Source organism: Epinephelus lanceolatus, chromosome 5 (genome assembly GCF_041903045.1).
Source record: "Epinephelus lanceolatus isolate andai-2023 chromosome 5, ASM4190304v1, whole genome shotgun sequence".
Taxonomy (NCBI): domain Eukaryota; kingdom Metazoa; phylum Chordata; class Actinopteri; order Perciformes; family Serranidae; genus Epinephelus; species Epinephelus lanceolatus.
The window spans coordinates 26,416,693-26,483,241 of NC_135738.1; the positions used below are offsets into that span (position 1 = coordinate 26,416,693).

A 66,549-nucleotide genomic window follows, 5' to 3' on the forward strand; every position below is an offset into this window, starting at 1 on the left:
ACGGCACCGCCCGCCCTGCGCTGCGGATGAGCCATCACTCTCACCTCTGAACAGCAGCGCTTGCCCACACAGCCAGAGAGTTAGAGAAAGAGAGAGTTCAGAGTAATAGTAAGCAGGTAGTTAGAGGTCAGAGGTCCTGTGCAATCGGGACAGCAGTTCCACTCCTGGCAGCCGGAGCGGAACTCTGAGAGGGACCTGGAAGTAGATATGATGACCTTTTGTACAGAGGACCCCAAAATATACCCTCTTATCAAAATGACCTTAACGCAGGAGCATGGGAAGGCGAGCAGAGTCCATCCATCATCTTAAAGATTAATCCTCCTCTCTATTCTTCTCCTGAATCTATTAATAATGTCGCCAGAGGGGAGAATTTGCGGCAAAGATTTATTCTGATATTGTGACTTTTATTCATTAGCCTATAACAGGGGGATTCCTTAAGTAGGAAATAAGGAGTGAGCTTAGGGCATGCTAATTCACCACTCATGCTCTATTTGAACTGTACAGAACTGTATTAACTCAATCATTTAATTTGCTGACAATCTGCACACAAATAGGGAGGATTATCATTTACACTACAGAGGTCACCAATCATTTAATCTTTTGAAGCAACTCTAAGCAGCTTCCATTTGTTAACATTTAACAACATCCCGGATAACTCAGTGGCAGGTGTGAAGCTTGAAAATCAATTTGACTACAAAATCTGGCACTTGGATCGGAGCTTTTCCTCCCTCGTTTAGACAAAGCAGCCACATTAATAGATCTGTACACTGGATTTCGCACTGTGGAGCAGCACTGACAGCCCCAGGGGCATACTTCAATTAGAGACTTGGGTGAGTTTAAACACTGCAGATCTACTCTCCCTCAAAGGCGTTTGTCTCCCTCTCTCCCACTCCCCCTCTTTTCCTCCCTCCCAGCTCCTCTCTCTCTCTCTCTCTCTCTCCATATCTGCGCCGAGCACTCACTCTCCTTCTTCTTCAAGTCCTGCTCTCTGTAATCAACCCAGTGCTAATGGCTTATTCTTTCTGCTCCAGCACCCACATTTCACTTGTTTATTTTCCCACACTCGTAAATCTGGGGACGCGTCACAAGCGCAGCGATATTAGAGCAATAATCTCAGGTAATTATCAGATGCCCTCTCTCACTTTCTCTGCCTCCCGCTCCCTCCTTTAACTCTCTCTTTCAGTCTCTCCCTAGGTCTAAGCAGAGACACCCATATAGAAGTTTCTTCACCTTTCCTGTGAAGCGTGCAGAGCCTTTACATGAATACTGCAACTTTTTCTTTCATCTGGAAAAAAGGCTTCTCCTTAAAAAGAGAGACCTGAATATGAGGATCATATTAGTGTTGGGCGGCTGTGGCTCAGAGGTACAGCGGGTCATCCACTAATCAGAGGATCAGCGGTCCGATCCCCGGCTCCTCCAGTCTGCATGTCGAAGTACCCTCAAATTGCTCCCGATGGCTGTTCCGTCGCTGTGAATGTGTTAAAAGCTGGGTAGCAGGTGGCACCTAGTATGGTAGCCTCGGCCACCAGTGTGTGAATGGGTAAAAAAGCTCTTTGACTGGTCAGATGACTAGAAAGGCGCTATACAAGTACAGATCCATTTACCATTTTACAATACTGGAATTTCGAACTTCGACACAATGCCTCGAAAAATGTGGTTATTTGATACCTTTTTCAATAGCGTGTTTTACAGCAAATGACATTGAGGGCAGAAAATTTTACATTTTTATCAAAATATAAATATAACATGGCTTTAACATGACGACAACTTATTTTTCCCTTGGTTGGTAGCAGAGAACTTTAGTGAACATTAACAATAAGAGAGAGCAAGAAAGTGCAGCTGCTACTGATGTATCAATACTGCAGTAAATCAGTAAAGAAACCATTTTTAAATGTTCAGAATCGATATATTATTACTTGGATTGATCGATATTCATGGCAACACTAGATCACATAGACATTTGGATCATTTATTTTATGTCACTGACATGTGAATAATGTAACATAAATTTTGTCACTGTTCACATTGAACCAAGTCAAGTGAATTTTTATTAAATAGCCCCAAATCACAAATTTGTCTCAGAGAGCTTTGCTATGTGAACAACACACAACTGTCTCCAGATTAAGATTCTTTATTTGGTTAAGGAAAAATTGAATCACAGGTCTAAAAAGAAAAAGACACACTTTAAAAAAGGGAAAAGTAACTTTAGGAAGAGGGGGGATCCATCTTCCAGAACAAAGGGATATGATATAGGTCTTGTATATACAGAGTAAGATTCAAGATTACTTATTTGTCCCTTGGGAAATTTGCCTTGGACATAATGTACTTAAATACAGAGGAATAAGATCATGTATATCAGGGTTTGACAGACAATAGTTGTCAGTAGGGTTGGGTGATATTTAGATATATAATGTGTGGCAGTGGAAATGTGTCCACCGTTAGATATTTGGTAATACCGTTTCAACCGCGGGAGCTATTCAGGGCAGGCTATGTAACACAATCAGGGATGGATTCTCACATGATCTTGTGAATCCAGCTGCCTCGCAAGATAACATGATTTGGGCAGACATGGAGGAGGAGAGTAAAGATGTAGATACAGAAACCTGTAACACTTGAAATTATTGTTGTCAGGAACCTTAAAGCTTCCATCGAGAAAGAATTTTAGGGCCCTGACCAACCAAACCTGTCACCCTAGTTTTGTGGCACTTGTCGTCTCTTGTTGGCTTTTTTTGGCCAATTCAGCATGTTGAATTGGTGCTAAGAGATGGCAGAGCCCGTCGGTGAATGACATTACTCTAGGGACACATTCACACTGGTGCTATTTGGTCTGCTTTAAACAAACCCTGGTCCACTTCCACGGATAGTTTGTTTTGTTATGTTTTGAGTGGTGTGAACGCTCATTCAAACTCTGGTGCGGACCAAACGAGCGAACCCTGGTCCGCTTCACTTGGTTCACTTGCAAGTGAACCCTGGTGCAGTTTGCTTGCAGTGGGAAATGCAAATGGACTTTTCAGCGAACCAAAGAGAGGAAGTGACCCAAAGAAAGGAAGTGATGTAGAGCGCACTACATTTTGGTGTTTGTTGTTTTTGTGGTGACCAAGCCAGCTGAAGGGGATACTGGCCAATCGATGAGCCAGGTTTTCGTCTTCCTCATGCTTTTTTTTTTTTCTTCCTGGTCTGTGGTTGTTTCAGGCAATACCACCCCCAAACGAGCAGCTGTTGTAACAGCATGACGTTGTCCAGGCGGTTTGGTCCACTTAAAAAAGTGCAGTGTGAGCATTCCCTGCCCAATCGAACCGAGTCTCTCGGACTATCCTGGTGTGAATGCACCCTAATTAGCAGTTCAGCTCAGTTTATGAGAAGAGAAACAGGAGTGAGGAAAGCAAACAAACAGCTAAAGTCAAGAACGCATGACACTGAAACAAACTTGTTTGTTAAGACTTTTTTGACCATTGAGATATTCAGCAGAAACAGTTTGTAACTGTCGATAAACATCAGGTTATGTTGTTAATGTGCGAACTGACTAATAAGCATCTTTAATCCGTCCTGTTGGTCTTCCAGTTTTCCTTTTTGGAAGATAAATACACTATTGCTGCCTGGTGGTATGGAGAGTTATTTTCTTTCATGCAGGTGCAAAACGTCCATGCTATTTGGTTGTTGGCTGTAGTTTTTGCAGTGTGTTCAAGTGCAACTTTTTGCCCGAGAAGCAGGGGACATGAGGTGACCCAACAGTTGGCCTTCATTGCCACTAGTTCTGTTTTGAATTCCCTCTGTGTCACATATGAGGCAGTTGGGGGGGGGGGTGTATGTAAAAAAAACATTTAAAAAGAAGAAAGAAGAAAATAACTCAGTGTGATGCAGTATGGTTATTTTAAACCATTTCTTAATTGAACTGACAAAACAAGATTTGCATTGCAATATACCCTTAATGTAATATTAAATTACATACTTCTTGATAGAAGATTGTGTCCATATTGCCGATCCCTACTTGTCAGTAGCAGCCATTCATTGTTGGTTTTTATCTATTCATGGACACTGCTGACATCACCAGACTTATACCAGCACAACTGAAGGGTTCTTGAAGGTTTGACTGCCACTTACCCACTCCTGCTGAATGAGGTTAACTGCCTTGCCAGCCCGGGACAGGTTTCTACATGCCAGGATCACGTGGGCGCCATGAAGAGCAAAAGACCTCGCTGCCTCAAAGCCTGAGACATGATCGGGGAGACAGACAGACAGACAGACAGACAGACAGACAGACAGCCAAAGACATGAAGAGAGGGAGAGAAGGAAAAAAGAATGAAAGTGAGCAATGCTTCAAAGATTAGTTTTTTCTGAAGATAACTTTGATTCTCAGGGGTTGAATCTAATGGGGTGTTGGGGGTGGTGATGGTGGGGGTTGGTGGTGCAAGTTAAAATCCCCTATCAATTTTCCATATAATTTCTTTCATTGAGTAACCCAGTGGTCTAGTGGAGGGAGTTAATCATTTCTCTCTGAAGTGATGAAACTGATTGAATTATTGTGGTTCAAGACTTCTTCCTCTCCTCTTCTTAGATAAAGTTTTGGATCTGACCGCCGGCTCTCAAGAAGGTATTGCCGCTCGCGCTGGGTTAGAGGAAGGGAGGTCGGTTGTTAATTATGTTGGGAATTACACAGTGATGGCAGTAATTATGAAAACACGGCTCATAATGGAGGGAGTCAGACGAACAATCGAACAGACATGACATTCAAACTGAACCTTGGTGTGATATTTCAGCACATCAAAGGACCTCTGATAAGGACATTTCTCCCATGAAACGAGGTCCGCGGATACACACAGAATTTATCAGTCCAAGACTACTTCATGGCTCCATCCAAATCATGCAGTCACGATAAAACTGACAAAAACCGAAGATAGAGGGAGAGAAGTTCATTTCTAAATTACAAGTCTAAATGGGTCATTTCAACCCATAGGTTGAATTAATTTACGAGATTAACTTTTTTTTCATCACAGTATTTTTATTTCCTGTGACATTTACTATCCTTCAAAGTTCAACAGCACCGAGCAGTGTCCCATTTTTCAGTCTCTGCTCTACAGTAAATACAAACCACAGTCAAGCACACACACACATATACAGTACAGTGTGTGATTGACGAACTGACGGGCACAATAACTGATTGTGGCAAAGAGGGTCTGAGAGGCAGAGTGTATCAGAGGGTGGATTAATATGAACTGTAATTAGATTATATGTCTTAATCTGATTTTCATTAAGAGCAAAACTGGGAGGCCTAATTGTGAGGAGAGTGTTAAGGACTAATATCTATTAAAACTCAAAATTGGAGTCGGATTGGAAGCCCTCTCTGACAAGTGAAGCATGGAATTAAATTATATGACACCTTATTAGGTGTAATGGAGGGGACTGTGGCTGTGAGCGGAGATCATTTCACTCACAGGAAATGGAAATGAAAATAAAAACAACATGACAGGGGGAAAAAAACGAGCAGTGTGACTCCTGGGGTAAATATGCGCTTTGAATTTGCAGGTGGAGCAGCCGGCTTTAGGAAACGAATGTCATAAAATCTTCTCAATGTCATACAAAATGGCTGTGTTTATTAATGTTCTTCGGGTACTATTGGTTGATACGCAGCGTTATGATGCATTTGTTGTTTGTGCCCATGTATGGCAATGTTTAGCAGTGCAAATTGTAATGTAATGTTTGTTTCTTCATTTATTTTTCTCTTTCCTTCCACCTTTTACATATTTAGGATTCTTATTTTTTATTTATTCATTTACTTTTTTGGGCATTGCTTTGCCATGAGGAGGAGGGTGGTTGTGGAGGGCAGGGCAGATTTTGATCTGTCTATTTTTGTCAAACTAAATAAAACACAAAAAAAAACATAACTTAATATTGATGCTTATAATAAAAATATTTGTAGTCAACTCTGAAATGCTAAGGATATGTTTGCATTAAGATTACAGCTTATTCAAAATGTATAAACCATCCAAAAGCAGCCTGTAAATTTGCAAATGACAAAAAAAGGACTCAAGCATGCCATCACTTAAAAGCTTTTTTTCCCAGCCTCTCTAAATTGGACAAGGCTGCTGGTAAACAACAACACCTCACACTCACTTGTTGTGTGTACAAACCATGAAAGTGAAATTAATCGACACCAGTGTTTTCCATAATGGAGAACAAATTAGAATATGGCAGCAACAACAGCAGCAGCGCCGAAGCCATGTATTTCCAATGACAAATAACAAGGGCTTGACATTAATTGTGAAATAACGAGAGTGGCGTTGCTGTAACAGAGACTCCACGCCCTCTCACCCATGTTGCCGGTAGAGAGGGCCGCACTGAAATTAGTTCCTGGTCAGGTGTACAACAATGAGAGTCTGTTTCAGCATCGTACACTGATGCTGGAACATGACAAGAGGTCAGACAGGGGTTTCTTTTGCTCTGGTGGATCGACAGACGCCATAAGCTGTTTTACAACACACAGGAGGCCTGAATATTACGCTGGGCTGTAACGATCTTTCGGTTCTTTTGTCTAACAACATGGTAAAAACAGAAGCCTGAGCATGGTCAGAACATTTTTAAAAGGCTAAGAAATCAAGACAACACAATTCACCCAGGATAAAGCAGATCCTTTGACTGTGTGCTTGTTCAATCTGAAGATTCACAACGTTACAAGAGTATAGTAAGTACCTCAGCTATTGTTGAAAATTTGTTTTAGTGTAATGTATAAAATGCATAAAAAATTGTGTAAAATGTCCATTAAGCAGTGAATGCTCTTCATGGTACATTAGGATCCTGGCCCTACTGATATCCCCCAATAATGAGTGTGATTTAGTGATTTCACGCTTTGTTTGTCCTCCCTGGCCCGCCGCCCCTCTCTGGATCCCCCTCGTACACAGGTGTATTGGCTCAATGTAATGAGATCATTACCAGCCTCGTCAGTAAACGTGTTTATTTGGCAAACGGAGCTGCCTGCTCCTTCTCTCTCTTGATCTGCATCCAAAGAGGCATTTAACTAAAATAAGCTCCGTAGTACAATTGGGCAAACAGAAGTCAATTCAGATCATTACAAGACCTGTGGGTAAACAGACATGGTTCCCACAATCCCCTTTCGACAGAGCTCAATTTAGGCTCGAGAAGAAAAAACACAAGAGCAACACAGATCATGAAAAGACCACTGCACATATAACAATGAATAATATCATAAATATGTGACTGGTTTTTACACTGTTTTTGTCTGTGTATCTCTATTTGGTGGATGGAACCTCGTTTATGCATCAAAATTCGTTGATTAGTTTGATGTTTATGAATCTGTGGATTTACTGAGGGTGACGTGGAGCACGCAGCAGTCCCCGTCCATCTGGTCCAATGATGCCACTGCACTCCAATTCCTAAAGTCCACCCTTTTACCCCAACATCATACCTCATCTCAGTCTAACTCTAAGGCTGTGTCCAAATATTATTCCTTTTTTAGTATTATATCTAGTACACTATATTTACTGTCAGCAAACTTATTTGAGTGACATGAGTCTAAATGTGAGATGTATGAACTATATAATGCTCTCAAACTTTCCCAGAAGGGAAGTATAGCGTACATGCCTACGGCATGTACGCTATACTTCCTGCTACATCCCAGTATCCATAAAAAATTGTGAAAATTACTTCCAGAATGGTGCCGTGAGAAAACAATGAAAAAAACAAAGGGAGCTGTTAAATGCAGGAAAGTGAGAAAATGTTTTGTGATAACTGTGCGCACAATTAGAGGCACCAAAGACACAAAGGCTAGCAGGGCTCAACAATAATTCTAAAAGTGTTTGCCAGGCTGGCAGCCAGGCATCAACTTCTGGTTGCAGGAACTGAAAATATGGTTGCCATATTTAGTCAGCACTGATGATAGTCAAGGACTGAAACGTTTGCTGCTGTTTTTATTCATTATTTATAGTTTTTTGCACTTTGAGCACCTTTGTTTTTGTGCATGGATGTCCTAAATAAACTGACTATTTTTTGCATTGATCTCAGCCTGTGGACCTCTTTGTGGCAGCCCAGTTGCATTGGTGTGCGGGTATCTCCTCCGCCGTCCTTTCTTGTTTGCTATATTTAATCACCTTATATTTTGCATAATAAGATACTATGCATTTATATGTCAGCTTAATAATGACAATGTAATATAAAGAATGTTTTAAAGCTTTATTATAGTAGCCAAGCAACATTCTTTGTAGTTTGTGTTTTATCTTTGTTCAGGTTCATCTGGGTCTCTGTCAGCTGAATCAATGCGGACAATTGTTTTTTATTGTTGGCAGGTTAGTCAAACTTTTTACTACACAGTCAAACAACTTAATTTGCTTCACCATTGTCTCTAAAACAGGTGCCTGTGCACACGAGTCAATGCACCAATGCATGTGCAGCATTGTCTGGTTCAGGTTCTGACTGTAACAGCAATATTTAAATATTAGTAAATGCACGTTTGTAGTTTGCTGTCCCTGTTGCTTATATGTTACAGATTGCTTGCCCCTAATGGCAGCCAAAGGCCTAGAATTGGTTGTCAATTTCTCAAATGGCAAATAAAAAAAGAAAAGCAGAGTACAGTAACACTGCAAAACACTTCAAGCTTGGTGATCTGCCTCATGACTCAAGAGGTCAATGCTAATGTGTCTTTAAATATAGATAGAAAGCAAAAAGTGAGATGATGATGGTGAAGTCATACCATAAAGTTGTAAATACAAAACAATAATGTGTTGCTTACACTATTGATAAGGAACAACCCTGACATTCAAGACATGTTATTCATGTCAGAGTTCCTGTATTTGTGCATATATTTTGCAAAATAGATAAATAATCTCACCTTTCTTATTATTATCACTATTTTCTGCTAAAAATCACTCATTTTATAAATTCAAATATTACAGTTGTGTGACTCAACACCTGTCAGTAACAACGCAAAATAATGAAGATTCATAAGTTTAAAAAAAATCAGTTTACATCTGACTTTACAGTAAACTGCTGAGTTTCTTTTATATAGAAAGTAGTGAATGAGTAAACACAGTCAGACACAGGCTAACTCCTGACTGTCTGGTGCACCTGTTCCCGCTGCCGCTGTGTATTTCTTGTCCCAAGAAGTGAGCAACTGCACAAACCACCCCAGTCTTTCTGACTTTTAAGATCCCCTCTAATTCCCCACCATTAGTCCAAGAGGAGGGAGATGTCACCCCAAAAGTGGGATGTATGGTTAGTAATTACAGCCCAAGGTTGAGCTGTTCCAGGCGAGAGCACTGGAGTGGTTCTATTACCCCTCCCTGTCCCCTTCTGCCTCCTTCCTAACCCCCCCACTGCTGTCGCACCATCCATGCAGCCCTATCTAGTACCCACCCACCCACCCCCCTCTTCTCTGCCTCTGACCCTCTGTGTCAACCTCCAACTCCCTACACAATCTCTCATCATGGCCTCACGTCGCACTGGTCACCCCTGCTCCTCCTGTAGCCGGCCTTACCTGACTACCTCACACACACACGCACACACAGTGAAGCCAGTAAACTTGATAAACACACACACGCACAATGATAAACACAGACCCCAGAAGCCTGCTCATGCACACATATCTCCCGAGCATTGGGGCTATTTTCATCACTGTCATCAAAATCCCCCCACATCATGTAACTTTCATCCCCTCATCATCCGCAGACTGTAAACTCGATAGGTCTATAAACTACTTGACTACACACAATAACCCAGTACCCTTTCATTTTATTTTACCTACAGCCTTTAAGCACATATATGTATTCCATCCTCTCCCTCTAACCACTTCACTTCTATTATATTAGAGCTGTAATCATTATTGAACCCTTCTGGCCTCCAGCATAATACTCTTTGCATGTTACACCAGTTTGGGTCTGCATAGCAAATTTCATCCAAGGTTAATAAAGTTAAATAATTTGACTAACCAACCATAACTGGTTCTCATTACGTAGCCAATAAACACATTCATCAGAGAGGACATGAAATGCCCGTTGAAAGAAAAAAAATAAAAAAAAACTCTCCTTCGATTTCCTCAGTGGCTCAGCTCACAAGCTGACACAAAGGAGATGGAGCAAGACACGGGCCGGCCGCTCCCCCAGCGGACACACACACAAAATACTATCAGACTCCTGGATATAAACACAGATGCACTCTGGATGTCATCTAAACCACACGCAGCCACTCATAGATGCTCAGAGACACACACGCCGGGACACAGGCACCGCATGCCACCCTCACCAGGAACATCTTTTTATCCATCTAATTCCTCCCACTATGAATAATGCATTTCCCTCCTTACCGAGGCTCGGGTTTAACGCATCGCTGCGCGGGTCTTTAAGGGGGTCCTTATTCATAAACAGCAGCGCAGTAAATACCAGAGCTTTGCAGCCAATTTAATGGCAGTTATGCTTAACAAATCTGCCTCAATCTAATGATCAGCCACAAAGCTAGGCTATGGGTTTAATCTGCACACAGAGGCTCCCCCAGCTCTGCGACTCACTGAATATGCTTAGGGATCTCTCCATCCAGAGAGAGGAGAGCACCGGCCTGACACTTAATCCTCCCAACACAACACTGGGATCAACACAAACATAGAACAATGTTAGTCTTTCATGAATAAGAATAACATTCAAAGTCCTAAAACACTGCAGAGACAATGCATAGAGATGCTAAAACATTATGGAGCGCTCCTTTTCTAAATCCTTGCTATTCCCTGCCTGGAGTCTTCTCTGCTTCTTATTCCAACATTGACCCTGAACCTAAACAAACAATACCATGTGGAATTCAGTGCATGCATTTAGATTGAGTAGAGCTTTGAAGCTGCAGGTGATGCTGCACAACAAGCCACTGTACCAAAATGCCCAAAAAGTTCAGATAAAATTTTCAACATGTCGACATAAAAAGAATAAACACTGCAAATGAAGAATAATAAAAACTCTGTAAAATCACCGTAGGTTTCCTGTCATACATCAGACATCTGTCCTGCTCCTAAAATAGCACATGGTAGATAGGTGTGTCATCCTGAATGTTTTATTTAAGTGAGACAGAGGGTCAATATGTTATTTCTGACCACTGCTCAACAGACGTTATGCTGACAACATGGCACCTGCTGTAAGAGCCTAAGAGGCTGAAGCTGCTCCCCAGGAAGGGGGACACATATATGCAGTTACGCATAGGTCCCAAAAGAGATGTCACAGGGCGAAGATGATGTGCAAGCAGAGCACAATACAAATATAGTCATGCCTTGACAGAAAAAAATATTTTAGGAGATACTAAGCACAGTTTCCAGAAAGATTAGTGTGGAAAAATACACATTTCTAAATTAAAGATTTTAAAACCATGTTGTGCATTGATTTTATATTAAAAGAATTTTGTCTCTGGGCCCAGTGGGTGCCAGAGATATCATGACAATGGCCCTTTAAGGACAACTGTTCCATGGACCCCAGTAAATAACCTGAGAGTTAGTTGATAGGAGGGGAATTAGAGCCAGAGCAGGAGTGTGTAATGGGGATGGATAGGAGGCTCAGGCCTGGGTCAAAGCCGCTTAGGAATCAATGCAGAGGTACAGGTGTACAACCACAGGTCTATAAGAGTAAGAAAACCTTTAGAGAGACGGGGGGAGAGAGGGAGAGAAGTAGAAATAGAGGAGGGGAAAGAAACTACGATCATTCATTTCCATTATCACAATTAAAAACACCATTCAGGCTGCTACTGGTTTTTAATTTACAAAAGAAAGCAGAGAGAGGAAGACTAATGTTGTGAACCGAGTGCAGTGATCACATCGGCAAGACAAACCGCATTACTGTCTTGCCTCCCAGCACTATTTTTGCAATGGAGCCCCTCAAGTCTGGTCACAAAACCAGACACTGTGACATTTTACGCATAAATAAACTCATATATGTGCCTTTCATGTTCGTGTGCATTAAGAGCCAAATCAAAGAGTTAAAATGTAAATTTGCTAATTAAATAATATCCCACCATTACTAATAAAAATGTCACATTTCCTGTGGAGGAAATAAGCACTGAAGAACATGGAAATAGCCTTGACACTTGGATTAAAACACTATTGATGCCATTAAAATGCTAAGTGGGTCCAACCAATTGGCATAACCACATTTCACTAGTGGAATGTCAAAGAAGCACACGAGTAGTAGCAATTACTATTAGAATGCTGTTAATTATGGCCGCTGCATATTTAATATGTGGTAGAGTAAAACAAAGGTTATGTTAATATGGGTTTATTAAGCATTCACACGCTGTAAAAATGTCTGTGTGTTGGAGCTATTTGATGCATTCTTTAGAGAAAAGCTGCTTTTTTTTCAGATGAACACATTTTCATTTACTAAATACATCGCGACAAAACTTAAACGTGGATTATCTTTTTCATTATATAGTTTTTAAACTAAGGCATAAACCGGCCCATGTGAAGCACTTAATATGATAACATTTTAATGCCCCAGCAGCAGCGACACCATGGACCTCCTGTGCCCTCTTGTGGTGAAAAACTAGTTGCAATTTTTTTTTTTTTTCCTTTCTCCCTGTATAATTATTTTTCACCAGCTCTAATCAAAAGGCCACATTATTTTTTGTTTTATTTCAGAGTCCACAGTATTACAGCAATCTCTCAGAGCATCTCAGAGAGTCTTGTGCTGTGGCCAGTGTGCTTTCAGCTTTTTTCTTCTTCTCAAACATCCTCTAAGATAATGATGGAGCAATTTAAATGACTTGTAATTCCTTTTTGGAACTTAGAATTAAAACAGCCCTCCTTAACGTTTGATGATTTGAACTCATAGATTATCTTTGACTTAAGATTTTCCGACCATCTTTGCCAGTGATATTTTTGTACTTTGCCACTACTACACTTTTGTTTTGGTTACTAGTAACCCCTCTTATTGCCTTTTGTTTTACATGTTGGTTTGAGTAATTTTCTTGATATGTATCCTGGGTTCAAACAGTAATTGAATGTTTATCGGTATAAATGTTCCATGATTGTGACTTATTGGTCTAATTTCTCTACACAGCATTAAAAAACAGTCTTAAAAGAAAACACAGTCATCTGAGTTCAGTTCAGTTAAGATGGTACTCAGAAACCAAACACTGTTTGCTGATCAGTGTTATCAAGGCCAGGTTGCCACTGGCGTCCGTTTTGAGAAACTGGCAACCAGTTCTTAGCCTTTGGTTGTCATCAGTGGCTACCATTCTGACATATAAAAATATGGAAAGAAAAACATGCACCCCAGAGATTTATACTTTTGTAATATTTGTTTCATTATGATGGTGATATTTAAATACTGCTGTTACAGTCAGAACTGGAACCAGACATAGTTGCATGCATGTTTACTTGTGGATCTACTGATATTTTGTATTCCAGGAACTGAATGGACACATCATCTGATGACATAAAATTTAAAACTCTGCAAATTATCAGACAAAACACAAACTACAAAGAATTTTGTTTGATTACTCAAATAAAACTTTAAACGTTCCTGTATGTCACATTTACATTATTAAGCTGACATTTAACTGTACTGTATCTGAATTACTTAAAATATAAGGTGAGTGGCAAAAAAAGAGCAAATAAACCATATTTTCAGTTTCATGACTAAAAGCTGATGCCTGGCAGCCACTTTAAAAGTTAAGGATGAGCCCTGGCTATATGAATGTAGTCAGTCTTGTGTGTTGTTTAAAAAATAATAAGAAACATACTGTATATTTGTGTTCGTATACTGTATGTGAATATTAATAATATTAACTGTGCAACAACTTTAAATCACACACCATACAAGAATTACTCAAGGACTAACATTTAGATTAGTATTATTTCTATATGATTAATACTTGAATATGTGTATAGATAAAGAGACAGATAAAATGAAAAGCATCAAGGTCAGGAAGGCATTTAAGTTCACAAGCTCAGTGAAGGTCCCCAGGCTGCTGTAAATCTATGAACTACAGCGCTGCTCTGCAGCATCTCTTAATACACACACAGCAATTACACTGCTGTGACTTTCCTTGGGACAAAGAATTTGAATATAAAGACAATTAACGATTTTATGTTTATTTGATTTCCCTCATGCTGTCATTATCTATCCCGAACAAAGCAGCAAGTCTGAACAAATGGCCGCCACTTGTGCTAATTTAAACTAAAGGAAAGAGGAAATACATTTGTTTCCAGACCATTATATAGTGAGCCATGCATTTGCTGGGTACAAATGGACACCATTCATTACAGTTAACAATGACATCCAATTCAGCCCAGCTAATGAACTTCAATACAATCATGTTCGGTATTAAGGAGTGATTTGTTGAGTCTAAGTGTATCATTTTGGAGGCTAATGTTGATGAATGTCTGGTTGTGGAGAGATGGGGACTTGCAGGGAGCAGAAAGGCTCTCCTTAAGCACCCTTCTGACACAGTGTGATACCACATCACCACCTAGTGGCATCATCATGGAAACACACTTTACTACAAACTGATGATTTATAAACAAAACATTATTGAATTGGTAGAATAGATTACACTTGTATGATACTCACCAATGCCAGAGTTGCCTCCAGTAATGAGGACAACCTTGTCGGATAAATCTCGACCCTGCAGGATCTCCAGAGCAGCAGTGTTTCCATCGTACCGCTTTGGCTTCACTAATACATCCTCCACTGTAAATGCCTGCCGCGGGTCAAAGTATGTGTTCCGCTTGTTAATGTGACTGAAAAGAGGAAAACGGATGTTATAAGAGAGACTTCATCCCAGATTTCCAATCTATCATACCCTGTCAGACCAAAATAAACCCATTTGTTTCCTCTGTTGAGCATCAATCTACTTACTCAACATAAATGATCTGTCCTTTTTCATCTGTTTCTTGCTCCCAACCGTACGGTAAATCTGTGGGGAAAGGCATTAAGACATTATTTTTCTTTGACAGCCAGAATGTATAAGAACAGAATGAATATCTTTGTCACAGGTGATAGTTACATAATGAAAATATGTTATGTGTGACAGCATTTAACAAGGCAACTTTCAAATCAGATGGTTGTAAAGATAAGGTTAGAACACCCTCCGATACAAAGCCATTTTCAGCATGTTCCCATAAGGCTGCACAATATATCGAAATATACAAAACAGCAATATAGCCAGAGGCGTAGGAACTACAATTTTTGATAAAGGTAAAATGTATCACAACATGACATGATAAATGAAGCACTGTGGTCCTACAAATGTAAGGAAACATGCTTGTTTGGTACAGACCACAGAAAAAAACACATCATCATTATTTTTGCAGCCCAGTTTCCACACACCTGGAAAAGTTTGAGCACACTGGTCAAAATTTCTTTTACTGTAAATAGCTAAGTGAGTAAAAGATGAGAAGATCTCCAAAAGGCATGATGTTAAAGATGAAACATTTTCAACATTTTAAGCAAGATTAGAGTATTATTTTTGTTTGGCACAATTTTAGAGTGAAAAAACGGAAAGGACCACCATTCAAAAGTCTGGGCACCCCAAGTTATTTGAGCTCTCAGCCAACTTTTACCAGGGTCTCCGACCTTAATTAATTTGTTAGGGCTTTGACTTGTTCACAATCATCACTAGGAAAGGCCAGGTGATGCACATTTCAAAGCTTTATAAATATTCTGACTCCTGTAACCTTGTCCCATGAATCAGCAGCCATGGGCTCCTCTAAACAGTTGCCTAGCACTCTAAAAACTAAAATAACTGATGCCCACAAAGCAGGAGAAGACTATGAGAAGACAGCAAAGTAATTTCTGGTAGCTGTTTCCTCAGTTTGTAATGTAATTGAGAAATGGCAGTTAACAGGAACTGTGGAGGTCAAGTTGAGGTCAAGACGACCAAGAAAACTTTCATAGAGAGCTGCTTGTAGGATTGCTAGAAAGGCAAATTAAAACCCCCGTTTGATTACAAAAGACCTGCAGGATGATTTATCAGACTCTGGAGTGGTGGTGCACTGTTCTACTGTGCTGTGACACCTGTACAAATATGACCTTCATGGAAGAGTCATCAAAAAAAAGCCTTCCCTGTGTCCTCACCACAAAATTCAGCATCAGATGTTTGCAAAGGAGCACTGAAACAAGACTGATGCTTTTTGGAAACAAGTCCTGTGGAGAACTTTTTTGACGCAATGAGCAAAGTTATGTTTGGAGAAAAGGGGTGCAGAATTTCATACAAAGAACATCTGTCTATCTCTTCAACATGGGGGTGGATTGATCATGCTTTGGGCTTGTGTTACAGCCAGTGGCACAGGGAACATTTCGCGGATAGAGGGAAGAATGGATGCAATTAAAGTCCAGCAAATTCTGGAGGCAAACATCACACCACCTGTAAAAAAGCTAAAGATGGAGAGAGGATGACTTCTACAACAGAACAATGATCCTAAACACACCTCGAAATCCACAATGGACTACCTAAAGAGACACAAGCTGAAGGTTTTGCCATGGCCCTCACAGTCCCTCAACCTAAACATCATTAAAAATCTGTGGATTCACCTCAAAAGAGCAGTACATGCAAGAAGGCCAAGAATCTCACAGTACTAGAAGCCTAAAATCCTCCAAATGAGTACAGAAAGACTCTTGGCTGGTTACAAAAAGGCGTCAGAAGTTGTGATAGTTGCTAAAGGGGGTGCTACACAACACTGACCATGCAGGGTGCCCAAATTTTGCTTCAGGCCCTTTTCCTTTTTTATTGTTTTGAAAGTGTAAAAGATTAAATTAAAAAGTAATCTTGTTTAAAATGCTGATGAAATGTCTCATCTTTAACTTTTTGCTTTTTGGAAGTCAGGTCATCTTTTACTTGCCTAGCTATTCACAGTAAACCAAATTTTGACCAGGGGAGCACAAACTTTTGCATGCAACTGTATGTGTGGCCCTTAAGCAGATATAAATACTCTGAAAAAAAGTGAATAAAACAAACCTCCAGCACAACGTTTTTTCTTTCCTGTCTTGGGGTGTTCCCACTGTGTCTTCATCTCATCATGGCTGTTGGTACACAGAGACAAATTATTCATTTATTTATCTATATACTGGGCACAGCACACACTGATGTGATGTTAATTAATGTGGAATATTCAGCCAGAAGGCTCATTTTCATCTGTAGCCTCTTAGTTGGTTGATGTTGTACATTAAAAAAAGGAAAAAAGACACATTAAATAGCATAAAATTTACAGTATAAATGAAATATAACCTAAAAAACAAGCTGTTATAGAAAAGATGCTAAGAATCATAACAACAGCAGATGACACAAAATATACTGAACAAAACTTTACACACAACTCTTTTGTATCTGCTCCCATTTTTCACATGTTTCAGTTAAAGAAGACTTTTTTTATGCACTCAATAGCTACATTTCTCTCAAATTTTGGTCACAACTTTATTAAAATTTGTGTGAGTACTTCTTCTTTTCCAAGATAATCCATCCAGGAGTATCTTGGGATGATCACAACAAAAAGCCGCTCTAAAATGTGCAGTGTGATCACACAACTCGATGCCACAGATGTCACAAGTTTTGAGGGAGCATGCCATTGGCATGATGACTGCAGGAATCCCACCAGAGCTGTTGCCCGTTAATTCTATGTCAATTTCACTACAATTAACAATTTTGGCAAGTTTACATGAATTGGCAGTACATCCATCCGGCATCACAACCACAGAACACATGTAACCACACCATCCCAAGGCACACCTCTGGGATAATGATGCTGTTCAATAACCATCTTGATATGCTACACCTGTCAGGTGGATGGATAAACTTGGAAAAAGAGAGGAGTTCATTAACATGGATTCTTTACACATTTGTGACCCATATGTCTGAGAACTACATGCATGCATAAAAAGTCTTAGATCTTTAACTTAAACCTTGCAACTCAAGCATACCATGTTGGCATTTCTGTTTCTTCAATTACCTTTTTTTTTTTTTTTTTTTAACATATTCTAGGTTAAGAAACTTTTGCCTGTATCACCATGACAAACCTGTCCCATCACTGTTGAGGTTTCAGGATTTCATTTTCTTAGAGTAACTCTGTCATCAAGTTGCCTCTCACTTCACATCCTCTGAGCTACAGTACTACAGATACTGCATACTAATGCAACTACAGTATGACTCGCAATACCAGAGTCACAGTCTTATCAGCACATCTCATATTTAATATATTTCTAGCACCAATTCGCAGAAAACCTACCGAAACGTGAGCTATGCAGACTTTAAGCTATCAAATCAGACATCACAGCTTATCTAAATTGATGTAGCTAGCAAGCTGCGTTAGCCACAGAATGATAACACCGATATGACCCATTGATTGTGATCACAGCTAAATATAAACTCCTAAAAACAGGCATATTGGTGTTGACAGATAAGATTAGGGATTTCCACTCACTTTGCATAGTAGACCCAACCATCTTTGGTAGATCTCTCTTCCCATCCGGGAGGTAACTCGTCCTCACTGTCTGTATCGTCCATACCTGCGTATTTGAGAGCTGCCATCACTCACGCTTTTATTTGACGTAAACGACGGCGCTACCAACACAAAACCAGTGAAGAATATCTGCTCTGAAGGATGAATGCACCTGTCAGCGTACAGAATCACCAGCACAGCGTTTCCGACCGGCACTTCCGCAACAACACGGTGACGCTGACCGCACTGCCTTTTGGGAAATTGAGGCTGAAAGAACGTGCTGCGTTGGGCACAGGAAAATGCCCATTTTAGACCACTTAAACTTCCGCTATTTCAAAGATATAAACTTATTAATAACTATCAAAGTCAAAATATAATAAATGAATTATAATTAGCCTATTTTTATGCTAGAAATGTACAGAACAGAACAATACGCAGCCTGAACCAAGCGCTTAACCCCAAAATAATGACCACCATTAGCTACCCAAAGACAGTTGAATGGACCCTATGCTGCATCTAAGTGGCTCACATTAAAAGAGTAATCATAGACTAAATTGAGACACTTTTAGTTTAAAAAAAAGCATGCTGTATGTATTCCTAATAGGATATCTTATATAAACTTAAAGCATAGCCTGCTTAAATTGGAGATTCAAGTAATCGGCTTGTGTTGTGTGTTCATGTTCCACAAGTCTGACGACACCCTGTGTGAACTGCCACCACCCTGTAACTGTTCCCTATCAGGTAATTAGCTCTTTCATATGCAAAGACAGTAATATTTCCCTTGTTCCTGCAACTTTACCTGCCTGTTAACCAGTTTGGTTACCTGCTGTAGGTGTCCTGCCTGTCTGCTGAGACTACTATTAGGGAACGCAACACCTGTAAAACTAAATAAATAAAATAGATTTTTTTTTTTTTTTTTAAAAATACTTTATTTTTTATTTTTGTTGTTCAAACACAAAACACAAAACAGCTGGTACAGTATCAGTAAAAAAAAAACACAATAAAATAGAATTATACAAATAGCAGACTGACACCTCCAGCCACCATCCTTTGAAACTGACCTCCAGTATAACACTACTGACTGCCATTGGGTAGAGTAGAAAAATGGGAAGATGAGTAACTTCTCCATCAGCCACTGGTCTCTTTTCTGTGTGGCCTACTGAAACTGAAAACCTGCATTCAAACAATGTTTTCATTGGCCTTTTCCATGGAAGATATTTTATTACAGTAGGAAAATCACTAAAATGAATGATGGCTGTATCCGATTTAGCTACTGCAGTCATGGGACATTTGAGAGGAAGCCTTTGTTAATGTGATTATAAAACACTTGTGGTTTCTTACTGTGAGAAAAGGACATTTTAATAAATTCTTTCATATGTTTACACATACATTTTAACATTTGTATTATATGTCTTTTGACATTTATGTGTGTGAGTAAATTGTCTCTTTATGTCTTTGCACTTTTTATTAAACTACCCCTTGAGGGAAGAATAAAGTATTTATTCACATCTTTTTTCACATTTGTCATAAAATCTGACACCTCTTTGAGTTTAGTGTGGCAGCAAAGCAGAGGGTTGCAGCAGGGAGGGCCAAATAAGCATACACAAAGGAGCTTTATCCACTCTCTGCTTTGTAGCTTGCCACTTGCCCTCTGACACGTTAAAAGAGTGGCAGCATTGTCACATACTCACAGAGAAGCTTCTCTGCACACTACTTTCTTCATTCCTACTTGTGCCACTCCTGTTTCCTAGTGCAGTGGTTTAACAACTGCTTTAGGTAAGCAGTTTCTGTTATTAAAAGAGTGGTCTCTGTTGTGGCTATATCATGACTTGAAATATGAGACACCTGCATGCTTTTTTGTGCTGACTTTGAAAATCTGCTGCGCTTGTTGAACCAGGCACCTGGTTTAGTATAATTGACTGCAAATATGCTTATTCTCATTTTCCTTATTGCAAGCCGATTCTGCTTCAGCTCCAGTTTTCCTAGAATGACATATGAGCATCCCTTGGCAAGTCCCCTCCTCCTCAAACATGGGGAACGGAGGTCAAGTTACTGATGCACTAAAGCATGAGGATCTTGACGTTATCTAGATGACTTCATCAAGATGGCACAGTCACAAGAATGTATGATGTTTCAGACTGTAAATGATGCAGAGTTTAAGATAATCTAACTGGAAAAATAATCACCGCCAACCTGGCAAAGTAGTTCTGCGTGTCCTGTTAACTGTCCCTGTGACTGCTTACAAAGAGAAAAAATGTTAGTAATCAGAAGTTGTGAGACCTGATTAGCCACTCCAACAAATTCCTGCAAGACAGGGTCCTCTCAGCTGTTATGGTGTGTCTGTCAGAGAGCTTTTCATGGCGCCCCTATGTCTTAGGCACATGAAGGCTGTTGTTTAACAAAATAATCTTGACTCATGGTCCACTTTCTAACTTTTTCCAACAACAACTACATCACATGGTCTTCATCAATGAATGGGGTTTGCTCAGTAAAGATTTCTTTTGTGAAAATACTATTTCCAAGGTCATAAATGAACTTTCATGCTGAAGGGGAGATGTTGTGTAACAAAAAAGGTGTAAATGTAAAGACTGACGTACGCAGGGACTCAAAAGCAGACTCGTGCACAGTGGAATACACAAACTTGTCCTTTAATCTTGCCAAAGTCGGTACACAGGAGGTCAAACAGCGGAGGCAAAGGTACAGAGACGGCAGGCAAAAGGCAGGGTCAAAAAAGGGTAGCAACTGGTCAAAAAACACTGAAGACTCACAAGGAAAAAACGCTGGAACGCTGTCACAAAGGAACAAGACGAACTGGCACAGAGGGGAGAAAACAAGCAGACTAAATACTCTACAGGGAGGGGAGACAATGAGACACAGGTGCAACACATTAGGGGCGGGGCAGGTAATCACACAGGTGGGAAAACACGAGGGCAGGAAGTGAAGGACCTGAAATGAGACAACAGGTGAGTTTCAACATAAAACAAAGATAAATGTGAGAAACAAAAAGTAACTTAACTAACAAGGCGAGGTGTGACAGTACCCCCCCCCCTCTACGGCCGACACCTGGCGGCCCTGGATCCCCAGGATGGGACCGGTGGAAGTCCCGAATCAGGGACGGATCCAAAATGTTGCTGGACGAAACCCAGGACCGTTCCTCTGGACCATACCCCACCCAATCCACCAGGTACTGAAACTCCCGGCCACGACGGCGGACCCCCAGGAGCTTGTTAACAGTATACACAGGACCCCCATCAATGACCCGGGGGGGCGGAGGGGGCTGGATGGCCGGGACCAATGGACTCTCCTTCACAGGCTTAATACGGCTCACATGGAAGGCAGGGTGGACTCTCGTGGTTCTGGGGAGTTTAAGTTTGACTGCCACAGGATTAAGAACCTTCGAGACAGGAAATGGGCCTACGAACCTGGGAGCAAGCTTCCTGGATTCCACCCGAAGGGGTAAGTCTTTTGTGGACAGCCATACTTTCTGACCTGTCCTGTAGATAGGCGCAGGGGTGCGGTGCTGATCTGCCGCCTTCTTGTAGCGCTCAGAATTGCGAAGCAGAGTGCGTCGGGCCCGGGCCCACGTGTTGCGACAGCGGCGGACCAGGGCCAGCGCAGATGGCACACTAACCTCTGTCTCCAGAGCTGGGAAAAGTGGAGGCTGATAACCATAAACACATTGGAAAGGTGAGAGACCAGTTGAGGAACATGGCAGAGAGTTATGTGCATACTCAACCCAGGTGAGTTGTCTGCTCCAAGTGCTGGGACTCTGAGAGGTGAGGCAGCGTAGACTGGTCTCTAATTCCTGGTTCAGCCGTTCCGTCTGACCATTAGTCTGAGGATGATGTCCAGAGAAGAGACTGGCAGATGCTCCAATGAGAACACAGAAGGCCCGCCAGAACTGTGCTATGAATTGTGGACCCTGGTCAGACACCACATCCCTGGAAAAACCATGAAGGCGAAACACATGATGCAACAGTACCTCGGCCGTTTCCTTGGCCGAGGGTAATTTTGGCAAGGGAAGAAAATGCACCATCTTGGAGAACCTATCCACCACTGTGAGAATGGTGGTGTTACCTTCAGTGGTGGGTAAACCAGTCACAAAGTCCACTGAAATGTCTGACCAGGGTCGATGTGGCACAGGGAGAGGGCAGAGAAGACCAGCAGCTGGGCGACGAGAGACCTTGTTGCGAGCACACACCGGACAGGCTGTCACGTACTCCACCACCTCTTTCTCCATGACTGGCCACCAGAATCGTTGACGCAGGACAAACAATGTCCTACGCACACCAGGATGGCAGGAGAATGAGGATGCATGAGCCCAATGGATGACCTGGGAACGTAAATCAGAGGGCACAAACAATTGGTTCGGCGGGCAGCCGGCCGGTACTTGACAGTTCATGTTAGCATCAGAGACCTTTCTTTCAATATCCCAGGAAAATGCACCAACAACACATGAAGGAGGCAGAATAGGTGAAGGTTCAGTGGCAGAGTTACCAGGGGAAAATACACGGGAGAGAGCATCTGGCTTGGTATTCTTGGAGCCAGGTCTATATGACAGTGTGAAAAGAAACCGGTTGAAAAAGAGAGCCCACCTTGCCTGCCGAGAGTTGAGCCTCTTGGCTGTCCTTAGATACTGCAAGTTCTTATGGTCGGTCCAAACCAGGAAAGGTTGTTCGGCTCCCTCCAACCAGTGTCTCCATTCTTCTAGAGCCACCTTAATGGCCAGCAGCTCCCGGTTCCCCACATCATAATTTCTCTCAGCAGGAGAAAGCTTGCGGGAGAGGAAAGCACAGGGATGCAGCCTGTTGTCTGTAGCTGACCTCTGGGAGAACACTGCTCCCACACCTAAATCTGAGGCATCGACCTCCACAAGTTGGGGTCAGGGAGTGTCAGGACAGGAGCGGAGGTGAAACAGGTCTTGAGCCGTTGAAAAGCATGGTCAGCTTGGGAGTTCCACTGGAAACTGGACTTGGGAGAGGTTAGTGCATGGAGAGGGGCAGCAACAGAACTAAAGTTTCTGATAAACTTCCTGTAAAAGTTTGCAAATCCAAGAAAACGCTGCAGCTCCTTGCGGGTGCTTGGAGTAGGCCAATCCTTTACAGCACTAACCTAATCCATCTGGACCGCCCCTTCCGACACGATGAACACCAGGAAGGACACAGAGGGCACGTGAAACTCACACTTTTCTGCCTTCACAAAGAGCTGGTGTTGGAGGAAACGTTGGAGGACCTGCCGCACGTGCTGAATGTGTGTTTGCTCATCAGGGGAGAAGATCAGAATATCGTCCAGATATACAAAAACAAATACATTAAGCATGTCCCGAAGGACGTCATTGACAAGAGCTTGAAATACTGCAGGGGCATTAGTGAGTCCAAATGGCATAACCAGGTATTCATAATGACCACTAGGGGTGTTAAAGGCAGTTTTCCATTCGCCCACCTTCCGTATTCTAACCAAATGATAAGCGTTTCTCAAATCTAGTTTAGTGAACACCTTAGCACCATTTAACTGTTCAAAAGCACTAGAGATCAACGGAAGGGGGTACCTGTTACGAATGGTGATGTCATTGAGTCCTCTGTAATCGATGCAGGGCCGCAGGGATTTGTCCTTCTTGTCCACAAAGAAAAACCCTGCACCAGCCGGAGAGGAGGAAGGACGAATAATCCCAGCAGCCAACGATTCCTCTACATACTTCCTCATAGCCTGGGTTTCAGGAGCTGACAGAGAGTACAGGCGGCCCCTAGGTGGTGAAGTACCAGGCAGCAGGTCTATGGCGCAGTCGTAGGACTGATGAGGGGGCAGAGAGGTGGCTCGGGCCTTGCTGAAAACCTCCTTGAGGTCATGGTAACAGGAAGGAACCTTGGAGAGATCTGGAAACTCCTCAGCAGGCTGAGATTCTGAAGCAAAACAGTCCTGGTAACAGTCTTTCCCCCATGACAAGATTTGACCAGTAGACCAGTCTATATGAGGATTGTGAGTCTGGAGCCAGGGGTGACCCAGGATGAGTGGATGTTGAGGGGAATGAAAGACGTGAAAACTGATGTGCTCTGTGCGGCAGTCTGGGAATGACAGAAGAAGTGTCTGAGTGCGGTGAGTGACCTTACAGATAATTCTTCCATCCAGAGCACTGGCATCCAATGGTTGGTCGAGGGGAAGAGTTCTAAGACCCAGCTTCCTGACGAGATAAGAGTCCATAAGATTGGCATCAGAACCAGAATCCACCAGGACAGGATGCTTAAGAGAAAGCACAGGAGACTGAAGAGATACAAGTGGCAACATCCGGGAGGAATTACTAGCAGTCAATGTGCTTCTCACCTTAACAACTGGGCCTGATCGCCTCACTGGACAGGATGCTATGAAGTGACCCATCTTGCCACAGTAGATGCATCGGCCCTCAGAGACTCTTCGCTGGCGTTCCTCAGGTGTCAAACGAGTGTGCCCAAGTTGCATGGGCACCTCCAAGGCCTCAGGGGGTGCTGCAAACGAATCCGAGTGAGGCATGGCTCGGCATGAAGTAGAGGAAGAGTTGCTGGTCTGCTGCCTCCAGTGGAGTGGTGGGGAACTGCGAGAGCTGGTTCGGCTTTTCTCTCTTTCACACAAACGCTTGTCCACTTTAATGGCCAAGGCAATGAGTGAGTCCAGGTCAACAGGTAGGTCAAAGGGTGCAAGATAGTCTTTAATGGTGTCAGAAAGACCATCCAAAAAGGCATCAAACAGCGCAGACTGATTCCAATCACTCTCTGCTGCCAGGATCCGGAATTCTATGGCATAATCAGAAACTCTCCTTTTACCTTGTCGCAGACTCACCAGAGCACGTGCTGCCTCTCGTCCGGGGATAGTCTGCTGGAAGATCTGGGTGAAGGATTTAGTGAATGCAGACAATGAGTCACAAACCGGGGACCTCCTACTCCACTCTGCAGTAGCCCAAGCCTCTGCTCTTCCAGTCAGGTGGGAAAACACGAGGGCAGGAAGTGAAGGACCTGAAATGAGACAACAGGTGAGTTTCAACATAAAACAAAGATAAATGTGAGAAACAAAAAGTAACTTAACTAACAAGGCAAGGTGTGACAGTAAAGTATTATACATACTATACTATACTTACTCAGGTGCTGTAGCCTACATAAATACAGTTTTGATGCACTAGTACTTTTCTGGATTATTTCCAATCTATGTTACTTTATACTTTTACTCTGCTATATGTCAGAGGAAAATTAACTCTTTACATCATTAATTACTTTTCAGATTATGATGTCACATACAAACCATATAATGATCTCATAAAATAAAATTGATGCCATAAACTGAACTACTCCACCTGCAACAGCTATTAAAATAAGTAATAATAATCAAATATTTTGTAATGTAACACTGACCAAGGCCACTCTGCTGCATAATCAGTACTTTGACTTTACTTAGTGATACTTTCAATTTGCTTTATTTATTTTTATTTTTTTTACCAAAGTAAGATATTGATCATTATTTTGTATTCTTATTGCTGCTTTTATTTGAGTAGGCTGTGAATACTTTTTCCACTGCTGGCCAATATGTTGAAGATACCCACAATACTTATCTTGGAATACAGACAGAAGTAGGCTTATGTAAAACTGTGGTTGGTATTTAAAAAAGGACTTCACATTTGCTGAAACTGTCACTTTTTTCACACAGAACTGAATTAGACATATAATCTGTAAAAAAAAATCAGATTCCTCAGCCTAGCGCTTTGTAGCGCTTCTAATGGCTTGTTTTTTTGTGAATGAAAACAACCAATCAGAGCCGAGGAATCTCACGCAGCTGTCAATCATGTCAATAACTGCTCGTGAACTGTAGTCTAGGCAGCGCTGTACAAAAATATGAATCAAGATTCTGTTACTGCATTGGTTATTTCTTGCTCTGAATGCTTTCAGAAAAACATTTTAGTGTACAGTTTAGCTGTTAAATGAGAAAGCTTGTGACCCAGCCGCCATGTTGGATACTGGATACAGTCAACTGGAGAACCAAGCACTGCCCACTAGCCGGACCCACTTTCTCATTTTACAGCTAAACAGTAGGCTACACTAATATATGTGTCTGAAAACATTTGAAGCAAGAAATAACCAATGCAGTAACAGAATCTTGATTTATATCTGATCAGCGTTGCCTAGTTTGACAGTTTGACAGTTCAGCTGTGACTGACAGGACTGACAGCTGCATTAGAGACTTCTCCACTCCGATTGGTTGTTTTGGGTACAGGAATGCCCTTAAAAGCAGTAGGACGAGGAGGAGGGGCATGATATTTTCTCAGACTAACTGTCTCTTGTACTTGTGTCAGAATATAGTGACAGTTTCAGCAAATAGCCTATGACACATGGTTATTTTTTTATAAAGGTTACCGACTGTAGCTTTAAAGGTCCAGTGTGTAGGATTTTGTGGCATCTAGCGGTGAGATTGCATTGTGTCAAGCATGTAACAGACACAAAAATGTGAAAAAGCAAATGGTCCTGTGCAGAGCCAGATTGTTTGATTTGTCCATTCTGGGCTACTGTAGAACAACATGGCGAACTACGCGGAAGGGACCCCCTCCATATGTAGCTATGGGGGTACACAAAGACAGACATCATTCATGCTCACATTCGCACCTATGGACAATTTAGATTCACCAATTTACCCAGTCTGCATGTCTTTGGATTGTTGGAGGAAGCTGGAGCACCTGCAGAAAACTTGGGCTGACACGAGGAAAACATGCAAACTCTGTGCGGAAGGGCTGCCCCATCCAGGGTTCGAGTCCGCACCCTGGATTCAAACCAGGAAGTCTCTTACTGTGAGGTGACGCTGCACCACTTATTATATACAATTTCTGCCAACACATGTCCCTTAAATTATACACAGTTCCTCATTGGACAAATATAATGTCAGGACATTACGGAAATGTTTGGGTCAGTACGTGAAGATACCTGTTATGGAAGATGGGACAGAATATGGCCTACATATAAGATTTAGGGTGTATTTCCAAGTCTACAACATAATCTAACTTTGTGCCACACTTAGTCCATCCACCCGAGATGTACATTATATAAATTAAATTCAGGTGACCCACAACTATGAGCACAAACCATACAGTGTAATGACATTACTTCCCTCTATGATGGTTCACTGTATGCTCATCCAGGTGCCACAGCGCATGCCCCTGGGCAGTAGAAAGGGGAGGGGCTAGGAGGTGGGCCGACCAACTGTAGGCAAGTGTGTGTGTGTGTGTTTGTGTGTGTTCGTCTCAACGTAGCACGAAATGTGTCTCCTCTCAGCAAAGACACACACACTAACGTGGGACGTGCCAGTTAACGGTTTTTTGATATTGAAAGTTTTGTTTTTGTCGCCTTAACATTGTTCCGATGTTCTACTTTGTCTATTAAAACATTCCGCTTGTAAAACGCAATATTTATTGGCCAAGAGCTGCCGACTTCGTTTCTACTAAAGAGTGTCCGCTTCCCCTCCCCTCGATGAAGCGCTGCGATGCCCTCTGATTTTATATCCCTCCTTAGCTCGGATCTCGACCTCAATTCCCCCAAATCTCTATATTCAAAAGGTAAGATTTTACTAAATAAAGGCTACGATGAAGACACTAACCCGTTTGCCCTGGTTTAATAGGAAGTAATATGAATGTCTTGATGGCTCATGTTAAGCTGCTAGCTAGCAGTAGTTAGCTTCTTTTCTGCTGCTAGCCAACCTAGCTAGCTCAGTTAGTTAGCTGCATTTGGCTCTTGCATTGGCGAGTAGCTGGTTGGTTAGCAGTCCATGTCACATGCGTGGAGGACCATGATACGCTAGGTTGCTCGTCTAATTATAACGGGGATACTTGAGATCATATCGATGTGGTTTGATTTGTGTTTCAGTGGGCTGATGGCTGGTGTTATGTTGGGTATTAGCTAGCCACAGCTACGCGAGATCGCTTGTTTCTAGTCACCACATTGTTCACTGGTTTATCGTCCTAAAGTCTTAGTGGGGTTCTGCAGAGGGGTGTGTGTGACTGTGTGGATGCATGTTTATATCGCGAGAGAAGGACGCGTACATGCGTGCTGTTTAGTGTGTGCTCCTTGTTTAGTTTTGTTGGGTGACAGTCCCTCTGTTGTTTTGGTTTATGGGTGGAATTGAGCCAGAGTTTTCCTCCTCACATTCTCTGGTTACACAGAAAGAATGCAGCTACTGGCACTTGAAAGCTCAGGGCATGGCAGTCTCACTGTCAGATTAAAGGGGGGAGCTGCCATTGGGGCCGCTTGTGCCAAATTTTAATAATACGCTTTGGACACGAGTCAGCTAACTGTTATTATTAGGAGGGTGTTGCTACATCAATTAGGAGCTAGACCGTTAACTTTTGTTGTGGGCAGCTGGGTGAGTGGACTTGTGCTGGCTTGCAGCAGCACTTTCTCTGCAGGTTAATTTCCTTCCTGTTAGCAAGTGTATCAACTTCATGTGTGAGGAAACAGTCTGTTAATCTGCTACTCAACACTGGCATCTGATGTGCTATTGCTTATTCATGAGCAAGCCTTGTATGTTGTGCTCACTGCCCTTAAACTAAGATGCATGGATTAGTGCATTTTGATAGGACAGCAGGGTTTCCTCTGTTGTTTTACCACGTGGTTTTAGACTTAGTCCACACTTTGATGGTCAGAAAAATAGCATTTATACCCAGTGCAATGCTTACCTGGCTGCTGTTGGACCTCCTGTCCTCACAGCTGTCTGGCTGCTATGTATAGGATGCCCATGAGCTAGCAGAAAGCACTGCTATGTGACCCTGAAATGCTCAGTTGAGCCTGCCATATGGTCACACTGTATCACATGATGACTGTTTATTTATATTTCAGCAATTGGGTGTGTGCTCCGTGTTGGGGTCAAGGTAGCAGACGTGCTCATCAACGATCTAACGATATCAGATTGTAAGTTAGAGACGGGACAGCTGGCCAAGTTGCCTTTTGGCCTGCCAGATTAGGATTGTACTGTTTAGCGGGTTTTGGCTCAAAACGAGGCACATGATGTGAAACCTCAGTAGTGACTTGAACCTTGATCTCTTTAATTGGAAAATAAAATAATAAATAATTATAGTAATGTATTAATAATATAATAAATAACTGTGTGCCAGGTCTTTTTGCACAGACCACATTTGCCTACATTCACTCTAGGATCATCTTCTAGGATGTGTACACTCTTTCAGCTCTGAAACTGAAACAAATGACAGTGATTTGATGTGAACTATGTGTTAATGTAAATGACCTTGAATACATGGTTGTCAAACAATATATCATTAAAAAATAATTTTCAAAACCACTTTATTAGTTTCACAAAGTCACCCATATCTTAATTTTTGATTAGCTGTTTGCCGCATTCACTGTAACATAATTATTGCTATCCATCCTTAGAAGGAAGTCTGGTTTATTTATTTATTAACACAACTCACAACTCTCCCAACACTGTAAAATATTCAATAAAAGAAAAAATGTGTGCTGCTGTGAGACTTGCCAAAGGGTTATCTATTTGACATCAATATTTCCTCCCCTCCAAGTTAAAGTGGAGACATTATGCGATTTTGCATGTTTGTTTTATCACAGAAATATTTCATGACATAGTTTCTATATTATCTTAATCTGCTCCCCCTTTTTCCCAATTGTTTTCCTTTTAGATGGATTGAAAATACAAAAAGACAGTTTAGTCTTAGTCAGTGGGGAAAAACAATCTCACAACTTATCAGTGTGAGAAACTTGAACTGTAGCATCAGTGTGTGCGATTAGACTCCATTGTGTCAGACTAACATGGACATGTATTGCAGCTCTGAAACGATTTGGTCTGACCATAGAAAAACTCTACAGTGTATGTTTTTCATTTTTGTGCGTTACTGTAATAACCCTTTGAAGTCTTGACGTTAAACAAGAAATGTGAGTTTATTTCTGTTCTATTGTTATTTCAGTGTGCCTCTGAAGTGAATGTCTTCATTTCGGTGCATGCATCCATTAGGCTCCAATTACTGTCAGTCACCTGAGGCATACGAGAAGAAATGAAAGTGCCCCCTGGAAATAATCCTTTAAAAGCGTGCTGCCTCGTAACTTTTATTGACACACCCATGTCTTTTTGTTTATTCACTACACCGTTGAAAGCAAGTGCAGTGGTTAAGTTCAGTCTAGGTTGACTTGCACACAGCTTGTGTCTTAGAGAGGTCAAAATCCATATGACATGTGTCGTTGTAACTGCATGTACAAGTTAGTAATCGGTTTATATCTTAAGCTAGAACCACTGATCTGTTGTTTTTTTTTCATCATACATAAATTGGGGCATGGAGAACCAAATACAGTATCCAGTCAGTCGTTGCCTGTATAATTCATTTTCAAGGTAAACAGAGATGGCATAAATAGCCAAAAATGGCATTCTTTGTGGTTGGAGTGCAGTGAGTAGCTCTTTTGTCTGCACTCTGGCTTGAGCATATTGTTACAAGTTCAAGATTGTAATTAAGGGAGCCATTATTGGGCACTGGGACACATTCTTGGTCTGCATATTTTTTCATTTGCAACAAAAACATAGGCCTCATGTATTGTCTATTCATCTGTCATCCCCCGTCTTATCCCCGAGCCAGCTGCAAAGAATAAAAATGGACTGGTGACCTTGCCATTTGGCAAAACCTTTAAGGCATGTGTAATGCGAGCAGTGCATAACTCTGAGATGAGGTAATTTAATTGTTCTAAGTGTAGGTTTAACTCAGTCCGCCCCCCTGGCTGGCTAGTGTGTAGCAGCCTACTTTTTTGGGCATACTCGGGCAAGCTTGTAGAGGCTGCACATAAACTTATACAGATGTCATCTGACTTATGTAAAAACAAAGGAGAGCAACTCCAAAATCCCTGAATATTATCAGTGTCCAGTATCCAACTGGGAATAGTGGCAAGCTAAACTTAATATTTCTTGTCAACTGAGGTTTATGTGTCAGGGCCAGCATCATATTTTCTCTTGTAACCTTTCCTCTGTCAATCAAACTATTTGACTAAGATGTTTACATGGTTCACTGTAAAGCCATTTGAAGTGGAAACAGACAATGTTTTTGCTTTAACTTATCATTATGAAGTTAATGTATATTGCACAATGTGGCTACAGAATAATGACACCATCTCCATTCATATTAATTCCCTCTTAGCTTCTCTTTCACTATGTGATTCTGTCTGCAACTGAGTGCGATCTCCCGCACAAATGACGGCTTAATTTACCACAAAGAGGAAGTGTGTCAGCCATTGTGCAACCAAAACAGGAAGAGAATAGCGCTTTTGTTTTTGCTTGTAGCTATTAGTAGCTATCCCCAGTTACTAAAGAGTATCAATGTAAGTTCTTTGCAGTTGTTATTCCCAGTAGCGCAAATGGCAGATGGTGGAACAACCAACGTAAATGTGGAAACTCTACCCATCAAAATAAAGCCCTGTTGCCAGGCTCTGAGCAAAACGGAAAGTGATCCGGTTGTCTTTACGACAGCTGCGCAAATAATAATACCGCTTCCCAGAAATCATATATGTTTGATCCGTACTGCAAGGATACGCCATAGCTCAGAGGAAGCACCTTATTCTGCCTGGAAAATAAGAGGGACTTTGATAGTGTTAAATGTTTTCGAGTTGATGAATAGAGCTTTGTCTCAAAGCTAAACACTTTTAAGTCCAAAATGTAATGTGACGGTAAAATAGAATATACAAAATCATAAAGTAACGAAAGTTAGCACTAAACAATGTGATTCTTTCTGTATACAGCTGTTTGACAACAATTAATACCTACATTTTAAATCTTTGGCTTTTTTTTTCTTAGGCTGAAACATTTTTTTAAAAGCAAAATAATAAAGTATTTTACTGGAATCAGTATTAGAAAAGTGTTGATTATTTTTCTTAAATTTTTCGACCACCACAAGCCACACCACGTGTATGTACAAACACTGTTTTGCCTACTGTCCCCTCCCTTGGCAGTCTGGCGCATGAGTAAATTCAAAACACTGAATTAAATCCAGACAGTGAATTTACATATCCAAATAACATGAATGATTGAGCACCAATGGATGTTAACCAGTTTGTGCTTGGACTGTGTATCAGCCTTATGTGTTAAAGATAAGTAGACTAAATATTATATGTAACTGTACTGAACCTAATAGTCCACATGTGAACAAGTATGCTCAATATGTGGCAGGCAAATGTGGTCGATAAGCTTCATGGCAGTTTTGTTCCATATTGACACTATAAAATCTAATCTTGTAACATTCATTTGGGTAGGTTTTCTATCAGTGGGATTACTGAGAATGTTTTAAACAAACTGTGATGTGAATGTTTGGGGTAAATACTGTACGCAGGGAGGATATGTGTGTAAGCACCACTGATCCATCGAAAATATCATCTTGTGCTTGTACTGCTTTGCTCTGTGATCTGCAATCACACGGGGAGAGCAAGTGACTTATTCAAACCAGCATAGAGACATAGTTAAACCTAGTGTTGACTCATTTTGATCCAGCAAATGCATGTCATCCAGCCTGGCTTTGTGACCCTCCTCCCAATCTGGGTCGGAAGATGCACAGCTCAGTGAACAGGCATTTCTGTTATCTTTATTATGTAATACAAGTCTGTTTTTGGGTATGCTGCAGATGTAGTGTGAGTGTCTGAATGGTGACGACATTCGTCATATGCGAATGGCATGCTCTTGGTTGCGCATGAATGGGCTCCGGGCAGGTTGCACATACACTCAGTGGACTCGCATCATACACGCATCTCCTGCGTGAAAGGGTAATAGTCAAGGCTGAGGTCATGTCGGGTTGCCAGTCAATCTGTAATGCATCATTGCACAAAGACTCTCACAAAGACTCTCTCTTCACACTATGAACAAAGCACAACAGACACAGATGGAGGGTTATCGTGAGGATCATGCACACTTTGCTATTTGCTTCTACGCCACATTAAAGTTTATTATATGAGCTTTTATCCAAGACACCTAGGTTAATGGAGATCTTTTGTTTGACTTTCTATTTTAGAAGTTGTGTAAATACAGTCATGGTTTGTCCGGTTTTAGAGGAACTGTTCATTCAAACAGCCTGGTTATTGACAATAGTCTACAGATTACATTGTGTACAGTTATCACTATGCTGCGCTGTATTTTTCTTCCTGCACAGGACACTGTTCGCATCAAAATCTGTGAATTATCAACACCTTTCTTTATTTGGAGAGAAACATTGCAGATGAGTTTTTCATATGTAATTTTTTTGGCACTTGGAGCACCACAACCCAAATGCTATTCATCTCCGCCGTAATGGGATTTGCTGCAGGCTACATCTCCAAGCCCTGTGGACGGATAAACAACTTTTATTGTATTTTCAAAGGGAACTATCCATTAAAGACAGATTAGTGATGGATAAACAATGGAGCATGGAGCTGGCCCACATTGATGCTATAAGTTTTGCCTGCCTGTGTGAACTGGAGCACTGTGCAGCTCTTTGTGTGAACTGTGGTGACTTTGTGTTGTCACTCCCTTAGCAGCATTGTTGACGTCACAGAAGTGCGAGATCATGTGTCTTGTCAGTTTCACCATTCTGCTGGTGCTAAGTCATAGCAGAGTGTCAGATGACTACTACACATGCTGGGTGCCACCGATGCACAGCTGAAATATCCATGTCAGGGTCTTGATGGGTCCCTGTTTCTTAGCAACCAGACTACCTAATCATGTGTTTATCTGCCAACGGACGCAGTTTATTCCAGTGTAGCTGCAGTGTTGGTTATAGACTTCTAGGAATATCACTATCAAATATCAAGGAATGTCTCTGTAGGTCTTATTACACTAAACCCCATGAGAGGCTAATTTAGTTCATCATAAGATACCCCGCCTTGTGTTAGTGTTGACAGCAGAATTTCTTTGTATAGGCTACATGTCAAAAACTCTGATCATGAGACCAAGGTTTGCTTACAGTCACATTCCAGGATTGCCTCTGCTAATTTTTGAGAAGCAAACCACATCCAACCAAGTGAGAAACCACCTGGACTGCATTACTATGAGTGAAATTAACGACTGACAATTAATTTTGTGAAGAAATTGTTGACCGTATTTCAAAAGAGAAATTGGGTCTTTTTGAATTTTTGGAGCCTGTGTCTAGCTGTGATTAGTGGCACTGCATATGAAGGAAATTCTGCACTGGACAATGATATGCACATAGTAATGTATGCTTGTGAGCACACCATCTCAAGTTAACTGATGGCAAAAGCAGATGCTCTGTCCTCCTTTTAAAAATGGGGGCTAATTTTACCACAAAAGGTTTGTGATTTCAGTGGGCTTCATTTCTGAACAGGCTTAAAGGGACAGTTCACCCCAAAATCAAAAACACATATTTTCCTTCTTACCTGTAGTGCTATTTATCTATCTAGATTTTTTTGGTGTTAATTGTAGAGTGTTGGAGATATCGGCTGTAGAGATGTCTGCCTTCTCTTGAATATGATGGAACTAGATGGCCCTCGGCTTGTGGTGCTGAAAGCGGCAAAAAGTAAATCGAAAAACTCAACAGCAGTGTCTCTTTATGGCTCATCCAGCACCACTTAGGTACCTAACATTAAAGCTCAGCTGAGGAGGATGCCATTAATATTTAAATCTTACACTGTCATGAGCACAAGCCTCTCGCCTGTGAGCAGATGCCTGCCTCACTCTGCATGGTGATTGGGTTGGCCGGGTTAGTTTGGTAGAAAGAAAATAGTTCCTACATGAAATTGCTCACAACAAGGTCTGTGGATTATCTTGAGTAACAGGGTCATGATTTCTGGAAAAAGATGTTGCTGTTGAGTTTTACATATGTATTTTGTTGGCGCTTTGAGCACCACAAGCTGAGTGCCATCTAGTGGCATTATAATTGAGAGAAGGCAGACATTTTTATAGCCGATATCCCCAACACTACAGGTAAGAGGAAAAACATGTAGTTTTGATTTGGGGTGAATTGTCCCTTTCAGGCAAAACTTCCACTTGTGAAGAGTGGACAAGCTTTTTTAGTTACATGGTCCTGTGATAAACAATAAAGTGATATTTCAGAATCTAATTGATCTTCTTCTGCTCATCCTTTATAACAGAGTCGGTATATGACCTCCTTCCCAAAGAGCTCCAGCTCCAGCCGTCGTCCACCCAGACAGATCCACCCACCATGAGCCAGAAGAGTGGGGGAGAGGCGGGACCTCCCCCCTCTGCAGCCGTGGCCTCAGGTGAGCTACCTGCTCAGTCCATGAAAACCATGATCTGGGATCAGTTTCCCCTTGCCAAACTATTCCCCAAAACAGTAGGGGTGAAGAAACTCATATGGCCTGCATTAGTGTCTGGGGGCAACTTCACCCTTTCGACAGTTTCTGAGACAATGTTTTTGACTCTTTGAGATTATATGAGCTATGATGCTTTTTATATTTCAGTGAAAGTATTTTAATTCTGCTGGCATAGCAAGGCACGGACATATTAGATTTCCTTTGGGTATATCAAGGTTTTCACTGGTTCCACAAAGCTGTGTTGGTACCAACTTAAGGGTTGGGGACAGAGTGGTAAAGGTGATCTTTACAGTTGAACTTGAACTGTATTTAAGTGTAATTTGGGATTCTCATTTCTTAATTATCAAGCTGAATTACAGGAACCACCAATCAATGAATATCATTTTCATTGTTCAGTTAGTCCCATCTGTTGGATTGTTTGACATGCTGGTGTTAGGTGATCCTGTTAGGTACTCTTTTATAATCCTAGCAGCAGCATGGGAAGGGGCATTGCTTGCCTTCACTCTGTGTTGGGGCTATAGTCACCCAAACTACAACTGCATTAAGTGCCTGCAGCTCCTCATCAAACCACTTTACAAAACTGACTGATTGAAAAAAAGGATATCTATTAAAAATTGCTGAATAAAGTTTAAACCAACTTCTAAACTGAGTTATTATGTAACAAATCTATAGCTCACTAGTGAGAGGGAATCTCAGTGTCTTCTTTGTAATGAAAGTCATACACAGTCCTCTTCATGGAAAGCTTTGCTCTGAATCACAGCTCCAAGAAATGGCGAGTTTGCATTAACAGCATGCTAACATAGCTTGTTCTTTCTCATTTCACTCTTTTTTTTCAGCAGCACTTCCCCCTGTGATGCTTGTGCTCAGTGCTTTCTTTTCACTCAGCTTTTTAGGCAGTTAAAAATCTGTTTAGGTGGTCCGGCATTAGAGATGCAGCAACACCCCAGTGCTGCTGATCCAATACTACCCTTTGGCTTTAAGCAGTCATCTCAGACATCCCTCATGTTATGACATTATATTGTGTTCCAGAGTCTGTGTATTAGCGCTTTCGCATCAGTGAATCTCTCTGAAGGTGTCATTGTAATTTTTACGAGTTTTGTTTTTAAATATTTTGCCTAAAGCAGAAATAGCCCATGCACATTTGTCATTCACACATACACTTTTAAACACGCATACAACAGAAGGTCATCAGATATTATTCAGGTCTTTTGAGCTTTGCAGCTAATACGACTACTCCCATGTTTCAAATCAGCTAATTACGAAGGTTCTGTCTCTTTATGAAACAGTGAAGTTGCCCCTAGCAATCGTTGGACTGTCTTTTAGCTATCATTAGCAAACCAGAGGAATATGGTCTGATCTTAGATCATGGTTCAGGGCAGCCAACATCAGTTAAATCCCTGAAGAATTCTAGTCTTGACTTTAATCTAGAGAGCAAACTAACTGGTCAACAGCGTCGGAGAGAGCGCTTTTGTTAACACTACCCTTTAACTATCCTGTCTGACCCAGCTGGCCTTAAGCAGTGCTGATCAAAAGCATGACCCCTGTAATGTCCGTCAGATCATCATTAACCAAATACACGTGCTTCAAAATGTGTATAAATAAATGATCAACTTCAAAAGTTACTCCTTCTTCAGCACATGAACTCATCCAATTTACTGATTGACAGAAGTTGAATCTTGAATGATCAGCTCTCTTGTTGCTCATTGGCTGTCTCGTTTTTATTGCAGGAAGTTCCCTCTGAGGCAGGGAGTGTCTGCATATAAAATGGTCTGCAGTTCACTGCTCCATAGGTCAGAGGCTTGTTTATTCTGTCTCCATGGCTACGCTCAGTCCCAACCAAATCTTCCAATTGGCATGCGCAAACTACTGTTTACTACTGAATGCACATTGCACAAACTGTACTGTAACCCTGGCAACCCTGGCAAATTTAATTTGGCGCCACATTACCAGCTTGCAAATTTGGCTGTACAAGAAAGTTTGACCAGATTTTGTTATGTTTCTTTCTGGCAATGTGTATGTAACAATTTGTAGCTTGCTTTTGTTTTTGTAAACAAAGCATGTCAGTTTTGTCACATTGATTTTAATTGAGAAAGGTTTTGTAGGAATCAAAACATTGTGGGACCTATAGTACCCTTCTCAACTTTAACTTCAGAATATTTGATCAATGCTTGATAGCTCTCGCATGCACAGTGAGAGCATATAACCCACAACAGTCTGTTGAAATTAGAGTTGGGAAGAGGGGAAATCAATACAAATCATGCACAAATTCAGCTGCTTGAATGGGACTGCTAGCCTGCACTGTGCTGAGCATCTGTACTAACTTATTTATCTGTATATACCACCACAGATGCCACCTCTTCCACCTCCAGCCCCTCTGCCCCATCCCTGGCCATGGGAGCCCCATCCACTGGCTCCTCTACCTCATCCTCAGACCATCTCAAGGTTCCTCAGCATCTCCACTCCACTGGAGGGGATGGAGCTGGAGCTTCAGAGATTCAAGGTATGGAGGGTGCTGTATCTGCCCCCAGCAGAGGCAACAGTGGAGCAAACACTGCAACAGGAGACATAGGGTCAGGAGTGTTGTCAGGGCTAGGAGTCCAGCAGCCTCAGAACACCCCATCAAAGCGGAGGCCTGTGTTGAGCATATCCCCGCCACCTGAGGACCTGTTTGACGACAGCCAGATGTCTTGCCAGGAGGAGCCTGCTGCATCTGGTCCAACAGGCCCAGATTCAGAGCATAGCAGCAGCATGTGGGCAGATGACTCCGTCTCCAACTTCAGCTTGATCAGCTCCATCTCCTACAACGACAATACAGAGGTGCCGCGCAAGTCGAGGAAACGCACCCCTCGCCAGCGGCCTGGGCCTAAGCCAGCTCATCCAGAGGACAGCATGGATGTGTTTGATGCTGATAGCGCCAAGGCTCCTCACTTTGTCCTATCCCAGCTGGGCACAGACAAGACCAGTCCCATAGCAAGGTGGGGTGATCCTTGTCAGATGTACATTCTGTCGGCATTTTAATTCAGAGTACGCTTGTCCCTCTGTAGGAATACAGTGAAGGGCATTTCACTTTGTTTTGTCTGGGGTAATTGAATTTCTAAAAGTCATATTAATTTTATCATGTGATTTTTGTTGCCCTGCAGCTCTCTGGAGTCGGGAACTACAGTGAAGGGTGGGTCACTGTCTACTCAGTATCCCCCGAGGAGTGACGGGAAAGAGCTAAAGATCCTGGTGCAGCCAGAGACCCAGCACAGAGCTCGCTATCTGACTGAGGGCAGCAGAGGTTCTGTCAAAGACCGCACACAACAGGGATTCCCCACTGTCAAGGTGTGACAAAGAGGGCCACCAGCTGCTTCTTGACACAGGAGAAATATTAACACCTAAGTTGGAAGTGACTGAATAAGGCCAAAAATACGCAGGACACAGAGTGTGGGGCACCATGCGCCACAAGAGAACGCTCATGCCTGTTCAGACACATGAGAAGCATTCAGTGGGTAGCCTGCTATATTCTGTGTAACAAATCAACAACAGACTCCATTTTAAGAGGGCAAACGATTAAACACTAGACCATCCAATAGTAATTTTACCTGTTACTGATACATTTGGGAAAGGAAGTGAAGGAATAGCGCCAGTCCTTGATTTATCAATAAGGCACTTAACCCTTGACTGCTCCACTGGGGCTGCTTAGTGGCCAGCAGATAAAACGGTGGCTGTGCTGAGCTGCTCCCAGCTGTTAATGTGTGTAAAGTATGAAGCGCTCAACGAAATTGCCCCGAAATTCATCAGAGCATGTGTATGATAACAGTAAAGATGTACTAATTGAACATTTCCCTTATGCAGTGTATTCCCTTTGTCTATTTTTGTAAAATCTATCCAAGGAGAAAAAAAGATCTCTTTCTGGCAAATCTGGCCAGCATCCACACATTACATTGCACCTTCCAGTATGCATGGTTTTAGTGCGCACTCTCATGAATGCTTTAGTAAAGAAGCATCACTTAGTATGGATCAGGAAATTACTCCATGACCAGTGTGCGTTGGTTTTAAAACTTTAGTCTTTTATAATGTTACGATGTCTATTGTAAGTGGGGGTCGATTTAAGTTGTTTACACTCAGTTTCTTTTTTTGTCCCCAGTTGGAAGGCGTGAATGAACCAGTTGTGCTGCAGGTGTTTGTGGCGAATGATGCAGGCAGAGTAAAGCCTCACGGTTTCTACCAGGCGTGCAGAGTGACAGGGCGCAACACCACAGCCTGCAAGGAGGTGGACATAGAGGGTACCACTGTTATTGAGATCCCTCTGGAGCCCAGCAATGACATGACACTCGCGTAAGGGGTTATTCTCTGTGCATAATTCTGGGTCAGTTAATACTTACACTGTGATTACGTTGAACAAGTACTTAGTGTGCTTGTCATGTATTTCCCATTCTTTCGTGTTCCTACAGGGTGGACCGTGTAGGGATTTTGAAGCTGCGTAATGCAGATGTGGAGGCACGTATTGGTGTGGCAGGGTCCAAGAAGAAGAGCACACGTGCCAGGCTGGCCTTCAGAGTCAACATCCCCCAGCCTGATGGATCAGTCCTTACTCTACAGGCCACCTCATCACCCATCCTCTGCAGTAAGTAGCTCAGGCACAATATGAACAAAATCAACCAAAAAAAAAGAAAACATCAGTTTAAAGCTACAAAGGTAACAGCCACTGCCAGGACACATGAGGCTAAATGCTGGGAAAGTTGTGTTTCCAGTAGTCTGGCTCACAGAATGTAGACTGTGGGTATAAACCTGTCAGTGGCCTACTTAAAAGCATGTTACCATTTTCAAAATCTCTGACACAACATGTGACTAGTCATGCTTAGCAAGACCTATATGCACATTTAGGGCTGTGTGTGAAATGATAACAACATCCAAGCTAGCAACCCACATGCTAAGATGTTTTTTAATCTTTTATGTGGCATTTTCTTTTCCAAGTATTTACTAATTTTAATGCCAGCACTCACCTCTCAACCATAACCAGTTTCCCCCCAGACAGTATTTTGCAAGAGCATCATTGCTGCATCCTAGGCTTAGTGCTGCCCAAGGCGATTGTGACTGGTCTAAAGAAATACAAAGAGCCATAGGTCTTTATGAGACTATGTTTCCAGTGATGTTTGGAGTGAGGCTTTCGTCAAACATAGCATTTAGGATGATCAGACTGTGGAAATTTCTTTTTGTTATTGTCTTCCACATGCCCTCTGGTAAACATTAGCCCAGATGTCATGTGAGTTTTGATCCCTTGACTCTTCTTTCATTCTCCAGCCCAGCCAGCAGGAGTGCCAGAGATCCTGAAGAAGAGTCTTCACAGCTGCTCAGTGAGAGGAGGAGAGGAAGTGTTTATCATCGGAAAGAACTTCCTCAAAGGAACCAAAGTTATTTTCCAGGAGAATATTGCAGGTAGTGTGGTCAGCTTGGTGTTGTCAGTGTTGTACATCAGTGTAATTTGTTTGGATAAAGGTTTCTGCTTGTAATCCTCTGATGGGCAGAAGAAGAAACATATGTTGTTTTATTTGCAGATGATAATTCCTGGCAAGCTGAAGCAAAGATTGACATGGACCTTTTCCATCAGGTAGATGCGGCTGAATGATGTGTATACTCTTGTTTCTCCTTGAATTAATCAAACCCACCCGCTTTCATTGAGCATATTCTTTAAGAGATTTTTCTGAAAATGTGATTGCCCGTTTGGATCTCCAATCTCTTTCAGAATCATTTGATAGTGACAGTCCCTCCGTTCCACAACCTGTCAATCTCTTCTCCCGTTTCTGTGGGAATCTTCGTGATGACCAATGCTGGTAGATCACATGACGCCCAGCCCTTCACCTACACTCCAGACTCAGGTACTGCTACCAGTCTATGTGCATGGTAATCCCATTTTTAAGATACTGTGACCATATTATATGAGGGAAAACTTAACCTGCATTGGTTGTCTGAATCAACATATTGGTTGTGTGAATGCCAGGTTTCATCAATGACTTAAATCACAAAACATCATTATAGGCACTTGTTCTTCTCAAAGACACAAAGCTATCCTTTGTTTCCACTCTTACCCACAGCTGATAACTCAAATGTCCCGACAATAAAGACAGAGGGAGCTTCCCTGGTCAAGACATGTATATTTGATGGCCAGATCAAATCTTTATCTTCTGAGCAAACTGACAGCTCTGCTCCGCCTTCCAAACGCCAAGAGGACACACCAATGGAAGTGTCCAGCAATCCACCAGCCACAGACGTCTTCAAGGTAAGATACCAGTCATTTTCAAGAAGGCAGAACAGAAATATCTACTTCAGAACTGCAGTTACAGGTAACACTCTTGTTTCCTTTCTTTTCTCAGCCCTCCACTGACCCTCTTGCTGCGGTGCAGCAGACGCTGGAGCTCAGCTCTAGTCCTCATTCAGGTGGAGAATCCTTTCAGAGCCCAATGCCCCTACAACCTGAAGATGTGGAGCTTCCCCAGGCGCCACCTGTCTTCCCCAGCCTGGAGTCTCTCAGCACCATGCAAAAGCAAGACATTGCCCCCACAACCTCCTTCCCAGTGTCGGGTGATACTACAATCCCCCCTGTGACACCAGAAGTCCCGCAGCAATTCCTCAGAGACCCTCAGGACAGCATACCGCCTGAGAGTTCCAATAATAGCCAAGGGGTTGTAGTTGTGGCCATGCCCCAGATAGCAACTCCCTCTCAGCCACAGCAGTCACAGGTTCCCCTATTCCCCCAGGAAGGGGTTGCACAGCTGGAGAGGGCAGTAAGGGAGCTACAGGCTGGAGGTAACACCACGCTCCAGCAGGTTATAGAGGCGGCTGTAGCCCAGCAGCAGCTGAACTCTGTGCTGTACAGCCCCACTCCCTCTGCAGACTCCCTGCAGCAGCACGTCCAGGAGAACATGAATAGCCTTAGATTGGGAACCACAGATAATTCGCTATCGCCACAGCAACAGCTGCAGATGCAACAGCAACAACAGATACAACAACAGCAACAGCAGATACAGCAGCAACAGCAGATACAACAACAGCAACAGATACAGCAACAACAGATACAACAACAGCAACAGATACAGCAACAACAGATACAACAGCAACAACAACAACAACAAATACAGCAACAGTTTCAGCAACATCAACAACTGCAGCAACAACAGCAGATCCTTGGTAACCTTCAGCATCAACAACAGCAGCAAAACTTACAGCAGCAACAGCAGCAGGTTCTTGGCAACATGCAGATCCAACAACAACTTATATTACAGCCACAAGACCAGCAACAAATCATGGAGAATATTCAACAGCAACAACAACAGCTGCAACAAAATCAGCAACAGCAAGTCCTTAACAACATCCAACTTCAGGATCAGCAACAACAAAATCAAATACTTACCAATTTACAGCAACATCAGCTACAACAGCAGCAGCAGAATCAGGCGCTGAGCAACTTACAACAGCAACAACAACTGCAAGAGCAGCAGGTGTTGGAGAATTTACAGCAGCACCTTCAGGCTGAGTTGCTTCAGCCCCAGATCCACTCCTCCCCACAAATACAGCAGCCAGTGTCCCTCCTTCAACAGGCTGGAGAGCTGCTCACCATCCAAACCAGCTTCCCAACACAGCCTCCGTCCCACACATCTCCCCCGCAGCAGCTCTTTCAATCGCCCAGGCCCCTGGCTGAGACCCAGGGCTCCCAACAGCAGGTCCAGGCTGCCCTGCTTCAGAACGCGCAGATTGTTCTTGCCAGTGGCAGTCTCAACTCAGAGCAGCAGCCTACAGGGTCAACCCTATACCTGTCCCCAAACCCCCAGCCCCAACAACAGCCACAGCAGCTGGCATTCATCGCCTCCATGGAGACATCTAACAGCCAGTCCCAGTCTGTTGCAATGTTTCAGAACCAACCCCAAGCTCAGCTCTCCCAAATGCAGCAACAGAGCACCCCCATGGAGCAGCAGCAGTCTCCACAGCAGAACCAGCAACAGCCACCGCAGCTTCCAATGGGCCAGCAGGGCTCCTTGTTCCAAAATATCCCAAACCACTCCCAGCCTAACCCTGTCCCCCAGAGTCAGCTTTCCCAACCCCAGCAAACAGGTCTCCTCCTCTGCACCACAGATTTAAACCCCCAGGCTATTCCGCCAACTATTCTCTTTAGCACTCAGACCCAAGGCGCTTCCCCCATGGGGAGCATTAGTGTTGGAATCCCCCAGCCAGACCCAGCAGAGCCCATGTCCTTCCAAGACCAGAGCTCCTCAGGCAGCAACTCCACATCCTCTGAGAACCAACAGCAGAACCTGTTCCAAGAACAGCAGCCAATGCAAGTGGGCCCCAGTTCCAGCAACGTGCCGAGCAGTCAACCCGTGGAGCTGTTCTTGCCACAGACGTCTCTGTCCAGCCTGCAGAGCACTATTGGCTCACAGGAGCTGAACAACCAGGCTCCAGCCCCTGGCACAACCATCTTTGTGGTACAGGGTGGTGTGGGTGTGGTAGCCAACCCTGGCCAGCAGCCCCCAGAGCAGCTTTTCCAGACAACTGTGGGTGGGAATGTGGCTCCACAAGGACAGGCCAACCTGTTTGTGTTTGGCATCCAGAATGGTAAGATGATTTTGGTCTTCTCCACCTCTGACGTATGGTAAATCTGAGTTAAGAACTGTATTGAATGCCACTGCCAATACCTTTACTTACCATTTAATCACAGTGATTTCCTCCATTTTCTCTTCCTCCCAGATTCACCCCAGCTGCTCAATTCCTCTGGGCCCACCCTGCCAGCTCAGGCCCAGTCCCAAAACTCCAGTCACATGCAGCCTCTGTTGGACCAGCCCATGGGCCAAGCTGCCTCCACAATGCCGACCACCATGCACAGCAGCTTACAGAACACCCTCCAGGCACAAATGCAGTCCAGCTTAGAGAACGCCATGCAGACCAGCCTACAGAACGCAATGCAGACAAACACACAAACAGCTCTGCAGTCTGGTCTGCAGGCAACCATAGAAACAAGCCTGCCGACTCCAATGCAGACCAATCTACAGACCCAGATACAGAGCAGCTTACAGAATCAATTGCAGGCGTCGATATCTGCATCGTCCAACATGAATAAAATCGAGGACCTACTGGAAAGCCTACAGAAGCAGTGATATATGTTTGGACCATGTGGGCACTAAGGAGAGTGAGTGATATGTAGCCGAGAGTTATCCATCCTTACATCAACAAACAGAACGGTGGTGTTTTGTGCCAATGCCACACGATTGAAGAATTTAATGCTCCCTTTTACCTAAAACCCCAAATTATGAGCTCATGTAACTCCTTGTTTTAATGGAATATTTATAAATACTTATAGCCTTCATACATCCATTGTCCTTGAATTGAAGAATCCGCCTTTGTTATTACCCCTCTTGCAGGATCAGAGAGGCCTGTAATAACTGCTTTATCCATCAGTCTCAGAAATGCAGTGTTTTCTTAAGAGTGTTTTAATAATGTGAGCCTAAGAGATGATGATGATGATGATGATGATGATAAAAACCTACCAGGTTCGGTGGAAAAACTGGGAAAGGGTTAAAGAATGTCAGCGACAGGGAAACGGGGGAATCGTAATGTGATGGAGATGAGTCTGTGAGAGTAGGCAGGGTAGATAAAACAGCCGACCATGGAGTGACTATCAGATTGCACAAAAGTGTCAGATATGGGCTGAATCTCATTTTGTGAGTGTGGAAACTCCAAACCTTCACTTCACTGTGAGTCTATGAGACGTGTTTTTCTGTCTGTTGTGTGGAAAGGAGGGGGGGATAATCTGGCATTGAAACAAGGCTGAAATAATGTCACCACTCAATTTAAACTTTTGACATGGATAATGTGAGATTTGTTTTTTTTTGCAGTTAATTAACCTTTGTGTTTGCGTGTGTCAACAGTTTCACTAAAATCTACTCTAAGAGTAAAGACTGAAATTAAGTACATTTGTAGAATGTTTTGCCTCCATCATATTTGCTGGCATGGCTGGAGTATGCACCTGAGCAGACTGTATTAAGGAGGAGAGGAGTTTAAATATTGCTATCTGTTAACTCACCAAAATGGATATCAATGCTTAGTGGTATTGCAGGGGATTTCTCCCAAGGGCAGAAAGAGGAGGGGCTGTTAACACTCGCAAATGAGATTCATCCTGGTGAATAATGTGACTTGGCCTTTCGTTTTGGCACCTCCCAGTGTTTTCAAAAGGTTAATCCTCGTTACTGGGTTTGCAGAAGCTTTCTTGGTGAAATTTTAAGAAGCATTCAACTATTTAGTGTGTGTATCTTTTTGTTTGTTTGTTTTGAAGAAGTTGGTAACCTTTACCAATTTAACGTGGATAGAGAGAAAATTTCCACTAGTGAAAATGGAGTGTTGTGTGGTTTTATAAACATTTTATCTCAAGCACTTTATAACCTCTAGCTAATCCTTATATCCGTCCACAGCTCTCTACTGACCCAGCTGAATTTATACTCTGAAACGTCCAGTTAAAAAACACGAGAGATAAAAAAAAAAATAACAAAAAACACAGCAGTCGTCTTTGTAAAGGTAAATACATCCTAACCAAGCATTTTTACATTTTCTCATGTCTGAATATTTTTGAGGTCGAGGACATCTTTGTACAGAATGTCGACTCACTGTTGAATTCCTCTTTGTATTCAGTCTCAGTGGTCCAGTCAAGTCTGTCTAAAAAAACAAAAACGAAACAAAAAAAACCAAACAGCCATTCCCACAACAGTCATTTTTCAGTGTTGGAGTGGTTACGCAGGCCTTTGTGTTTTACACATCGACAAAACACCTAAAATACTGATTTAGTTTGTGCATTGAAATGAAGGATTTTTCATCGTATTTGCTATTTGTACTATTTACTGTTCAATCTGTCACTTGAGACTGTTTTACCTTGTGTTGTGTTAGATATTTAAGTTTTTGTCTCAGTGTTGGTACCGCGTGCAGGCCGGCACCGTGTGAAGTTGGCACCCAGTACCCGTCCCTTGTGTTGTGAACAGGGGCTCACTGGTAAATGAAATCTCTGTTACATAGAGGCCGCCATTTTGATTCTATCTATGGTGCTATGTGCAGGAGTGATGGGCACTTCTGATGTGATGTTAGTAAATAACAATTTATACTTATATCAAATAGCACTGACATTAATTGTTAGTTTTGAAGCGGAGTCGAGTCTAGAGAGCTGGCTGTTGTTGTGGGGTCAGACTGGAGTGCACCCAGGCATACCAAAGCTCCTGTTGTGAATCGCCGTCATCTTGTCTCATACTTGTCCTTGCAAATGCCCTCATGATGTTTACTCATTTGTACTTACTCGTTTAAATTATGCAGCTCTTACATGGATAGTAATTCAGCATGTTGTTTTCAGTACAAGATTTATAAAAGATATGTAAAGGTACTTTGTTTCATGGATCAGTTCACGTCTCATTAACATTTCCACCAATTTGATACATTACTCTATTTTTTTTTATGCAAAAATAACACTGCTGTACTTTCCATATCTACAACAGTAGCCAATTTGGCGTTATCAGAAAAGCCAATTTTTTTGAGAATAATTCAAATGTTAGAATAGTATTGCTCACATATGCATTTGTTTACATTTTCATAGTCATACTATTTTGTCCTGCAGCTGTTAGTGATCCATTTTAAAGTAACTTATCTTTTTTAGAATTTTGTATCCATGTATCAAAATGTAGAGTATTTTTGTAAAACTAAACTTTTTTGGTTTATGCTCATAGCACAGAATATCATTGCTGGTATGTTTTTCCTGAAATGAAGCGCAGGTTTATTGTCAAGTGTGTGACTGAAATTAGAAATGTAATTAAGTGGACATCAAGCAAATATGTTGGAACTTAATTCTACTGTTAACATTGACTTTACCCAACCTGTATGACATAATACATGGGCTAGGTTTCTCTTGTGTGTGCGTGTGTTGTTGTTTTTTTTTTCTCCTTATTTTATGTCATGCATCTCAAATGGCACTTTGACTCATCCATTAACTGTAGATCAGGTTAGAGCGCAGTAGTGATGTTTTCCAAGCATTCCATTCCTCTTGGGGAGTTTAAGAGCACATGATGTTGCGGGAAGAAGCGCGGAACAGTAATGCCTCTTAAAGCCATACCAACACAGAAAGCCAACCTGTGACTTCAGTTTCATGAATGTAAATTTTACCTCATGGTGTGGACATAGAGCTTGCTCTACATCTAACATCGGACCAATTACAGTTTTAGAGAACATATATTTTGAGGCAGAGAGGGTGTGGGTGGGGTGGCACCAACTGTCATTTGTATCACTGTACATTTGTCAGATTGTTTTGTCTCGGACCGTGGTGTAATTTCATGTTTTTCACGTCCAGTCGTTTCATTTTGAGCAATCCAGGATGCTCAGTCTGACTCTCCGAATAGCCACTTCCACCTGAAAATACCCATGTGAAACGTTAATTTAATGGTGGTGAAGATAGCACACAAATCTTTACAAAATATCAGTTTTGTCCTTCAGTCATGTAAATGAATATCCATGTATATTTAAATGTGAAATATACTGCAGGGGTATCTTGAATTTCAATTGTGATGCTTTCAACAGAACTTTGTGTGCCTTGATAACTTAACTGTTACTCTGCTGTGTTTACTGGTGTCCCTTTCGTGTCATTTGCCATTTGGCTCCGTGTCCTTTTTATTCTCTAGGACTGTTGAACATCAGGACACTTTTAAGTGATTGAGTTTTTATTTCTAAACACAAGCCTAACCATAGCCCATACAGATACATTTTTAGTTTCAACATTTTCTGTTTGGAAATCCATTGCAGGACTGAGTACTTTCAACATAATATTGTGCAGCTTCACCAGTGAATTGTCAACTTGTTTGTTACTTTATGTTGAAAATGTTTTTCATGCCTCATGAGATTTGTACATGTGAGGTAAAAGGGACGAGACAGTGGAGATTGTTTTATGGAGAGCTTTCTTGTGTTGATGTGCTTGTCAACATTACTATTGTTGCTGTGAAACGCTTGATCAAAAGGAGCAACCATGATAAATTAACTGTTAATTGCCAATAGTGTGAGCTGTATCTTGTGTGTAATCAGTTTGCTCACTTTTTCCTAGTTCGCTTTCGATTTCACATTCTCCAACAGTTCTGTTGTATCCGTTCTGTGTAGCTTGAGCTTTAGTATCTAGCCTTAAGACCCTGCAGTCGGGATAAAGGTCAAACCCCAGTGTGTTATCATACATCTGAACTATTATTAACATGTACTTTGCCTTGGTCTGGACATTTGTATACTCTTCTGTTTATATCTGTAATCCTGCTGCTACATTAAATGAATTAATAAAACTTTAAATGTCTTCATTTGCTTTTCTCTCCCTCCCTCGCCCCCTCGAAGTTTAAGATGCATTTGATATATTTAAAAAAAAAGCCCTGAAAGGTTTTTATATTAATCTATTAAAGCAAATCCTGCATGTCAGTAGAGTTTTCAATTCACAGTTAATGCACTTAAGTTACAAAACGTCTGGCTTCAGGTATTTTGTATTAGCACAAAGTAATTACAAACATAAAAAAAAAAATAGTCATAGTTTACTAATTCTTCTATTTAGTATCTGTTGGAAGACCGATAACGGATCCTCAGTGTCGAAAGCGACATCAAACTCAGGTTTTTTCCTGAGAGCCAGCACAGCGACCAGTATGGCAATCATGGCAGTCAGGCCCCATATGTGATACTGGCTTCCTGAATCAGGGTCCACAAAATAAAAAGAATGCTGCGTCCCTTTCATCCCAGCAGCCCATTGGGTAGCATAGTGGTCCTTGTCGCTGGTGAAGAAATCCAGAGGGACTGTGAACACAGCACTGACCTCAGCTGGGTTAGGACAGGGACAAAATGACTCATCGATGAAGCCGACCACCGGGGTCACCAACAGACCACTCTGTAGAAGAGATGGGAGGGAGTATGTGAGACAGAGATGAACCCAAAGAAGCTGATGCCCTCAAAAAGAAGAATTATTTGTACTCTCCTACCTTACTGACAATAGGGACCAGTCTACAGACCACCTGGACATCATCAGGTGGTAGACCTATCTCCTCCTCTGCCTCCCTCAGAGCTGTGTCCACATCATCTCTGTCACTGGGGTCTCTCTTCCCACCTGGGAAACACACCTCACCAGCACTTCTCTTCAGCTGCAGAGACACACAGGTCAGTCAGAAGTTGGGTCAGATAATATAAATAGTTTAGTCCACCCACAGCTGTCACCCACTGGAGTTACCTCTTGTGAACGCAGGGTCATCAAGGTGCACAGCTCTCCATTCTTCACAAACAGTGGGATCAGCACTGAGGCTTTGGGCAGCAACGACAGAGAGGAGAACTTGTCTCCAGTGTCAAACTGCTTTAATCTGGCTATAGTCTCTTCTTTAATATGCATTGCAGCCGCTCGGCTTCAAAGCAGAAACAATTAAGTGGAGGGCAGCTACAAAAACATACGCACCCTGAGGAAATCCAAAGCATAAACAAACTGGAAGTCAACTACACGTGAAGGACAGGTGACACTGGAGGTTTCAAGTCCGACGACGTCTTAAATAGCTAACTAAATTCTGTTAACCAGTAACTCTGCAGCACAGCTGTTAACTGCTTATTGGTGTATTATCATACAGATGTGGAAAAACTGCAAACGAGCTTGAGCTGTCCCACATATGCGACGTCACAAGGTGACCGACACAGTAAGCTAGCTTTAGCACAAAGCTAATGTTAATGTTGGCTGTACCTTGTGACTGGGATAACAAATGTCATTCTCGCTGCAGTCCAGCTAAAATGCGTCAGAGGAGTTTCTCATTATTTCCAACGTTATTCAAATATATTTACACGACGGCCAGGCTAACGTTTCGTGGCAACAAACCCCTATGACGTCACATTGTGCGACGAGCTTCCGCGTTAGCCACATTAGCCACTTAGCTAACAGAGCACTGCTCAGACACTGAAGGCAGTTCTACATTGCTCCATGAAAATAAAACGAGTGTCATAAATGAGAATACGAAGATTATAACATGAATTGACATGACATTTAATGCTATTATTATTTACTATATATGGTTATAAAGTAGACATCGTCATGTTATTTTAAAATATGAAATATGTTATTACACCCATTCTTGAAAACTGGGACAAATGGTGTCCTACCAATAAATAAATAAATAATTAGAACTTATCAGCACGTCAAATCTGTTTCTGGGGTGAAATATTATTCATAAGAGATTTATTTATATGAAATAAGTATGATTTTAATGATCTGGTTTCATTTTTATTTTAACTTCTTCTAACACCCATCCTTGACAAGAATTTGCATTTAATTCAATTAGAAAATGTGTTAAAAGCCATCAAAATACAAAGCTAACAGTACATATTTGTAACATCACTGTGAAATGTACTGTTATACCTATATTTTTTTGTGTGTGTGAAGACGTTGGCTCTTTAAAGATGTGACCCAGTTTTTTTGAAAGCTATCCCAAGACCCCTGTCTTATTTCTATGTTTTCAAAAAGGCAGAAATGCTGCTCAAGTGCTGATATGCTTTCTATTTTTTGATAAATTTATTAAATAATACTGCTGTCGGGTGTCTGAACAGTAATGTCAACTCTGTAGCCCTAAATCAAAACTAAACAAGAATTATGGTTCATAAATTAGTATCTTTATTAGCATTAGAGAACTCTTAGCAACTTTGAAAAGTAAAATGGTTACTCATTATGACAACTGTGAAGTTAATGGCCTGAACTCTTGTCAAATTCATAAGACGTCAACTCCAACAGAGCTTACTGCTAACATTCATCATGTATATGCCATTCAAGAAAAAAATAAATCACTAGGTCCCATTACAAAGTTTAATAGTCAGGTCTCTGATCTTTTGAAATATATTCCCCAGCCTAATTAAAGACTAACAATCAAAAACCCATCAAACTATGGTTTTGTCCTAGTTCTAAAAAATGAGAGATTAACATTACTCCCTCTTCTGGGATAATTGAAAAAGTGCAACACAAAAAGAAAAACAGGATTCAAGGTTTCAACGTGATTTATATTGCTGTAAACAGGTCCTTCATGAAAACGTCAGATATGAAATAAAGCATACAGTACATTCCAAGTCAGTCATTTTATGGCATAATGAGAAGATTTATCCGAAACAGAGACAAACTGAAGGCTACTTAAATTTGACTGACAGCTCACTGAACACAAAGTAGCCTGAGACGTGTGATTGGAACAAATAAATTACCCTTTTTTTCTATCTCCATAAAACTGTGATTTACAGGTAAAGTCTATACACATGAGTGAATAAATAAATTAAAATTTAACAACCAAAATATCCATAATATACATAACTGATCCTACGTATTCAGTAGGGGAGAAATTAAATGTTCTTGACATTATTTACATCCCACAAGTCACATTTTGTGGATTCTTATGTAGAAAAATAAATAAGATTCAAAACACAGTAAAGCTAAGGAGGGGCATCACAGTGGTCCTAGTCTTCATTGATTCAGTCATCGCCTCTGCAGCACTTTATCTACTCACACTCTGTACTTCTCCTTGGCTTGATCATTCAGTATACAGATGTGCTGAGAAACAAATAACAATAAAGAGGAGGACAGGGTTAAATGCATCTCTATCTTCCAGGAATTCGGCTGTAGCTATGATTGGCACTGAGGTCATGTCCTCTGTATTGTTTTTGGAAATGAGATACTTTTATCAATCTGTGTTTAAATTAGACTTTTTCGAATAATAATAATAAAAACAATAATAATGATAATATCAAAAAAGGGGGAAAATACTAATAATTACATTTGAATGAAGTAACAGGGAGTTAGCATTTCTTCACCACAATAGGTATTTCTCAAAACAAGTACTGCAAGTATTACGATATACCAGAGTATTTAGAAATCCCAACGGTGATACCTTCAGAATACAGACATTACTTTTTCTGTTAAGATGATACTGAGATGCTAAATTGAGGAAATGTGGTGCACAGCACATGCAGCCAGAGGTCAGTTTCCAATGGCAGAACAGGAAGTTCACCCAAGAAAGATGGCAACTGCGAGTAGTGGGGATAACGTTACAGGACTTCTAAAAGAACAGCCAACAACAGCAGGGACAAACAGCAGCAGTGCCAACATATATTGCTAGCTGGCACCGGCTGTGGTTTTTTTTGTTTTGTTTTGTTTTTTACACAAATACCATTATATACCAGTGAAATGTCAGGAGGGTATGAATGTATGAAAAAACAGATATCACCCAAGCCTCGTCATAATAGCACAATAATATTAATATGGTTCTGTTCTATTTAAGTATACCATGAAGTCATGACAGTGTGACTCTCAGCCAGCAGGCACAACATCAAGACTCTGAACAGCTTTGAATTTTGCCATCATTCATTTCTATATTTATATCTGTGTTTTTTATACTTCTCACATGTCAATATCTCTTTTGTGAAAAATGCTTTGACAGTTAGAGGGCTTTGAAGCAGCACTGAGATCATCGTATAAGGAGAAACAATTTATCATGAATATTAAATCAAATGAATTAATTAATTAGATAAAATAGAAAAAATAATATTTTTAAGCTTCCCCTACAATCATCCCAAAACAATTTGGCATCAAATGGGAACGCTAAAAAATATGAGCTGTCCTAATTCAATACTACAACCACACACTAATTGTTGGGAGTATAAAGTGTATTCACACTGGAAAAGTGAAAAAAATAAAGTGTACTTAAAACAGTCAGTGTTCATACTGACTGTGTACTGTTAATGTGTGCCATTCTTTCACAATGTAAAAAAAAAAAAAGAAAAAAAAAAAGAGGGAGCTACTTACAGCTGCACAGCGTTAAAGGTCTAGTGTGTAAAATTTAGTGACATCTAGTGGTGAGGTTTCAGAACTGAAACTTCTCCAGTGAGCCAAGCATGTCGGAGAGCTACAGTGGCCAAAGCAAAAATGCCAATGGCCCTATTTTGAACCATTGTTCAAGGTTTGTCTGTTCTGGGCTACTGTAGAACAACATGGAGGACTCCATGGAGGAGGACCTGCTCCATATGTAGATATAAATGGTTCATTCTAAGGTAACAAAAACACCATTTTTAATTTCAGATGATTATAAACTAAAGAAAATGGTTATGAATATTATTATATTCAATTTCTTCCAATAGGTACCTCTATGCCACACACTGGACCTTTATAATAATTGCAGATGTTGGTGAAAGAAAGAGAATGAGGATCAGTATACTGTACACACTGTATATACAATTAAAATGTAGCATGGAATCGGAGCACAGCTATTGTTTCATAAGATGTGGTCATCATACTTTTCATCTGAAGTAATCAACTGCAGCATACTTACACTGAGATCTCTGAAGTATTCATTGTAGTCCAAAGCGTAGCCCACTAGGAAGGCATCCGGCACCTCAAAACCAATGTCTGAAATAAATATAGACACCAGCACTGTGAGTCATATAAAGAAAACAAACAACCACTTCCAAGTGCAGTGGAAGTCAAACTCAGTCGGATATGAAATGAGATGTGGGAACATTTCCTGTTAAACTAGATGTTGCTCTTTTACTGTCTGCGTGAGGTTGTACTTAAGCTGTCAGAGCCGTGTAGTGGGAAGTCAGAATGCTTACAGTAACAGCTGTCCTTGAGGGACAATCTTAAAGAGATTATCCAACTAAAAGCATTACATAATCAGAGACAGTGTGAGCGAGGGGTTATCAGGCGTGCGTTAGTGCGTAAGTGCCGTGCTCGCCTACATTTGGAGTACATTTTCCTGAAATGACTGTTAATCCTGCATGAAAAACACAGCTTTATTAAATAACACTTCACCAGCTCTTCACAGAAGCAGACGTACATGTGAGTGACTGGCACTTCCGTACATTACTGCACTCCATAGATAACATGTCTTAGTGTGAAGTGAGCAGAGAGGCACTCACAGTCTGGTCTGTACCCTGAACTCCTCGGGGTCCTCTTCACCAGAAGACTAGAATTACAAACAAAGAGAACAGAGTATATATGAAACAAATCTACCAAAGAGAAATTAACATGTCAGAGATAAAGAGCAATTGTCACCACAACCTTTTCAGTGCAGGTTTTTATCCTGGCAGATGGCACCGATTGTCTTGGTGCACCTGCACAACATCTTGGCCTAACAATTGCCTGTTCACAGTTTACAGTTGTGGAGCTTATATTGCATATGTGGATGCAATAGTAGAATCAGAGTACAGGCCATGTAGTGTCACTGAGTAGCTGCCTGAGAGCTCAATTCACAGAAATAAAAAAGTCTAAGATTATTCTGAATAACTGGGACATATTGTTTCTGGGGGTGATGCAGTGTTTAAAGGGTCCCAAAATCAAAGAGACATATTTTAACTCTTACCTATAGTGCTTTTTAGATTGTTTTGGTGTGAGTTGCCAAGTGATTAAGATATTGGCTGAAGAGATGTCTGCCTTCAACGGCAACGTCTCTTTCCAGAGTTCATGACCTGGTTACTCAAAATAATCCACAGACCTTGTTGTGACCAGTTTCATGTAGGTACTATTTTCCTTCTACTGAACTACACCCATCAACTGTATCACCGTGCAGAAGGAAGTGCGCATCTACTCATGGACGAGAGGCTTGTGCTTGTGACAGCAGGAGATGTAAACATTAATGGCGTCCCCTTTCGCTCAGTGGTGCTCAGTGAGCTAGCTGTTAATGCATGCTTCCTTTTTGCGCAGTGATACGAAGGTGAGTGTAGTGTATGAGGAGAAAAATAGTTCCTACATGAAACTGCTCACAACAGGAAACCAGGTGCAGGTTTGCTGAGTTGGTGACACTAAATTGCCTGTAGGTGTGAATGCAAGTTAAAAGTGTGCCTCTATGTGTTGGTCCGCCTCTCATCAGTGTCAGCTGGGATTGGTTCCAGCCCCTCGTGACCCTCTATAAGATAGGTGCTTATAGCTAAGAGATGGATATATATTATTCTGCTAAAATGATAAACTCAACAGCCATATGACTTTCCATAAACAATGTTCAGAACGATCTCAGACCTCGCTCTCTACTGTGTTTTTACAATAGTAAAGATCTATATCAAATTACATCTTTATACACAGTACAGACTATGAGTTTTTCTCTGTGTAAAAATTAATGAAAACAGTTAAGAGAGAGGTCTGCAAATCATCCTGAACAACAGGCACTCTGAGTTCTTGAAATGTAATACTTAAGTTCTTTGAGCACCACAAGCAAAACTCTAAATGTCAGCGTTACATATCACAAAACCTCACCAGGAAGAGGAACTATCTGCATGTGTTGATACTGTAATAGCTAAGTGGGAAAATGTTTATTCTTTGTAAGTATGTGTGCATTGTTTAAATTGGCCATTTACGAATTTTACTTAGAAAAATACTTTAACCGCAAAATGTCAATTTCTGTATCAATTACTCATTGCATGCTGGCTCGAATTTTGTGAAGGACACGTTTTTCTTGCATGCCTCCATGGTGAACGGAGAATCCAAAAAAGGCAAACATTGTTCTTGAATTGAAGACACGCATACATTTTCGCTTCAATATAATCATCTGTGTCTACAAGTAGTGTGCTCTGTGCATACCCAAGCACACACATGTGCATGCACTTTGCTTAAGCAGAGTTAAAACACATGCATATGCCCAGGCACACCACTTAGCCATGCAAGACACTGTTTGTAATCGGACTGTTTTAGTAAAAAATGTTCGTGCATGGAAAGTATTGAGCATACAACTGGATAAATGAGCATTGGATTATACTGCAAGAGTTGTGTGAGAGCTTTTAAATGGATGTTTTTAAACAGACTTGTAAGTGCGGCCCCTATTTACTTCAATTCATTGAGAATATTCGCCTTTTTTGGATTCTCCGTTCACTGTGGAGGCATGAAAAAAAGACAAACAAACGTTATCTTTACGAAATTCAAGGTAACACAGGGCGAGTATTTAATGCCCAAATAGTCATTTAGGGGGTGAAATATTCTTTTAAATAGATCGGTCAGCTAAGAATTGTTACTCACAATGGGAGCGTGGCAAGGGACACATAGGTTTTAAGTGATTACAGGGCCAACACCAAAGCAACAGAAATGACCCTATCCATCTACATTAGATCAAACAAAACCTACTATATTTTAAGTAAGCACCAGAGGAAACCCACATTGCTTCAACACATTTCCTGTTTTAACCGGCTATCAGGACTACATCAGAGAGAAGGCCACTACCTCCACAGTGCAGTTAATAGTGCGGCAGATTAACTCTTAAGCTGCTCCCTCCCTCCATCACATTACATCTCTAATACAGTCCTAAAGGAGACCGTCCATTAGCTAAGAGCACCGTTACATTATGTACTCTCTCTGCAGACACACCAGCCAGTCACAATGGACGTCTATAATTCAGCCTCCGGGGCCGTAAACTGCGTCTGATGGTGCCTTACCTTACAACTTTAACCATTTTGGGATTGCATTCACTCAGCAGGGAAAGCAGCGTCTGCATCGTCCTTCCTGTCTCCACGATATCCTTTTTACGACGCGGGACACAGGAAGTGGTCACATTAAAGAGGAGGCATAAAGAAAGAGAAGCATGACATCAATATATTTCATTTACTACAGACTGAAGTGTTTTATCGCCAATTACTTGAACTCTAAAATTAGAACTGAATAGACATTATCTTTATTATTCTATCTAAATGATGTCTATGGTTTCAATTTAAAAAGATGAACAAACCGAATAAGACTCAACATCGTGACATGACAATGTATACCCTGAGATGATGTGACTTTTTCAACCATAAGGAGATTATTCTCTTCTGCTAATGCCAATGTTTTTATATCACCGTGAACAATATGGCAAATTACTGAGCAGGACTGATTTTGTCCATGTCTCCCACACAACAGAATAAAGGACAAAAGTCTTACCTCAACTATCAAGACATTCTGCAGAAAAAACAAAGGACAGCTGATCAGGTATACAGCCATACAGGACTGTGTAGTATGTCTGCCTGATGAACACCAGTGTACTAACCTTGCCTGAGAGACTGGACAGCTCATCCCCTCCTATGACTCTGACGTTGTTTGTGGACTTGTCATTCTGGGGGGACACAAAGATGAGACAACAATTTAGATTAACCTTCTCTGACGTGTTCCTTGTCCCAAATCTACATCACATTTTTAAATATCTGTACAGTGCATCCAGACTCCACACTTTGACTACTGCAGTGGCCCATTTCTGACCGAAGAAGGCTGCTCTCATTTGTAACCCCGTATCATACACACCTCACATTAGCGCAAGTGGTTCCTGGAAATTAAATGAGCAAAGGACGCTTACACAGTAGCTCTTCACCCTAATGAAATCCACTGTCAGGGGGACTGATTTATCGCTGTTCTGGTTCAGCGCTTTAATGTAGTCCAGGAGGTCTGCGAAGAAGTTGTAGCCACCTTTCAGCACACACAGAGCCACAATGTGATGTCCACCCATGTCCCGGATTATGTCGCGGGCCAGACGCTCTGTCCTGGGACACACAAAGAGTAAAAGGGAAAGAGAAAAAGAAAACAGAGTGGTGAATGCATTTCTTATGGACAGGGTGGGGATGCTTTACATGATATTGCACTTAAGCATAATTGCTTACAGTGCATTTCACAGCACTGCACTGGACATCGAACCCCCGCCTCCCAAATCCACATTCAAATGCCTTCAGGATGCGGGCTACAGTGATTTGTCAAACAAATACAGTGTGCTGCACTACTGTAGCAGCAGTGTGGATGTGTGTGTGCGAGACAGGAGAGACAGATGACAAAAACATGGGTCGTTTTTTTTGGTGCAGGCGGATTGTACCTGTCCATGATGAGCCCATGGGGGATGATCACCTTGTCCAAATCGTTCTCATAGTGCCTGGGGACACAGAAAAGGTCCAGCTCGTGGCCTTTCTCATCATCAGCGATCTAGAAGAAGAAGACATCTCTTGGAACCGGTTGGCACTGACAGATAACGTGCGCCAAAGATAAATCACAGTGAAGCCTTTCCCTCGCGCCCCTGGCAACACTGAGCCTCTCAACCACCTGTTTATCCCCGCACACACATGACTGAGATTTGGGGGACATCAAACGCTCAACACTCAAATATTGATTGGAAAGCTCGCGCCACCTGCCGTCTATTTAAAAAGGCCTACAGTGCAGGGAGCACAACCACACCCTGACAAGTGGATAAGTTACCAAAATACCAAACAAATCCACGCGCACGCCAGCGCCATGCAGTTTGCAGCCTCACCTCCAGATATGAAGCCATGTCAGCGGCGTTTCGTCCCTCTCAGTCGCAGTGAAATATCTGAGAAGTCATGCTCAGGTCCTGAGAGAAGAGGAAGAGGAGGAGGAGGAGGAGGAGGAGGAGGAAGGGTTGTTGAGTGGAGGTGGCACGAGCTCCTCTTCACCACCGACTGCTGCTGCTGCTGCTGCTGAGCGCGCGCGAGCAGCCGCACATGCGATGCTCCTCTGCCGGGGTTTAAGCCCTTTACGTCAGAATCCAGTTTACCTTCCCAATAATCTGATTTGCCCGACACAACCTGAGCTTAAATCGCGCTATACTGGTCGCTACTACTACGGTTGTATGTTTTGGTCACTGAGGCAGCGGTGGGAGTGCAGAGGAGAAGCTGCGGATGACGCAGTTTTAAAAATGTAACGGGATGACAGTTCCGCCTCTCCTCAGTGAGAGCACCACACTGCTCCCTGTGTGTGGAGACACTGCAGCTCTGCTCTGTGGGGAGTTTAAAGTCTGCTGGATTTTTATAGATGTTTGTCACCAAAATAAACACATCACATTCAGTTGGACTACATCTCACATCTTAATCGTTTCCTTTTTTAACAAATTATTTTATTTATTTTTATTAGTTTTAGTATGTGCAAAAGACTGTTTTTGCCATTAAATGTTTTATTTATTTACATTTTTAATTGGTCAAACGTCATATAAAGAAAAAACAAACACTTCAATATACACAATACAAGCGTGTAAATTTTTTTTTATAAATTTGCATATGTCCCATATGCACTCATATATCCTCAGTTTTGAAAGATGTTAAATGAAATAAATGTTTCTCTCCCCTTACATGTTATATGCACCTATTTCTCTTTTTAACATAATTTTAAATAATCATTAATTCATCCAATTGAAATATTTTTATTTTATTCTTATATATTTCTCATGTATATTTTAAATCTATCTATCTATCTATTTCATGATGTGCACCTGCAATGTAAAACAACATGCAGAACAATTGAAAGCTCTCCTCATTTTTTATCTACAGGGCAATTCAAATTTTTAACTTATATTACATATTATACTTTAACTCATATTTTATGTTTAGGTGTTCCTGTTTTACCTGATTGATGTGTTTTTACATTTTAACAGTTTTTATTCATCATTGATGCTTTTAAATTTTTTTTAATTGCTTTTTACTTCTTGTTGTCACTTTTATGTAAGTTTTTCCTTTTTTTTAAATTATTTTAATTAGCTACATTGTAAATGAGGTCTCTGCCTCAGTGTATTTATGAGTTTAAATTCAGGTTGAATGAATGGATGAATTCAAAAAATGATCCCAAACTTGTCAAAAATGTCCTTTGTTATCATTAAACCTAGATTTCATCAATTCCAAGGAAGCATTATCAGTCATCAGCTTAACCCCGTGGCTCTCACATGGGTCAGGGGACCCTTAGGGGTCCTTGAAGGGGTTCCCTAGAATAATAGGGAATAGTTTATTTTCACTAATTAATTCACTATAAGTGAACCCAGTGTGAGAGAGACTAAAAGTAAGTGACTATTTTTAATGCTGTAATGACTGTGCTCATCCCAGTCAGTAAATTCTGGTCGACTATGACTCAGCAGTGAAGAATAAATCTTGCTGCAGTGGTAAAGACTGTTGGTGCCAAACCAAATTCTGCTGAGATATTCCTGGTCTTAACTCTGATTAATCTCCCAATGGACAAAGCTAGGGAGTTTCTACTGAGGATTTTTTAAGCAACTCACCCAAGAGTACCAATAACCTCTTTCCTGAGAGGAAAAACAGACGATCATTCCCACAGTGAGTATAAGAGGGTACCTGCCTCTGTGTTATATTTCCATATGTTGTTATGTACTGAGCCTATTTTATGAAGTGTTACTTGTGTAAAGTAGTGCCTATGAATTATTTTATGATGTGTAGTACATTTACCTCTGACATCCCTAATGAACCGTCCTGTATTTTGCAAGATTCTTGTCTTTTATTGTGCTGTAAACATGGCGTTTGTTGAGAATGTATGGTCAGTGTAACTGTTCCAAAGCTTTAGATCATATCACATGATCTTTATCATTAGGTAAGGTCTGCCAAGATCCTACTGAGGCCTGAACTTTCGTTTGGTATGCATTTTTAATTTCTCCCAGCTATTTGGGATCAGTAGGACCCAATAAGTATAAAAAACTAAACATTGTCAATGATAATTAAGTCCCAGTGTCCTCAAACGAGACAATAATGAAGTCCATAATTCATCGTGAATAAGTTTCAACCATAACATGAGATCAGGTTTTGGACCTTGTCCACAGAGATGGCTGCCATCTTGTTTTACATGGATTTGTGTATTGTGCTCTTACTACCACTAGATGGCATAAAAAAGTGTCCATGAACAAGGACAACAGGTCTGAGTTGAGTAGGATGTAGTATAAGGTCAAGTAAAACAAGACTGTGATGTCCTCATATGAGGACGCAGGGTGTCAGGAGGATATGACCTGAAATGTGGACACTCAAATTTACTTTTTTTACCAATTAAATTTTTTTTAGACTTATCGGCAATAGTAACCTCAAGCACAAAATGGTTTAGTAATCCTGCGTGTTTATAAGACAAATGCAAATTTGTGTTAGATTCCAAGTGGTTCTCACCTCTTTAATGAAATGGTATGTTATGGTGTTATGTAACTTTGTTCTTGACATGTTGTTTGTACGGTATGTATTTCAAATCTGTAATGTTGTTGGTGTCACAGCTGCTTTCCTTTTAATAGACTCCGATCGAAGCAGATTCTAAGTAATACAACTCGTCCTCATTTTTATTTCAGTCTATAATTTGGCAAACTGAGCATCACTGAGTTCATATTGCACCATGGGGAATATTCACTCACCCTCTCACACACAAACACACACAAACACACAGCCTCTGCCTCTTTCCTGCTGTTTTGGTCCAAAGTTTGCCCTCACCTTAAGGTAATCTCAAAACATTATAAGCACATGAACGATTTAACAGTGAAAACTGCAAAACAACCCATGTTTAATATGATCCCAATTTAATGAGTGATACAGAAACAAAACATTTTTTTCCATCTTACAAAAAAGCAGCCCCCGGTGCTGAACAACACCAGGAGCATGGCAACTGTGAAAACAGAATAAACATGTTCTCACAGTTCAGAACACCGAAGACGCAAACATCATCATCTCTGTAGGATAATAACAGTCTTTATGAGTGCCACTTGTGACCGTGAGGCCAAATCTCAAATGACACCATTCCCCATATAGAGTCCTACTTTTAGCCTGAGACCCACATACAGAGCTGTAACTGTGGGCAGAAAGTAGAGCACCATCCAGATGAAGATGGCGTGATCTGAGAAAAGACCTCAAAGGAAGGACCCTCATTTTTTCTTCTTCTCGTCTTTCTTGGCACCATCTGCTTTCTCCTTCTCCTTGTCTTTGTCCTTATCGTCTTTTTTCTCTTTGTCGTCTTTCTTCTCTTTCTTGCCTTCCTCCTTCTCCTGTCCTTCCTTCTTTTCTGCATCTCGGTTGGAGATTTTGTTGTTGATCAGGTTGTGCAGAGCCACCACAGAGCGTATGAGCGAGGCCAGGTAGACCACCAGCATCTGGTCGTTGGTCTTAAGGTAGAAAGCTTTTGTGAACTCCTGCAAAGACAGAAATATAATATTCAGCAACACAATGTGTCTAAAACAATGTGATATGCACAAAAACCTGGGGGGTAAATATTGAAAAATGACATTCGAGGCAAACTGATGCATGTGATGCAGCTTTAGGCAGGGATGTTTAAACCTTTTGACCAAGAAGTGTTAAAGATGAAAAGGATCAAACCATGGATCAAACACAGAGCTGGACTTTTATCCAGACATGTTAAAAGCAGGTATTTATCCCAAGCCTAAATCGAAATAACACACCACCCACAGCTGACAAATGTATTTGCAAGCAGCTACAGTTTCTGTTTTTGAGCATGAGAGCACAAATGTGTTGGAGGTGTGTGTCACTAAATCTGACTCAGTTTGCCCTCCAGTGGATAAACTAAGAACCTACAGTTCAGTTTGAGATTGTAGCTGAAGTAAAAACCAGTAGATTTTATGTTTTCAGTTCAATGTTCTTTCCTTTCAGAGTCTCTTTGTTTCACTGAATTAATTCAAAATTGTGCAGTTCTTGTAACTGTGTTTTTTTAAGCACAAGTGTGCAACTGTTTTAATATAACATAACAGTGAGTATTTGCTGCAGCTTTAATTCATTGTTAAAAAAAAAGCCAGCTCTCAAAGTCACATACAATAACCAAAATTACTACATCTCTTAAAATTAGGTGAAATTACAGTTACTACAATTCAACAGATACCAATTTCCAATGGTTACAATGGTTACTGTAAATAAATATGAAGTTAACGCCCATCAAACACAACATACCAGTAGATTTACGTCTGGCAGCAAGTTGAAGACATCCTGCAGCTGGTAGATGATCTGGTGGTTGATGGGAAGTTTTCCTGCTGCCACTCTCTCCAGGTAAGAGCGGATGTCCAACAGCTTCGAGTTGAGTCCCTTCAGGCCGTGAACCTGATTTGTGATCCGTTGCGACAGAGTGCCCACTGTGGTGTCCTTGATATCTCTGCAAATGGTATATATCCAATGAGAAGTGATGAATGTCTTGTTTTGTAAGGAGTTTTCATTTGTTCATCATTTTCGTCAGAAGGTCTTTGCAGCATTAGTGATTACAGTAGACAGTAGAAGCAGAGTAGTGTCATTTATACTCTGTATTATCATCACAATTATTTACTCTGATGACTAAAATAGCTATTACATGATTAACACTGTAGCAAAGTGTGTGAAATGTTTGTTTGGTACCTGAGCAGGTGCTCCACGCCCACTTCCTCTGCTTCTTCAGCTCCAATCTCACTGGTGACATGTTCAAATGTCTTGGATGTTGGAGTGCCATCCTAGAAAGAGTAAGGAAAAGTCTCAGTGCATTGTTTGAAACCAACAGGATGGAACAGGATAACAATGCAGTACACACTGTCATCTTTCACTGGAAATACTTTCTAGCAACTCAGACAAGTAAGAAAAGAAACTATAGCTATTTAAAAGGCCTCAAATTCAGTGTGGTTTCCATTTTACCTTTCAGACAGATTAACTATAAAGAGTAGTCATAAACCCTAATTTAAAAAAAATCAACAGACTTGTGTCCAGTAAACCCTACATGCATCATCACCAAACTCACGCTGATGGAAATGTATTTATTATATTACTTATGATTCAATAAATCAATTCACAACCCAAGTTTTTCTAGAGACATCTGGGGCCATATGTATAAACGATGTGTATGCACAAAAACCATGGGGACCCTTCTTTACACATACACTGGTATTTATAAATGAAGACTGAGTGGTGAGACACTTTTTTACCTGACATAGCTGTGGGTGATATAATAAGGAGGAGATTTGAGATTACACATTAGCTGAGAGACAGAAAGCATTGTTTTTAGGTAACTGCCAACTTCAGTGATTGTTTTATTATTTTTGCAGCTTATACAGCTTTCTGTAAAATGTCAATCAAAGGCACATTTATAAAGTTGATCTTAAATCATTTATGAGTGATAATTCCACCATTATTTTAATTCACCTTCCTGTAAGTGATCATTAAGCTTTATGCTGTAAAGCACTTTGTAAAATGAGTTTCCACGAGTGCTATAAATAAATCATTAATCATCTTTGTGATATTTAATAATGGTTACGGAGATTTAACCATGATGATGGTTTGCAAAAATGTAATGAAATAGTGGTAGGGACCCTACAAATACTTATAGCTGTGTATAATGATGGCTACGCTGGCACCGTTGGAGAACCTCGCTGATGCAACACAGTCAGTGAAATTGCAGTTTCTTTACCGTATTTCTCACTGACAGGTCTAATGAATTGTAGAAGGGCACAAGTATCGATATGCAAATATATGTTCAAGAGCGTCTATACTTTCATTTTTTGGTGAACTGTGGGTGTTGGAATGGGGCTCGTGCCCATGTGTTTAGTGCCACAATGATAGAGATTTATAAAACTGAATCAGGCGTGCGCACAGATTTATAAATCTGATGAAAAGAATGCGTATGCACATTTCTGTCTTTTTGCGTACATATAGTTTTGACCATGAATCTACACAGAGTTTTACGCATCTGGCCCCTGCTATTCTGTCTGCTTCGATGCAATCCATGATTCACTTACGTCGTGTATTTCCTCCACAGAGATGTATGCTTCTGTAGGTAGACCAAGATCTTTGGGCTTCACATCTATAATGACTAACACCTGGTAGGATAGAAGACAAATATATGAGCTATTTATTCAACATCAGAATATGAGTAGAACAAGGTAATGTCACAACACAATCACATTAAGCAGAGAAAAAAGTTAAGCAGTTACATACCGAGTTGGTACAGTACTGCTTGATGAGCTCATTGATGGCAATGTCATTCTTATGTAACTTGGGTCCTGTGTGGTACCATCCAACTATCCTTTCTCTGGCTGAGAACCATTGAAGACAGTTATTCACAAGTATAAAATCAAGGTAAACCTACCATGAAAAACAACTGAATAATGTAGACAAAGGCAGTGCCTTACCATTGACTTTCTTGAACATGCCATACATGTTCTCCAAATAGTCATGATCCAAGAACCACACTGAGTCGTCCCTGTCATCCTCATCAAACGGCACTGTAAAGGAACATTGGCAGACATTAAAGAATTGATGGAATCTGTCTGTGGCAGACACTCCTTGACTTTTAAGGTTCATTTTGCTTCATAGAGTGCTGGGGCAGGTGTGAGTCAAGTCTAAAACTGTGTAGTTCACTTTATAAATGAAAAAAAAAAAGTTTAAAAATAAGGCAGTAAACACATAAAACTGGGGTATGATTATTGGGTCTGAAATGGTTTTAAATTTCCGTACCGTTTCTCTTTTGTGTTGTTTCTGTTTTGTTTTTGTTTGTATAACTTAAACTTAGTAGTTAATTAGCTACTATGGGAATATACTTAGTAAGACTTAAGCCTACACCTTTATGGTCTATATTTTTCGCTTTTGTTTTTCCTTTCAATTCCTTGTTGTTATTGAAAAGTGTTAACAAGGGCCGAGTAAAAATTACCACAATATATACTATACTAACTACTGTCAAAGGCATATTCAAATATCTTAAAGGGGCGCTCCACTGATTTTACACATGATCAACCGACTACTCTGAAAACAGCTGTGTAATGTTTTCCGTAGCTCAGGTGAGAGCTTTTCAAGGACTGTAATTATGTCTATAGTTATGTGAATTGGGTTATCTTGGCTTAGGATCGAAGAACACGAATCCATAACAAAAATCCAGCATTACAAACTGAAGTACATGAAGTTTGAATGATGTGAGAATTTGCAGACAGTTAGGGTCAATAAAAGACACTTCTGAGTTGCATTACATTAAGTCAAATACCCAGTCTTCTAAAAGCACGAATCATAGGGACTATAACTTGTTTATCTGCCCCTTTCTTTATTTTATTATTAAACATTATTCAATTTTACATCGTGTTCATTAAATGCTTTCACAATGTCACTCACCTGCAAAACTATTTGAGACGTCAAGAACTTTTTTCTGCCATG

General features: G+C 41.2%; 5 protein-coding genes across 6 annotated transcripts in view; 1 reads left to right on the top strand and 4 right to left on the bottom strand.

Moving 5' to 3' along the window:
* wwox (WW domain containing oxidoreductase) overlaps positions 1 to 18,637 on the bottom strand; it is a 160,111-nt gene extending 141,474 nt beyond the window's left edge. Inside the window, exons 1-5 of the mRNA XM_033634625.2 lie at positions 18,392 to 18,637; positions 16,933 to 16,997; positions 14,835 to 14,892; positions 14,547 to 14,716; positions 4,102 to 4,208 (exon numbers count right to left, since the gene is read on the bottom strand). Of these exons, the coding sequence (XP_033490516.2) occupies positions 4,102 to 4,208; positions 14,547 to 14,716; positions 14,835 to 14,892; positions 16,933 to 16,997; positions 18,392 to 18,498 (507 nt within the window). The 5' untranslated portion in view covers positions 18,499 to 18,637. The remainder of the gene's footprint in view (positions 1 to 4,101; positions 4,209 to 14,546; positions 14,717 to 14,834; positions 14,893 to 16,932; positions 16,998 to 18,391) is intronic.
* Positions 18,638 to 27,645: 9,008 nt separating this feature from the next.
* LOC117262144 (nuclear factor of activated T-cells 5-like) lies at positions 27,646 to 44,942 on the top strand. 2 transcript variants are annotated; one of them, XM_078167978.1, is made up of 12 exons: positions 27,646 to 27,971; positions 35,485 to 35,613; positions 38,015 to 38,642; positions 38,808 to 38,991; positions 39,797 to 39,987; positions 40,104 to 40,276; positions 40,954 to 41,088; positions 41,208 to 41,260; positions 41,396 to 41,528; positions 41,745 to 41,929; positions 42,024 to 44,259; positions 44,392 to 44,942. In XM_078167978.1, exons 1-12 carry the CDS (start codon positions 27,899 to 27,901, stop codon positions 44,796 to 44,798), a joined length of 4,527 nt encoding a protein of 1,508 aa, XP_078024104.1. In that variant the 5' UTR covers positions 27,646 to 27,898; the 3' UTR covers positions 44,799 to 44,942. The 2 variants fall into 2 exon arrangements, with proteins under 2 accessions (XP_078024104.1, XP_078024105.1); XM_078167979.1 differs by lacking the exon at positions 27,646 to 27,971 and adding an exon at positions 37,395 to 37,457 and having other exon boundaries at positions 35,541 to 35,613.
* A 3,426-nt stretch (positions 44,943 to 48,368) lies between these two features.
* Positions 48,369 to 50,295, bottom strand: nudt7 (nudix (nucleoside diphosphate linked moiety X)-type motif 7). The gene is made up of 3 exons (XM_033634878.2): positions 49,913 to 50,295; positions 49,668 to 49,826; positions 48,369 to 49,576 (listed from the first exon to the last, which is right to left on the bottom strand). Exons 1-3 carry the CDS (start codon positions 50,066 to 50,068, stop codon positions 49,223 to 49,225), a joined length of 669 nt encoding a protein of 222 aa, XP_033490769.1. The 5' UTR covers positions 50,069 to 50,295; the 3' UTR covers positions 48,369 to 49,222.
* A 1,392-nt stretch (positions 50,296 to 51,687) lies between these two features.
* hprt1l (hypoxanthine phosphoribosyltransferase 1, like) lies at positions 51,688 to 59,082 on the bottom strand. Its single transcript, XM_033635955.2, has 9 exons — positions 58,935 to 59,082; positions 58,503 to 58,609; positions 57,996 to 58,179; positions 57,693 to 57,758; positions 57,587 to 57,604; positions 57,106 to 57,188; positions 54,607 to 54,653; positions 54,021 to 54,097; positions 51,688 to 52,246 (listed from the first exon to the last, which is right to left on the bottom strand). The coding sequence occupies exons 1-9, from the start codon at positions 58,950 to 58,952 to the stop codon at positions 52,199 to 52,201; spliced, it is 648 nt and encodes a 215-aa protein (XP_033491846.1). The 5' UTR covers positions 58,953 to 59,082; the 3' UTR covers positions 51,688 to 52,198.
* Positions 59,083 to 61,950: 2,868 nt separating this feature from the next.
* The window catches only part of psmd7 (proteasome 26S subunit, non-ATPase 7), a 5,237-nt gene continuing 638 nt past the window's right edge, over positions 61,951 to 66,549 (bottom strand). Inside the window, exons 2-8 of the mRNA XM_033634023.2 lie at positions 66,508 to 66,549; positions 65,538 to 65,630; positions 65,344 to 65,441; positions 65,145 to 65,225; positions 63,778 to 63,869; positions 63,343 to 63,541; positions 61,951 to 62,573 (exon numbers count right to left, since the gene is read on the bottom strand). The exon at positions 66,508 to 66,549 is cut by the window's right edge and continues 50 nt beyond it. Coding sequence (XP_033489914.1) covers positions 62,310 to 62,573; positions 63,343 to 63,541; positions 63,778 to 63,869; positions 65,145 to 65,225; positions 65,344 to 65,441; positions 65,538 to 65,630; positions 66,508 to 66,549 — 869 coding nt within the window. The 3' untranslated portion in view covers positions 61,951 to 62,309. The remainder of the gene's footprint in view (positions 62,574 to 63,342; positions 63,542 to 63,777; positions 63,870 to 65,144; positions 65,226 to 65,343; positions 65,442 to 65,537; positions 65,631 to 66,507) is intronic.

Bases quoted from the DNA above. Each gene is read 5' to 3' on its own strand.
- nudt7 (XM_033634878.2), bottom strand. From the start codon at position 50,068: ATGCATATTAAAGAAGAGACTATAGCCAGATTAAAGCAGTTTGACACT. The intron at 49,827-49,912 runs GTAACTCCAGTG...GTGTCTCTGCAG, and splicing joins TGACCCTGCGTTCACAAGAG to CTGAAGAGAAGTGCTGGTGA. The intron at 49,577-49,667 runs GTAGGAGAGTAC...TCTCTTCTACAG, and splicing joins TGGTCCCTATTGTCAGTAAG to AGTGGTCTGTTGGTGACCCC.
- LOC117262144 (XM_078167978.1), top strand. From the start codon at position 27,899: ATGCCCTCTGATTTTATATCCCTCCTTAGCTCGGATCTCGACCTCAAT. The intron at 27,972-35,484 runs GTAAGATTTTAC...CCTTTATAACAG, and splicing joins CAAATCTCTATATTCAAAAG to AGTCGGTATATGACCTCCTT. The intron at 38,992-39,796 runs GTGTGACAAAGA...TTTTGTCCCCAG, and splicing joins AGGGATTCCCCACTGTCAAG to TTGGAAGGCGTGAATGAACC.
- hprt1l (XM_033635955.2), bottom strand. The intron at 57,759-57,995 runs GTAAGCGTCCTT...GTGTCCCCCCAG, and splicing joins TTAGGGTGAAGAGCTACTGT to AATGACAAGTCCACAAACAA. The intron at 54,098-54,606 runs GTGAGTGCCTCT...TATTTATTTCAG, and splicing joins TTCAGGGTACAGACCAGACT to ACATTGGTTTTGAGGTGCCG.